General features: G+C 38.3%; 1 pseudogene; it reads right to left on the bottom strand.

The window, feature by feature from the left end:
- Nucleotides 1-26,884: 26,884 nt before the first annotated feature.
- Nucleotides 26,885-51,065, bottom strand: LOC126011793 (riboflavin kinase-like; annotated as a pseudogene).
- Between the last annotated feature and the right edge of the window lie 21,024 nt (nucleotides 51,066-72,089).

Raw genomic sequence — 72,089 nt, 5'->3', positions numbered from 1 at the left:
CCTTATGGTTTCATGTCTGATATCAAGATCTTTAATACATTTTTATTTGACTTTTGTAAATGATGTTAGAAAGAGTCCTGTCTTTATTTTCTTGCATGTGGTTGACCAGTTTTCACAACACTACTTGTTGAAGAGGCTTTCCTTGTTCTACTTCATATTTTTTGCTTTTTAATTGAAGATTGACTTATAATATACCTGGGGATCTATCTCAGGATAGTCAATCCTATTCTACTGATCTGTGAGTCTGCCTTTATTCCAATACCATGTTCTAATTACAATTACTTTGTAGTAGAGTTTGAAGTCAGAGAAAGTGATATCTTCCACATTATCCATATACTATCATGTCATTTATGATTTATAATGTTTGCTGTGGCTTGTGGTAAATAGCTTTGACTATATTGAGGAAAGTTCCTTTGATTCCCATTTTGTTGAGAGTTGTTTTTTTTAAATCATGAATTGGTACTGGTTCTTTGCCTTATCTGTATCTACTTCTATGACCATATGATTTTTCTTTTATTGTTATGATGTATATTATATTGATTCACTTGTGTATATTAAACCATTGCATTTCTTGAATGAATCCTGCTTGGTCATAGTACATGATCGTTTTGATGCATTGTTTGACACTATTTGCTAGTTTTTTTGTTCAAGATCTTTGCATATATACTCATAATTATCTTTTTTTGTGCGTATGGCATTGCTGCCTGCTTTTGGTAGGAAGGTGATGTTAGCTTTGTAGGAACTATTTGTAGAATTTTTGTTTCTTCAATTTCTAGGAAGAGCCTGAAAAGAATTGGATGTAAAGGTTTGAAAGAATTAACTAGCAAATTTATCTGGTCCTGAGCTTTTCATTTTAGGAAGACTTTGATTACCATTTCAATTTCCTCAATAATATGTCTGCTCAGGTATTCCAAATAATCTTGGTTTATTCTTTTTTTGTTTTGTTTTGGTTTTTGGGTCACACCTGGTGACACACAGTAGTTATTTCTGGCTATGCACTCAGAAATCGCTCTTGGCTTGGGAAACCATATGGGATACTGGGAGATCGAACCACTGTCAGTCCTAGTGCAAGCAAAGCAGACACCTTACCGCTTGTGCCACCACTTCGGCTCGTTGGTTTATTCTTTTTGTTGTGTATGTGTGTGTTTAGACCACATATGGCTGTGAAAAAGAGTTACTAATGGCTCTGTAATTAGGAATCACTCCTGGTGATGCTTTGGGAACCATATAGGATGCCAGAGATTGAACCTAGGTCAGTGGTATGCAAGGAAAATGCCCTACCCACTATAATATCACTCCAGCTTGATCTTGGTTTAGTGGACTTTGTGGACATATGTTTTATATCCAAGGATGTAGTATGTTCTGGAGAATGTACCATATAAACTAAAGAAGAATATGTGGGGATGAAAAGCTCTATCTATCTATCTATCTATCTATCTATCTATCTATCATCTATCTATCTATCTATCTATCTATCTATCTATCTATCTATCTATCTATCTAAATATCATCTATCTACTTAGCTCCTCATCTCTATTTCTTCCTTCAAAGTAATTTGTATTTGAAAGTATATTCTTTTTTTAATATAATTTTTATTTTGATCATAGTGGCTTACATATTGTTGACAATAATATTTTAGGTACATATTTACATAAAATCAGGGGGGATTCCCATCACCAAATTGTCCTCCCTACACCTCTGTTTTTGTCTTACCTCCCATTTCCTCTTCCCTCACCCCTAGGGCAGCTAGAATATGTGGTCCCCTCTGTATCTAACCTACTACTTAGTAGTCTTGCACCTGTTTGGTCTTGATGCCTCCCTTATTTCCCCCTCTAACTGGAGGCAGGACTAGCTAGTTCAAGTTGTGTGGTTTTGCCTGAAAAAGAGAAAAGTAATAAACTGGGGTAAGAGTCTAATACCCCGAAAATGGGCGGAGTCCTGCTAGAGGCTCTCATCATCGATTTGGGAGATGAAGGAGAAAAAGAAGGTGAAACACTCCACCAGTACCAAAAGAAGTGTCAAATATCCAGTGAGGACTCCAGCTATATCGTAAGCACCACAAAAAAACAAACAAAAAAACAAAACAAAACAAAAGTAAAGAGAAGAATAGAAAAGAGAAAAAAGAAAAAAAAAAAAGAAAGTAGTGAGAAGAGAGGAGAGAATAGCAAGGGAATGCTGGTTTGGTTGAATGTGTTCGATGAATAGAGCCTGTAGTTTAAGTCTGTACGTCGCAGTTACTGCTTCGGTGGTCTGACTGGTCACGTTCTTCAATTCCTAAAAGAAGGTATAACCTAGAGATAAAGTGTATGTTAAAGAGTTTTCTCGTGGCCATCTCGTAGTGCAAGCAAGCCATGGTATCTCGTGTGGTATCCCGAGTTGCCATCTTAGTTTGTCCGCCCTTTGTATCCAAGGGTGCCTGTGGACAGAAAAGCTGAGAGGTTATTTAAAATATAGTAAGATAAAGGCATTGAAACATAGTGTTATGGTATGTTTCCATTGCAGTCAGTGATTTCCCGTGGTGTTCTATACTTGTGTTCCTGTATACGATCTCTATGGGATTATTGTGGGCCTTTGTTGTAGAAGTCTGATTACATACCTGTTCTCTCTATGCTGCTGTCTCTGTTGTTGCTGTTTTCTTTGTGGTATAATGTGTAGTCAAGAGTTCACGTTGTTCCTTTTTCATGTATTTTGGACACTGCTCCCAAGTATATGTTGACTATTACAGTGTTTGGAGTTTCTACCCTGTTAAACCCTGTTATTTGATTGTTAGGTATTAGTTGTATATAAAATATATGTTCTAGGTGCTTCAGAATAGTGCTACCATTCTGTGTTTATCTTTTGTCTTCTGGCTTACTTCGTTTAACATAACATGATCTAGGTCCATCCACGTTGCTGCAAAGTCTGTGATTGTATCATTTCTGAGTGCCATGTAATATTCCATTGTGTGTATGTACCACATCTTAATGATCCATTCGTCTGTTGTTGGACATCGAGGTTGGTTCCAAGATTTGGCTATTATACTGAGTGTTGCGATAAATAGTGGGGTGCATACGTATCTTGGAATGAATGTCCTTCCAACTTGGGGGTATATGCCTAGGAGAGCAATTGCTGGGTCAAATGGCAGCTCAATTCTGAGTTCTTTGAGCACTCTCCAGACTGTTCTCCATAGGTGTTGGATTAGGGGGTATTCCCACCAGCAGTGGATGAGAGTTCCTTTCATACCGCATCCCCGCCAACAAAGGTTGTTTCCATTATTTTTGGTGTGAGCCATCCTCCCTGGTGTAAGGTGGTATCTCATTGTTGTCTTGATTTGGATCTCCCTGATGATGAGTGAGGGTGAGCATGTTTTCATGTGTTTGTTGGTCATCCTTCTGTCTTCCTCAGAGAAGTGTCTATTCATTTTATCTCCCCATTTTTAATGGCTTTATTTGGTTTTGGGGGGCTCAGCTTTCTGAGTGCTTTGTATGTTCTAGATATCAGCCCTTTATCTGATATGTCGAGTGAAAAGATTTTTTCCCATTCTGTTAACTGTCTTCTTGCATTAAGTAGGGTTTCTTTTGCCATGCAGAAGCTTTTTAGTTTGATGTAGTCCCATCTGTTTATATTTGATGCTAACGTTCTTGCCATTGGTGCTCCATTCTCAAAGACCTTTTTGATATATAGGTCTTCGAGTGTTCTGCCTATTTTATTCTCGATAAACTTTATAGATTCGGGTCTGATTTCAAGGTCTTTGATCCATTTTGAGTTAACTTTTGTATAAGGGGTGAGGTATGGGTCAATCTTCACTTCCGTACATGTGGTTTTCCAGTTGTACCAACACCATTTGTTGAATAGACTTCCTTTGTTCCATTTCAGGTTCTTGCCTCTTTTATCAAATATTAGTTGGCTGTACATCTTGGGGTTTATGTCTGGGAATTCTGTTCTGACCCACTGGTCTGAGGTCCTGTTTCTGTTCCATTACCATGCTGTTTTGATTACTATGGTTTTATAGTATAGTTTCAAGTTAGGTAAGGAGATGCCTCCCAGCTTTTTGTTTTTCAGTATGTGTTTGGCTATCCTGGGTCTTTTGTGGTTCCAGATAAATTTTGTAATTGATTGTTCTATTTCTTTAAAGAATGGTGTCTGGATTTGGATAGGGATTGCATTAAATCTATATAGTAGTTTGGGTAGGATAGTCATTTTGACTATGTTAATTCTACCTATCCATGAGCATGGGATGTTCTTCCATTTCTTTAGATCGTCTTCAATTTCTTTCTGAAGCGTTTTGAAGTTTCCCTGGTATAGGTCTTTCACTTCCCTTGTAAGGTTGATTCCTAGGTACCTGGTATTTTTTGATACTATTTTAAATGGTATTGTATTTTTAATCTCTCTCTCCTTGACTTCGTTGTTTGTATATAGAAACACTACTGTCTTTTGTGTATTGACTTTGTATCCAGCCACTTTGCTGTATTGGTTAATTGTTTCTAGGAGTTTTACTGTGGACTCTTTAGGATTTTCGATGTATATCATCATATCATCTGCAAATAGAGATAGTTTGTGTTCCTCTTTCCCAATTTGGATTCCTTTGATTCCCTTCTCTTGTCGGATTGCTATTGCTAGGACTTCTAAGGTTATATTGAATAAGAGTGGAGAGAGTGGACAGCCTTGCCTAGTTCCTGACCTTAGTGGGAATGCTTCTAGTTTCTCGCCATTAAGTATAATGTTGGCTGTAGGCTTTTCATAGATAGCTGTAACTATCTTGAGGAAGGTTCCTTCTAACCCTATTTTGCTGAGTGTCTTTAACATGAAAGGGTGTTGGATTTTGTCAAACGCCTTCTCTGCTTCGATTGATATGATCATGTGGTTTTTGTTTTTCTTGTTGTTGATGTGATGTATAATGTTGATTGATTTGCGTATGTTGAACCAACCTTGCATTCCTGGTATAAATCCCCCTTGGTCATGATGTATGATCTTTTTGATGAAGTGCTGGATTCGGTTTGCTAAGATTTTGTTGAGTATCTTTGCATCTATGTTCATTAGTGAGATTGGTCTGTAGTTTTCTTTCTTGGTGGTGTCTTTGTCATCTTTGGGAATGAGTGTGATATTTGCCTCATAGAAGGAGTTAGGGAGGATTCCTGTTTTTTCTATGGTTTGGAAGAGCCTATGGAAAAGTGGTAGTAAATCTTCTCGGAATGTTTGATAGAATTCACCTGTAAATCCATCTGGGCCTGGGCTTTTGTTCTTAGGGAGTTTTTTAATTACATCTTCAATTTCCTCTGAGGTGATTGGTCTGTTTAGGCTTTCTAGTTCTTCCTTGTCCAGTCTTGGAAGAGGGTTTTTCTCTAAGAATCTGTCAATTTCTACTGGGTTCTCTATCCTAGCTGAGTATAGTTGTTCATAATATGATCTCATGATATGTTGTATTTCTTGGGGTTCTGTTGTAATCTCTCCCCTTTCATTTGTGATCCTACTGATTTGGGTGTTTTTTCTCTTTTTTTGGTGAGTTTTGCCAGTGGTTTGTCTATCTTGTTTATTTTTTCGAAAAACCAACTCCTGGTCTCATTGATTTTTTGTATTGTTTTCTTAGTTTCTATGTTGTTTATTTCTGCTCTGGTTTTTACTATTTCTTGCCTTCTGGTTGTGGTTGGATTTCTCTGTTGCTATTGTTCCAATTCTTTGAGGTGATCTTTTAAACTGTTGGTTTTGTTATTTTCCTGTTTCTTGACATAGGCCTGTATTGCTATGAGTTTCCCCCTAATTACTGCTTTTGCTGTGTCCCATAAATTTTGACATGTTGTCTCTTCATTATCATTTGTCTCAAGGAATCTTTTTATTTCTTCCTTGAGTTGATCTTTGATCCAGCTGTTGTTGAGCAGCATGTTGTTTAATCTCCAGGTATTAGTTTTTCTCCATTGCTTCTTCTTGACCCCAATTTTGAGCTCTGTTGCATAGTGATCTGAAAGGGTACTTCTAATGATCCTTACCTTCATGGTCTTATATAGGTTGGCTTTGTATCCTAAGACATGGTCTATTCTCGAGAAGGTTCCATGTGGGCTTGAGAAGAATGTGTGTTCTGCTTTCTGAGGATGGAGGGCTCTATATAAGTCTATTAGCCCTAACTCTTCTAATTTTTCATTCAGAGCTCTTATTTCTTTGCTATTTTCTGTTTGGTGGATCTGTCCAGTGGTGATAGTGGAGTATTGAGGTCCCCTACTATTATCACATTTCCCTTCATGTGTTTCTCCAGGTTTGCGAACAGTTGCCTCACATATTTTGCTGACTCTACATTAGGTGCATAGATATTGACCAGGGTTAGTGTTTCTTGATATAATGTTCCCCTGATCAGTATGTAGTGACCCTTTTTGTCTCTGATCACTTTCTTGAGATTGAATGTAATTTGGTCTGATATAAGAATGGCTGTCCCTGCTCTTTTTTGTTTTCCATTGGCCTGAATAATTACTTTCCATCCTTTTATTCTAAGCTTATGCTTATCCTGTAGCTGTAGGTGTGTTTCTTGCAGACAGCAGAAGTCCGGTTTATTTTTCCTAATCCAGTTCTCTACTATGCGTCTTTTAATTGGAGAGCTTAGGCCATTAACACTTAGGGAGATTATTGAGAGAGAGGACTGTTGTGCAGTTGTGTTGTGTAGGGTGGTTTTGTTACAATCAGGGGTTTGGATTGTGTAATTCATCTCTGAGTAGGTCGTTTAGGATCGGTTTTGTTTGCACAAGTAGCTCTAGTTCGGTCTTGTTTGAGAATATTTTTAGTCTGTCCTCCCATATGAATGATAGTTTTGCTGGGTATTGGACTCTAGGATGGAAGTTTCTTTCATTCAGTCGTTTAAATATGTCATTCCACTGTCTTCTTGCTTGAATTATTTCGACTGGGAGATCTGGTTTGATTCTTATGTCCCTACCTTTGTACTTGAGGTTTTTTTTCTCTCTTATTGCTTTAAGAATTTCCTCTTTCTCTTTTTTTTTTTTTTTTTTTTGCCATTTGGATTACTATATGTCTTGGTGTTGGTTTATTAGGGTCTATTTTATTAGGGACTCTCTTGATTTTCTGGATTTGCCCTGAAGTTTCATTCCAGAGGGTGGGGAAGTTCTCTGCTATTATCTCTCTGACTACTTGTTCTTCCCCTTTCCTTATTTCCTCCCCTTCTGGTATACCCACGATTCTTAGATTGTTTCTTTTGTCCTTGTTCATTAGGTACTGGACTTTTCCTTCCAGTGCTTTGCCTTTTATTTCTTTGTTGGTTTCTTGGTCATTTTTTGATTGCAGTTTTCCTTCGAGTTCTTCAACGTGTTTCTCCAACTCTGTGTTTCTGCTAGTAATGCTTGTTACTTTGTCTGTTAATTCGTTCACTTCTTTTTGTATGGACTCTCTCATGCTCTTTAACATTTCTTCTTTAATTCGGCTGATTCGTTCATCCATAGATATCTTATACTCGGTAGCTAAGGTTTCTCTCATTTCTTTTATTAATTCTTGCATTTCCTTCCTCATTGCTGCTTTTAGTTCACCTTTCCACGGATCTGTGTGTTTTGGCGGACTTGGAAACTTATTAGGGTTTGTCTCTGTATCTTCAGAACTTAGGGTTCTCTTTGATTTACCCATATTTCTTTGTGTTTATTGGTGTACTTTGGAGTGCTGTTCCTTCCAATTTCAGCCTGGTTTGATCCCCTCTGGTGTGGGAATGGGTCCCCTCCCTGAGGGTGGATCTAGAGGTACTGTTGGGTGAGCTTGCTGAGGTTTGGCTCCTCCTGTGCTCTTTCTGTGGCCTGATTTGTTGCTTTGCCCTATTGTTGTCAGCTAGTGCTGGGAGGCAGGAGAAACCCGGCGGGGGGCGGGGCTAGGCCGTACGTGCGGTTGGCGTGGGTGGGCGGAGCTTCCCTACCCTCTGTGGGCAAGAGAAACCCAGCAGGGGCGGGGCGCGGCCGTTCGCGCGGTCCTTGAAAGTATATTCTTACTGAACTTTCCTCTAGTTTATCAGGAGGTTACAGTAATATTGAAATCTCCCATTACTTAGCATTGCTACAAGTGTCTTCCTTCAAATCTATCAGAAGCTTTAATAAATATTTTGCTAGTTTCTTATTAGGTGCATATGTGTTAAGAAAGTGTGCGTTATTCATAGTGTACATGTCCCTTGGCCATTTAGTGTCAGAGTCCTGATCTGAGTGAATGGGCCTTAAGCAAGTTTGCAGTGAGAATTGAGAAAACAAGGCTGACTGCCTCACAAACAGCCTTGACTTTCTGCTTTGTTGAATATTTTTCAACAGTAATCAACCATAGAAAGGAGGACAGATAAGAAAATTCTCAATTAATGCTAAGAAAACCCAAGGGAGTTTACAATCTCATAAGGAAATGTGAGGAATGAAGAGGTTTAAGATATATAATCTCTGAAGGTTGTCTTCCTCCTGGGAAGAGTGACAGATAGAAAACTGTATATATGGCTTCAGCCCCCAGGGCTTTCCCTGTGAGGACCTTGGTATTTTGATAATTTACATTAAGAGCCCTTCAGTTTACTATCTATACTTTCTCTTGAACACCTTGACCTCTAATGGTTTGGGATTTTCAACTATGTAATTTTACCCTACAATTAAAAAGTGACATTTACTGTCTTATAAGTTTTTTGAGCCTAAAGTCTATGAGTGACACCAGGGCCACCTCTACTTTTGAGGGGTTCTTTGCTTGAATAATTGTCTTGCAACCTTTAGCTTTTAGTTGGTGTTTTTTCTGACCATTCAAATGTGTTTCTTTCAAGCAGCAGAATGTCAGGCTCCTGTGCCTTTTAATTGGGGCTTTAAATCTATTGACATTGAGAGATTACTGCCATGTCATTTTGTGCCACTTTTCTAAAGAAGTTTGGTGTGTTTAAAAGTCAATTCAAACTGGATTGAAGATCAAGAGATCCAACTAGAAACTATAAAATACATTGAGGAAAACATAGAAAGAATGCTTTCAGATTTGGGTCTCAAAGCCACTTTAAATGATCTGATACTCCTGGCAAAGGCATAAAATAAAAAATAATCAAATGGGATTATATAAAATTAAATAGTTTCTGCATTGTGAAAGAAACATGGGCTAAACTGTAGGACAACTAACTGAATAGGAAACATTCTCATTCAATCCTTCAGGTAAGGGATTAATATCTAGGATATATAAAGTATTAACAAAAATCAATGAAAACAAATTAAAAATCCTATTAAAATGGAGGGAGAAAATGAACAGACACTTCTCAGAGGAAGACAAGTGGATTGTCACTAGACACATGAAAAAGTGCTCAACAACACTTACCATTCGGGGAATTTGAATCAAGACAACAATGAGATATCACCTCACACCAGTGAGAATGGCACATATCAAAAATAGTATAACACTCTGTGCTGGCAGGAATGTGATGAAAATGGAACTCTCATGTTTTATGGTTTAACTCCTCTGGAAAACAATATGGATAGTCATGAGTAAACTTAGCATTGAGGTGCTGTATGTCCCAGAAATTACATATTTGGGTATTTATTCCCAGGACTTAAAACAATTCTTTTAAAAGAACTTTTATGCACAGTATTCATGGGTTCAATGAGTACAATAGCTCAGCTATGCCATCAATCTAGATGTCCAGTGACAGTTGAATGGATTTTGAAGACATGGGACCTATGTGCAATAAAATATATGCAGCTTCAAATTGCTGCAACTTGTTGGAACTGGAAGATATTATGTTGGGTAAAGTAAGCCAGAAGAGAGACATATAAAATAATCAGAAAATGTAATGTAGTAAAAGGGGATGCCTAGATTACCCTAGACCCCAAACCCTAGAGAGGAATAGGAGAGAGAGGAAAAATATTAATGAAGGAAGAAGACAATGAGAAAGAGAAGTAATAGGTGAGCAGGAGTCAGGGCTTTGGCTATGTTGAGGTTGTGGGAGAGCTGTATAGCTAGCTATATATCCAAAGCATATATTCAACAACATTGAACATATGAGATCTAAACTGAAACCATTGACCTTTAATATGTCTATATGGGTGGTAAGCAGGGAGTGGGGAGGTTGTTTGGGGAGTGAGGGATGGTAGAGTATGAGAGCTCTGGTGATGGGAGTTGACAGCAGTGGTGGAATTGGTATTGACATATTTTATGCATTATATTGTGTGCCTGATAGCTTTATAAATCACAGTTCTTTAATTAAAAAGTTAATACAGAATAAGATAGGTATGTTTGTAGCATTCATATTATCTTAAAGTAGCCCCTTTATTTATTCTTGTAAAGGTGGTTTTGAGTCTGTGAAGTTCCTGAGCTGTTGTTTATCTGTATTGAGGGGGTGAGAGGATAAAACAAGTTTTGTAAATTGATGTATGGGGAGGGGAGGTGAAAGGAAGGAAAAGGGGTGAACTTTGCTAAATCAAGGTTTTGGGGTTATATTGTGGATGGAACATTTTAGGATAAGCATAATTTTCACAACTAGAGTACTAAACAATATGGTAGTGAGCACTATAAAAGAAGTCTATCCTATGTAGTTTCATCCACCATGTCTTGTGCATCGAGGTTCTTTTCCTGAAAGGAAACTGACAGTGTAGACATTATGATATAATAGTAACATAGCTTTAACTGAAAAAGAAGGAAACAGGAAAAATGGGGGAAAAAGATAATAGTAATTTTCAAAAACATACTCAATGAGTGGGCCTATAATGAAAGTCTATGATGTGCCTTGTCGATTTCAGTGGTCTCTATGGTCATAAGCTTTAGATCATAGCAGAAGACAACTTACTATGTTTTTCATTTGTAGTCTATTTTGTCTGCTATAAATAAGACTAAAATTGCTGTCTTAAGCCAATTATATGTTTATATTACTTTACCTACCTTTTACTTTAAACCTGCACATATAATGATATAAATGTGCCCCTTGTAAACAGCATGAGTGTGGGTTCATTTTTCTGATCCATCCAGAAACTGAGCCTTCAGTGAATTCAGGCCATTGGATTAATCTCACTTCAGTTAAGTGAGATTATTGAAGCAAAATAAATTCATTACTATCTTTTAATATAAATTCTGGATATTTGTAAAGTTAGACTTTATTTCTTTAGCTTTTCTTTTAATTTTTAAAAATTATTTATTTAGAGAAAATGTATCACATTGTTGACATAACTAATCATGATATATTTGTTTTAGGATGACAAAAAGCAAAGTTATCAAGAAATAGAAAGAGAATAAGAAATTAAAAAATGGAAAAATAAGGGAAGACAGTTAATTAATAGTTATATTTGTGAAAATTATTGTATCACCAATAAAGTCATTAATGCAATAGCCAAAGGTTTAGTATGCTCCCATTTTTTTACCTCCAGATTTGGGAAATACGCTGAGAAAGAGACAGAGAGAGAAAGAGAGAGAGAGAGTGTGTATGTGTGTGTGTGTGTGTGTGTGTGTGTGTATGTGGCAATTGTCATTTGTGTAGGCACAGCAAAGTATGGAAGAAATTGGAAATAAGGGGCTGGTGAGATGGCGTTAGAGGTAAGGTGTCTGCCTTGCAAGCGCTAGCCAGGGAAGGACCTTGGTTCAATCCCACTGCGTCCCATATGGTCCCCCCAAGCCAGAGGCAATTTCTGAGCACTTAGCCAGGAGTAACCCCTGAGCATCAAATGGGTGTGGGCCAAAAAACCAAAAAAACAAAAAAAAAGAAAAGAAAAGAAAAGAAAAGAAATTGAAAATAAACACCTTTGACCTAAAAAACAGGGAGACCTTGAGTTGGTCTTATGCCAACTCAAATGTCCAGGCATGTTCAGTTGTCCAACCCCCGAGTCATTCTCGGTGGTCAGCTCTTCAGTCTCACAGTTGTTGCTGTCAGGTTTCTGTACTTATAGATTTTGGTTTCTGTACAGGTCCCGTGTCGAAGACTGGGTGGTGTGTAGTGTCTTTTGGTTACGTCTCTCCATCAGTTAACATTGCCGAGAATCCTACCCTAAAAGCAGACTATTGGTGTTTCCTGGTTGTCAGGGTGATATAAGAACTGTTTTTGGAGTAAGTCAGTACCATGGTGGTAGTAGGGCCTTCCTTGGTAGAATTTATGTTCCTGGTGCTGGTGTGGGAAACCATGTTTGTTTCCATAGGTGATATCATTGGTTCAGGAGTGAATAGTTAATGTCTAATCAACTGGAGTCTAAGTCAAGTCATTATGCCAAGTGTCTAGGGTGTAAGGTCCCACTGCAGCATAAAAACTTGTGGTCCCATTTTTATTAGATAAGAACTTGTTTGCAATTGTTAACTTTTTTCATTTTGATGTGCCTATGCAAAAAAGGACAGTGTCACAGGGAGTTACTAGTGCATATGGGGGGGGGGGGCAAGGTGTCAAGGCCAACAGTCCCCAGAGTATTTTGTTTGAAAAGAAGAAATGGTTAAATCAAGGGAAGATTTTCCATTTTCTGGTCCAATCCTGTTTGGTGAGGGTAGACTTTTCTGGGGAAAAGCTGCCTGGAATAGATTGTATATAGAGAATTCTAGAAAATATGTGATATGGTAATGAGCACTGCTCTCGATATCTTGGACTTTTGCTTGCCACCAGATTTGCTTCCGGAGAAATCTCCAGCTTAAGGACATTTCCTGTTATGTTGGGAGCCATCTTCTCTAGACTGCACAAAACCAAACCACAGCTGCACCCCGGATCTTATCCCTTCCCTGCCTATTTCAAAAAGAGTTAAAGAGGTCAGATAAATTTCCTTTGAATATTTCTTTTAGATACACCCTTAATACGCATAACTGTTATCAAATATCATCTCACGTAGTGGCAATTTCCCCTATCCTTGGGTTCCATTCAATATACTAGCAGTATACTAGTATACTATATACTACACTATATCTACTAGTGTATATATATATATATACATATATACATGTATATATATACATACACACTAGTATACTACAATATACTTGTAAACAAATCTGTTTAGAGTTTAAACAAAATGCTCGGGGGGCGTGGCAGAGCAATAGCACAGCGGTAAGGTTTGCCTTGCATGTGGCCAATACAAGATGGATCCAGGTTCAAATCCCAGCATCCCATATGGTTCCCAGAGCCTACCAGGAGTGACTTTTGAGCGCAGAGCCAGGAATAATCCCTGAGCACTGTTGGTGTGACCAAAAAGCAAAGCAAAACAAAACAAAACAAAACAAACAAAACGAGAAATTTTCATACTGTTTTCCATAGAAGTGGACCCAGGTGACATTCCCATTAGCAGTGGACGAGAGTTCCTTTTACCACACCTTGCCACAGAGATTGTCCTGAATATTTTTTGGATATGTCCCATTCTCACTGGAGTCAGATGATATTTCATTGTCATCTTGATTTGGATTTCTCTGATAATAAGTAATAACAAGTACATTTTCATGTGCCTACTTGCCATCCATCTTCTTCAAAGAAATGACTGTTTATTTCCTCTCTCCATTGATTAATAGAATTTGTATATTTTTGTGTGTTTATTTTGTGTATTTATTTGTGTGTTCTTAAACATCTTTTGAGTTTTAACCCTTTATGAAAATATTTTCTCCCATTAAGTTGGATATCCTTTAGTGTTAGCCCATTTTTCTTTGCCATGCAAAAAAATTTTAATTTGATAAAATCCTACTTGTTTACTTTTGTTTCTGTTGATTTTGAACACACCTTTTATGCCTTAAATTTTGGAGTGTTTTTCCTATATTTTTCTCAAACATTTTAATGGATTCTGGCCCACATTTAATATTTTTGTTTTGGGGAATACTCCTGGAGATGTTCAGGAGTTATTCCTGGCTCTGCACTCAGAAATCATTCCTGGAGTTGCTCAGGAGACCCATATGGGATGCTGGGGATCAAATCTGGGTGAGCTGTAAGCAAAGTAAATGCTCTACTCACTCTACTACCACTCTGACTCAGACACATTCCTTTTTAAGAAAGAGAAAATGGATCTTTTTGGGCCGTACTCAGCAGTGCTGAGGGGTTACTTCTGGCTCTGCACTCAGAAATAGCTCCTCGCAGGCTTGCAGGACCATATGGGATGCTGAGAATCAAACTCGGGTCCATCCTGGGTTGGCTGTGTGCAAGACAAATGTCCTACTGCTGTGCTATCACTCTGGCCTCAAAAATGGATTTTTTTTCAAAGTTGAATAAAGGTTTATTTGTTTGTTTTTATGCCACACTCAGTGTTTACTCTTGTATCAAAATCCAGATTGGCTGTGTGCAAGGCAAGTGCCCAACCCACTGTCATAACTCTCCAACCCCAAACTTGAATAAAGTTTTTTTCCTTTATTTAAACATCTTGATTACAAATATGATTGTGATTAGATTCAGTCATGTAAAGAACACCCCCCTTCACCAGTACAACATTCCCACCACCATTGTCCCAAATCTCCCTCCATTCCACCCCACCCCCACCTGTACTCTAGACAGGCTTTCCAGTTCTCTCATTCATTCACATGATTATGGTAGTTCTCAGTGTAGTTATTTCTATAACTGCACTCAACACTCTTTGTGGTGAGCTTCATGAAGTGAGCTGGAAGTTCCAGCCCTCCTCTCATTGTCTCTGAGGATTGTTGCAAAAATAACTTTTATTTTTCTTAAAACCCATAAATGAGTGAGACTATTCTGCGTCTCTCTCTCTCTCTCCCTCTGACTTATTTCACTCAGTATGATAGATTCCATGTACATCCATGTATAGGAAAATTTCATGACCTCATCTCTCCTGACAGCTGCATAATATTTCATTGTGTATATGTACCACAGTTTCTTTAGCTATTCGTCTGTTGAAGGGCATCTTGGTTGTTTCCAGAGCAATGGTCCCCAGACATATAATCACCTAATTTTTGACAAAGGAGCAAGAAATCCTAAGTGGAGCAGGGAAAACCTCTTCAACAAGTGGTGCTGGCAGAACTGGTTAGCCACTTGCAAAAAAGCGAACATAGACCCCCAGTTAACATCATGTACGAAGGTAAAATCCAAATGATTAAAGACCTTGATATCAGACCTGATACCATAAGGTATATAGAACAACACATAGGTAAAACACTCCATGACATTGAGACTTTCATTGAGACATTGAGGCATCTTCAAAAAGGAAACTGCACTTTCCAAACAAGTGGAAGCAGAGATAAACAGATGGGAATACATTAAGCTGAGAAGCTTCTGCACCTCAAGAGAAATAGTGCCCAGGATACAAGAGCCACCCACCATGTGGGAGAAACTATTCAGCCAATACTCATCAGATAAGGGGCTAATATCCAATATATACAGGGCACTGACAGAACTTCACAAGAAAAAAACATCTAAGCCCATCAAAAAATGGGGAGAAGAAATGAACAGACACTTTGATAAAAAAAGAAATACAAATGGCCAAAAGGCACATGAAAAAATGCTCCTCATCACTAATCATCAGAGAGATGCAAATCAAAACAATGATGAGATACCACCTCACACCACATGACTGGCACACATCACAAAGAATGAGAACAATCAGTGCTGGCAGAGATGTGGAGAGAAAGGAACTCTTATCCACTGCTGGTGGGAATGCTGTCTAGTCCAACCTCTATGGAAAGCGATATGGAGATTCCTCCAAAAACTGGAAATTAACTCCCATTCGACCCAGCTATTCCACTCCTATGGATATACCCTAGGAACACAAGAATACAATACAAAAAACCCTATATTTATTGCAGCACTATTCACAAAAATGGATTTTTTTGTTTTTGTTTTTTGTTTTGGGGCCACAACCTGTGAAACTCAAGGGTTGCTCCTGGCTCTGCACTCAGAAATTGCTCCTGGCTTGGGAGACCATATGGGATGTTGGGGATCCAACCGCAGTCTGTCTAGGTCAGCCATGTGCAAGGCAAATACCTTACCACTGCACCACTGCTCTGGCCCTGAAAATGGGTTTCTTAAGGTGATCTAATGTGTATTAATTGTATAGGTTGGATGTGGCACTTCCAAACAGGCCTGGCTGACATGATTCACTTTAGGGTAAAGAAACAGAGATAGTCTCTCTAGAATAGGTTGTTCAAAAAGAATTTGCTTTTGGGTATCAGTACTTCTTCCAAAAATCCTGGCTTCTAACATCTAGATTGCTTATTAATTAAAAATATGGGAAATTTCTTTGTTTTGACTTTCCCATTCTAAGGAGTCATAGGTACTGGTTGTTTAATGTTATCTTTTTGTGCTTAGAGTTTGAGGACTAGCACATAGATGTAGGAATAAAAACTCTGGTACTTTGAGTAATTGAGTTTGAAATCTTTTTTTAAAAGTTCCTGTCTTTTTACATGTATCTACCCTGGGGTTTACTCACTTTGGCCTGAGCATCTTTGGAGGCTTCTGGCATATTGACTCTTCTAGATTAATCTAACCTGTGCTTACTGGGCCTTGGGTTTCTGTACTTTGGCTTGTTCTGTTCTGTTTTATCAGACTTCCATTGCTCAGTCTTGAAACTAAAAAATATTTGCTCATTCTTTTGTGATGGCTTCTATTACCTTTATTCTTTAAGAGATTATTTATTATTAAAATATTTTAATAAAAATAATAATAATTATTGTTTTAGTGCCACACTTGGTGACATTCAGTAGTTGCTCCTGGCTCTGTGATCATAAATTACTCCTGGCAGGCTCCAAGTACCATATGGGATGCTAAAGATCGAACCTGGGTCAGCTGCAGCATGCAAGGCAAATGCCCTACCTGTTGTGCTAACTCTCTGGCCCAATATCTTTTTTTTTTTTTTTTGGGCCACACCCGTTTGACGCTCAGGGGTTACTCCTGGCTATGCGCTCAGAAATCGCCCCTGACTTGGGGGGACCATATGGGATGCCGGGGGATCGAACCACAGTCCGTCCTGCGCTAGCGCTTGCAAGGCAGACACCTTACCTCTAGCGCCACCTTCCCGGCCCCTCTGGCCCAATATCTTAATTATTTTTATATTATATTAAAGGAGTCTTAAAAAGATAAATAAAAATAGGTGTTCATATTTCATATCAGCAAGAATTTTTTTTAACTTCTACTTTGGGTTTATTTAATTTTTGTTTAGGAGTAGTACTTCTAGTGTTAACTACATATGAATCCCTAGGTGGGAAATATTTTTTCTGCTGATTTAAAAAATGTTTCTTAGATCCAGGAGAGTACAAAGGGTAAGGCATTTGCCTATCATTTGTTGATAGAAGAGATCTCAGTTTGAATACCAGCACCACATATAGTCCCCAGAGCATTGCCGAGTGTAGTGGTTGAGAATAGAATCAACAGAGGCCCTTGATAAGAAGAGCCATGAGTGGCCCCTGAGCACTAGGTGTGGCCCACCCACACTCAAACCATTTTTTAAAGATGCTTGTTTATTAGGAAGACAGTCAGAAAAAATAGTAGGGACACGTGTGGCAGCAACCTGGCTTCTTTTGTCATTCCAACCACTGTTTTCTAACCACATATTCCAACAAATACAGCAAAAAACCTGCTTTGCATGCATGGTGGTGGGAATGCCCTTTGATTTATTATCACTATGTACCTTAAATATTACTGTAAAAGATTCGTAATTCACTTAGGTTACAATAAAAATTATTTTAAAAATCCCTGCTTTGCTTTTCTCTTGCCATCCACACTCTACAGGGAAGCTCATTTCATGCCTGACATACTTAAACATGACTCTTGAAGGTCTTAGTCCAAGTCCCCTGTACTTTTATTTATTTATTTATTTATTTATTTATTTAGACATGCCTTTTGGTCACTCTTGATAAGACAAGCTCCGGAAAATCAAAATTTCCTCCCGTGACTCTATTCTAAAAGCTGTGGGCACATCCTGCAGGTGTCTTCCCTCTGCAGGTGATTTTCTATGGGCATTCCTGCTGGGGCACAGCTTGAGAGAGTTTCAGAGCCCTTCTTCTGTGTCCTTAAGGGTAACTAAAATCCACAGAAGCCTGGGAGTGAAAGCCCTAGTTGGCTGCCGCTCTCCGCCTTTCAGTCTGCCATTGTTTCCCATACCAACACTCAAGTCTCTTGGGCAGTGCCCAGTTCTACCCTCTGAGTGGGGTCAGCAATTAAAGCAAGAAACAAAAGGTTTCCTGCGCCAATGTGGGCTCCAGTGCCCTTTGCTTCCTGCTGCTATGTGTGCGCGTGTGTTTTCTGCTGCCCATCACTGGCTCCCACCATTCTCTGTGTGTGTCCTTCTCCACATCTTCATTATTCCTCATTAGCTTTGGTTTCCTCTCTCCTCTTCCCCCCTTGCATGTCCGTTATTTTCAACCCTTTGGCCACACAAAATGAGGGTACCCTCTTTCCTGTCCCCTTGGGAGTCACTCCTCCCTCGGCATCTCACAACAGACTCGTCACCTGGGGATCTCAGAGATGGCACACAGCCACTCAGCATCCACAATGGGGGCTCTCAGAGCTGGGCGGCGAGGCCTGGGACAGGTGCCAGCTTGCCACAGAGAAGCAGCAAGGCCTCGCAGGGGGAATGCGAGCCTGGCAATCAGACCCTCCAAGGGCTGCCTCGACTTGCTGTGGGGTCTGCAGTGCGTCACTTGACCTCTGCTTAGCTCCTTGTCCCCTAGAGGAAGTGAGGACGGCTTTCCCGAGGATGCTGGAGGAATTGCCAATGGGGGCAGGATGCCCCCCCATTGCTCCCCATGCAGACCCCAGGCCAGCTTGGGTGGGGAGCTGTGCCCACACTCAGACACAGACACATGCATATGCATATTCACACACAAACAGAACACTCTAGACACAAATAGAACTACACATGCCCATGCCTAAGCATGCCTGTTCTCTGTGCGTACAAGCCTACAGAAAAATGTGCTTGCATTCAGACACATTCATGTCTACACTCACACAAATTCCTTTATGCACTGTTATTTTCATACACAGAAGGACACCCTCCCTCATAACCTCACACTCACACTCACTCACACAACGACACGGTGACACACAATTAGGGCACCTCAATGTGTATGTACAAATGGAATCCAAGAGAAGGTAAAATATCGACTTCTATTCATGAAAATGAACACAAAGAGGACTAGAACTGCATCCCCGGGGATTTTACCCTCTTATTTTCTCAGAAATTCTCCTCCAAAAAGACCTTGTGCTCATTTCTGGGCCAGCACTGCTTAGGAGAAGGCCAAGTGGTGAATACGGTCCTGGAGTGTTAGAAACTTTCAGCCAACTCAGGGAAGACAGACAAGATGACTGCTGGAAGTGTTAATTGGTTTACATACTCTGGTGTGGAGTGTATTGTAAGACTCTCTCACAGAGCTTGAGAGAAGGGTGCAGCCTGCCAGGAGAGGGCAATCAAGAGAGGCGGGGTGAGAAAGGAGGCTGCTGTTTGGTTGGGTAGAGCAGGGTACTTAATGTAGAAGCTGGATTTTGTTCCAGAGCCATAAACAAACATTTCTATTTCTACAGAGAAATTCACAAGCAATGTGTGGCAGAGAATAAAGAGTCCTACCAATCACTTCTTCCCCAGTGACAGGGCCCCAACTGGCTGTGAAATGAACTCTGAACTGTCAGGCCAGAACACTAAAGTAACCCAGAACTGAGGACTGCTTCGGGAAATTAGACTTAGACTTGTTGCATAAGCTCCTTTAACTCCATTTACATTTCTCTCTGTGGTGACTGCATTTTCCAAAAATGGTGGCAACAATATTTCTGAACTACATGCTCTTCCGAAATCTACCTACTTCTTGTTAAGAGGCCAAGTCTCTCTTCCTTTGAAATGAATGGACTTTTGTGGCTCTCTCTATAAAAGCAGAAGTGAATTCTCTACCCTTGACTCCAGTCACAGAAGGTAACAGATTTTCTGCATATGTCTGTTTTTCTTTGGGAGGCTGGTGCTTGAACATGGAGAGTCCAGCTACCCTCAAGCCTCTGGCTCCATTCTAAAGAATGGATGTGCAAGAGGAACCCTACGTTTTCTTGCTCCATCTGTCTACATTTCCAAAGTCTAGGTGTTAGTTATGAGCAGGAAATTTTCATAACTCCAGCCAAAGAGGCCCAGTTGACAAATGACTCACATATGTTGTCTTCTGTAAGAGATCCTTCAAACAGCACATTCACCACAAAACACAAAGAAATGGTGCTCTTGGACTACTAACCCATTGCATTATAAAGAAAAACAAACTTTAATAAATCAAACAATTTTTAGTAAGAAAATTATTTTAAATAACAGTCCCAGGTTCACAGCAAAACTGAGTGTCAGACACAGAGTTCCCATATGCTCCATCTTCATACATGTACAAGTTTCCCCATTATTTCTTATTAGCAATAAGCCTATATTGACATCCTTATTACCCAAAGTTTATACTTAACATTAAGGTTCATTTTTGGTATTGGTAAATAACATGCAGTCATCATTATATTATCATACAGAGTAGTTTCATGTGACCTAAATTTTTTCTGTTCCAGATTCATTCATCCCAGCCCCTCAAATTGTGTTACTAATACCACTGATCTTTTTACTGCCTCTATAATTTTCAAAATGTCATATAGTTGGGATCAAATAGTATATAGTATTTTCAAGTTGGGTTGATAGCCCATTTATTTTTAGTGGTAAATAATTGTACTTTTGGGGGGTGTGTTTGTGAAATACATCAGTTTTTTTTTACTTATTCACTTACTAAAAGACATGTTGATTTATTTCAAGTTTTGATTTATTATGGCTAACCTCTGTGCAGGCTCTCAGCTCCTGTGGGTAGATACTAATGTGCACAATTACTGAGTTATATCTTAAGACTGTGCTTAATTTTACAAGAAACTTCCAGGTTGTCTTACTAAGTGGTTGTACCATCCTGAATTCAGCCATGAATGAGAGTTCCCATTGTCCCATAACCTTAGCAGCATTTGGTATTATCAGTACTGCTGTTGGCCAGCCTAATACGCTGCCCTCATATTCACATTGTTATTTTAATTTTCAACTTTCTGGTGACCCACGATATAAAAAATAATCATTTCATGCTTATTTGTTTGTTTTTTTGGGGGGGTTGGGGTCACACCCAGCAATGCTCAGGGGTCACTCCTGGCTCTGTGCTTAGAAGTCACAGACTCAGAGGACTATATGGGACGCTGGGATCTGAACCACCATCTCCTCTGTATTGGCTGCATGCAAGGCAAACACCTTAACGCTGTGCTATCACTCTGGCCCCTCATCCTTATTTGTTATCTCTGTTAAATATCAGTTAAAAAAGCCACTAAGGTTTGGACAGAGTTGCCATTCAACAATACAAGACCATTAAGGAAAAGTTCAGTCACACTACCCTTAATGATGGAGAAAAATCTTGGCAGCTTTACTCAAACAAAGGCAAAACTATTGAGAACTAATAAAACTAAATTTGCTTTGAGGAAATCTCCTTCACATCTGTCTGCTCAGTAATAATTCCATTGAAAAGTTGAGAGGCAGAAAGGCATATTATGACTTGATGATAGATGTTAAAACCATTTCCCATCTACTATAGAGTAATATTTTGTAAAATACAGCAACAATTAATTATTCAGAAAATGAAATTAAATATGATGTATATATCCAAAGCCAAAATTTATTATATTTAAGAGACCTAAAGTTACTCTGCTAAATTTCTATAAACATTTTCAAATGTTTACACTCTATACATTTATCTGTGTGAGTACAAACAATACAAATCCTTTACACAAGTCCAGCACCTCTTTCTCCAGAACTACCAAGTAGGCTGGAGCTATATTCTGGTGAAGACAGGTTTGGAAAAGGAAAATAATAAGGGTTAAAGAAAACAACAACAAGTAAATGGGAACTTGGTGTGAGGAGAAAAAAAAATGGGCCGTCCTCAGTGAGCCAGTGGAAATTAGCCTTTTCTAAAACCCAGTTTTTTTCACTTATGTTTTAGCTCAAGTTTGAGTTTTAGGATGGAGAAAAGTCCACATTTGATGAAAGTGAACAGAACACCTGGTATTCTGGCCAAGGCTGGTATTGGTGTCCTCACAGAACCACATTGCTCTCTGATCCTTTATAGATCATTCTGGACTCCTGCTTGACACAAAACACCTGAGTCATACCTCAGACATAGTCCTTGCCTCAAGGGAATTCTGTTAGAAACCAGAGACCCATGTTTGAGCCTCATACTGACAGGAATGCCTAGGATGCTTCAGAATGTTTGTGTGTGTGACTGTTTGTGTATGTGTTTGTATGTGTGAGTGTGTGTACATGCACCTGAATATGTGATAAATAGTAGATTAGTATCTTCTGCCATAGAGACCCATTAATATCTGTTTCCTGGAAGACCATATATGCCCTCACCCTTATGTAGAGAGTCTATACTAATCGACAATATTCAGGGTTGCTTGGAATCTCTATGTGCAGAACTGATACTATTTTTTTAAATTGGTTTTTGGGTCACACCTGGCAGCGCTCAGGGTTTTTTCCCTGGCTCTATGCTCAGAAATCGCCCCTGGCAGGCACAAGGGACCATATGGGATGCCGAGATTTGAACCACCGTCCTGCATAAAAGGCAAACGCTTTACCTCCATGCTATCTCTCTGGCCCCTCTTGTAAACATTTTTTTTTTTGGGCTACACCCGTTTGACGCTCAGGGGTTACTCCTGGCTATGCACTCAGAAGTCGCCCCTGGCTTGGGGGGATCATATGGGACACCGGGGGATCGAACCGAGGTCCGTCCTATGCTAGTGCTTGCAAGGCAGACACCATACCTCTAGCACCACCTTCCTGGCCCCTCTTGTAAACATTTTAATTGTAGTTCACCTAAGGATTTTTACCCTTCACAGCTCTTTCATCCCTCTTACATTTGAAAAGGCCTTCTGAGTGGAAGCAGAAAGCATGAAGTTACAATTCATGTATGTTGCCCTTTCATTATTGAATCTCATTGCTGACAACTTTTAATAATATTCCTCTGCTTAGAGAAATTGGGAATTTTATGCTGTTTCAAATACCCAAGTTTAGGCATACATGCATGTTGCCAGTCCATGCACATGGTATCTGCATACACATATCCAGAAGTCCCCTCTTGAGATGTGGACTTTCCTATTTTAATGTTGGGATGTATACTAGGTTACTCTCTGCTTTTGGAGTAGTCTTTCTTAGAATTTACAAGTTAAACCTCTTTGTGCTTATAAAACCAGGCACCCAAGTCTTGGAGGAAACATTGTAAAACCTCTCTATGATATTTGTGCCAGTGTAATACAATTGATTTCTAGCAACTTCTCTTTGATTATTCACACCAAAGAGATACTTGCAACTATGCATAAGGAGGTATGTGAAAGGAAGTATATTATATCAATATATAAAAAAATAACACATTTAGAAACGATATTCCTATCAATTGATGAGGAAATGGACAGTAAACTAAAATATATCCACATTCATTTAGTGTTAAGGAAAATGCAAAAGATCTGCGGCAGAAACATGGAAATTATCTTCAAATTACACCAATGAGTGAAGAGAGCAGTTTCCAGATAAGAATGATCCCTGACAAAACCAGGAGTAAACCCTGAGCACAAAAGGACAAGGCAGAAAACAAAAACAGAACAAAACAAAACCTAACCAAACAATAAAAAGAACAAGAAGACGAATTTCTTCCACTCTGGGGAGGCACAAAATACTCTCGCAGCTATGACCACATTTCCTCTTCTCTGGAGTCTCTCAGTTACAGTGAGGTAACAGAACCCACAGGCTTCTCCTGCAGCTGCCAGCTTGGGATAAGCCACAACAGCCTGATGAGCCCAAATAGAGCCTTCCCATTAGCACTCAGCCTTGGTGATGGGGAGGCGCCAGGCTGACTCCCAGAGCAATCCGTCCCCCTGGACTGAAATGTGCTCCTTACAGGCAGGCAGCTGCCGTCCTTTGGAGGGAAACACCCTCTCTCTTCTTCAATATTGACCCACCAGGGGAAAAAAACACATCTTAATACTTTTTCAGTGGGTAATGAAGCAGTTTATTTAATATTATTTGTATAACAAGCCTCCACATGAACGAGATTCGAATGTCAGTTGTCTTAGAGGAGAAAAGATTTATTGGTTGGTAAATATTGAGAGAGAAAAGCTGATAAAGAACAGCTTCAGCTGCAGCTTCTGCCCGGGGCAGCAGAACAGGCCAGTGTTGTATTTTGGGGCCCTGGGAAGGAAAAAAATTGTGAATGTCTTTCTTTGTTGGTTGGTGTAAAAGTGAAGACCGCTACAAATAATTTCTTATTTCTGTTCGCATAGATTGAAAATTATGTAGCTTCCTACCTTGTTAAGTATTAAAGCGTTCTTGTTTAAAGGAAAAGACACTTAAATAATGAAGCTTATGTATCTTGTTTTCAGACATCAATATCTGGCTGTGAGTGTCACAAAGAGATAAAGGAATGTGAATTCAGCGCTCTCCGGGATACTTGGCAATTCTAATTTGACTCCAGACTGCAAATGGACAGACATAAAACTGGTATAACTTTTACTGAAGAGAATTTTGGGTGAGCATGTGGTGCTGGGAAATTATATTTTCCTTCTTCCCGTTCTTGTGTTGACGAATAGTTAATCCTACTGTTCTCTTGTGTAAGGGAGGCCTTTTTAGTAAATAATCTTTTCCTGAAATTGCTTTGGGTAACACAGAAGCTGGATAGAGAAATACCACCCTTGAGGGATTTAAGGATGCGAGATTTCTCATGCCTGGATGTAGGGTAAGACTGCCATCTTGTGGTCAGCATAGCACTTGACACCTGCGTTCCTGGCTGCAACTTGATAAAATACCCAGAAGAATGCTGAACAGCCCTGTCAAATAGATTTCAAAACAAACAGAAAACCAAAACCACCAACAACTGGCCCCAAGCCTTTTTTTTATTTATTATCCTTTAAATAGGGACTCTCCTCTTTTTCATAGAACCTTGGGACACAGATTACTTTGTTTTACCACATATTTCTGCATTTTTCTATAAAAGTAAGAAAAAAGGAATAAAGAAAGGCTGAGGAACAGAGGCTAGTGGGCTTGGAAGCATTCGTGGGAAAATAAATAAAGACAGAACTAAATATTCCAGCCAAAGTAAATGATAAGAAAATCAAAGGACCTAAACTTTAACAATCTAAACTTAAAGGGGCCTGTTATACTGGCAGGCTATGGGCAAAGGGTGGTGGGATAGAATGGTTTCATTGGTGGAGGAAGGTCAACACTGGTGATGGGAATGGCCCTGACTCACTGTATATCTGAAATTCAACTATGAAGGACTCTGTAGATCACAATGGTTTCAATAAAATAAAGTTAAAAAAAATTAGGTTTCAGTGATTCTTCTGCACATAGAATATTATTCTCTGAGTCATACACAGCCTTCAAGCACAATGCAGGTATGCAATTCTATTTGGGGTAGAAATGGGGTAGAAATTTGGGGGTAAAATGTTCTGTACAAATACATCTGCCAATTGCTTCCTTGTTCATTGGCAGAGACCCAGTGAAGAATACTCGGACTTAGGGAAAAAGAGAGCAAGCTCCAAAAGTCATTAAATGTCACTGTATATGGGAAGTGGTAGTAAGAAATGATGTGCTTTTCCTTGTAGATGAGAACATCCAGGCAGATGCTTAAACAAAGCCAGTTTGATCAGGCAAGGTTTGTGGATTTATGATTTGTCTATCTTCTCAAAATTAAAACAAACAAACAAACCTCAAACACATATTTTTATTGTAAAATGTTTAATGTGAGGCTGAGGAGATAGTACAGCTGGTAATGCACTTGCCATGCATGTGGCTGACCTAGGTACAATTCCTGGCACCATCTACACTTCCCAAGCAATGGTAGAATGATGTTTGAGGACAGAGTTAGAAGTTAGTCCTGATCACTACTGTAGGTGGTTCTCAAACCAAAGCCAAATGTGGAAAAAGAAATCAAGCAGCAATGAAAAGCACAGAAAAGGACATGAAGGGCTTGAAGCCTTTTCACCATGTGTGCCCACTGTTAAACTAGCTTTTAAAATATCCTTGTGTGCACCTTGCTGTAAGTAAATATATCTTTGTAAATATTTAAAATGCCTTTTTATACATTTAGAATTTAGTCTTGCTTTCATTTTACTTGATGTCCTGCCTGTTATCCAACATAGTCAGACTTCTAAGTCTGGCTTATATAAATATAGGTCTATGTTGGCTTTTATTGGTTATATAATAGCTAATCAGTATATAGTATTGAATTAAAAACTGCTATATAACTATGCCAAATACTTTAGTTAATGATCTTAGATAACCTCATAACTCTACCAGTGGGATTTTATTTTATTTCGTTTTCGAACTCTTTTTGTTTTGTTTTTATTCCCCTTTTCTTTTTCAAACTTTTAATAGACTTTATTGAATTAAGGGCCAAACAAGATAGCATTTGGTCCATTAGGAAAGGCAATTTCACTGATAGTACCTCACAGTGCCACCTAGTGATCCCACTCACAGAATTTGAGTCACAAATTCAGATGTGACTTAGCACTGCTGACTTATTAAAATGAATCCTTTTGTACACCATGGACAGAGGCAACAATAGATGATCCCAACAGATTCTGTAGCTTCTAAGAGTTCTCCCACAAGAAAAGGTAAATTGGTTAACCAGGGTTAACCTGTAGGGCAATGAGGAAAGCCTTCACATCAGCACCACCGAACTCCAGTCAGCTTGATTGGATGACTTACTACCCCCAAGAACACAGTCAAAAATCACTTCCAATGCGGAGACGAGTTTTAAAGGCTCATAGCATTGGGGAAACCTCGGTTCCCTGTTCCAAGCTATGGGGGACACGGGACAACTTTACTTTTCTGAATTCCTGAGCTGGCAACCTATTAGGCTCTGAGATGGAAGTTGTGGTTATAGGGTATTGCTTTTCAGTATAGAGTCATCAGTCCAGAAAAAATGATATCAGGATGCCCTAAAAGTAATACTGTGTCTCCTATTTCTACTCATACCTTCAATTTTCCAAAAATATAATTTTCCTGTTACTGATACTTTTTAAGATTCATACTGTGATTTGTAAAAGGCTCATTACAACTTCATTCTTCCACTCTTTCTGGAACCCTAACACTTCTCCTTCCCCAGACTTATCCTGATCACCCTTGACTTCTTTCAGTATCTGAGAGCAGGAATCATGCAGCCCAGTGATAAGCAGTGGTGCAGTCTCACCTGGACTTCACTGGAATGTGACTTTGGAAAAGGCTGTTAAGATGCTTGAAAAAGTGATATCAGAGATTTTGGAGGCCTATATGGCAGAGTGGATGCCCTGTTTGGGGTAGAACTCCATGAGGAGGGTGGTCTGAGTGTGATAGATCTTCAGCATAATTTTCTTTTCTTTTTCCTCAAAGATATATCAATTTATTTATATTTATTTTTTAATAATAATCATTTCTTTATTTAAACCTCCATGGTTACAAATATGTTCATAATTGGGTTTTAGCCATAAAATGCACACACACCCCTTCACTAGTGCAACTTTCCTGACACCAGTGTTCCCCATTTTCCACCTCCATCCACCCCCTACCTGTCTTTAAGACAGGCATTTTGGGGCTGGCACAGTGGCGCTAGAGGTAAGGTGTCTGCCTTGCCAGCGCTAGCCTAGGACGGACCACGTTTCGATCCCCCCGGCGTCCCATATGGTCCCCCAAGCCAGGCGCAACTTCTGAGCGCATAGCCAGTAACCCCTGAGCTTCACCGGGTGTGGTCCAAAATCCAAAAAAAAAAAGAGAAAAGACAGGCATTTTATTTCTCTTTATCATTGTTATGGTAGTTAGTCTACACTAACAGTTATTTCTCTAACTGCACTTACAACTCTTTGTGGTAAGATTCATATCATGGGCTGTCTTTCTGGCCCTCTTCTTTATTGTCTCTGGGTATTATTACTATTCTGTATTTTATTTTTCTTAAATACCACATATTAGTAAGTGCTGTGAGCCAAATTTTGTTTGCAGTCTACAGCACCTGCAAACAAATCCTTCGCGGAGTTCGGGAAAAATTTCACGGGAAAAGGTGGGCACGCGGAATGGCTAATGACGGAAATATATTGTAGAAATGAAATGAAACCACGCAGATTGCATGGGGACCTATGTTCAAAGAACGAAGACAAATTTATTTTTTTAGCTGGCAGCTTTTAAAAGGTAGAGGCAGGAAAAAAAAGTGCAAATTCTAGACGTCAAAGAGACTGGGGAAAGAAAGGAAAGACCCTGGCTAGATTAGCATATGAAAGAGCTGATACTGAAGGTGAAAAGGCGGCTTGTAATTAACATGGAAGTTGGAAGAGTGAGGAATGTTTCAGAGTTTCGGGGGGGGGGGGGAAGTGAAAATTACTTTGTTTTGAGCTAAGTTATGGAAAAACCTGAATTTAGGCGCCAAGGTAGCAAAAATTACAGGGAGCTATTAAGTGGGAGATTTTTGGCGGGATTAGTACTGTCCTAGAAAGAATTTACTAAGGCCTGATTTCTAATAAAGGTTTAAAATAAAGAGAGAGATAGTTATAGCCACTATTTAGAATTATTGCCAAACCCTCCACGCAAAGGGTCAAGTGATTTTGACTGCTCTAAGTGGGCCTTTTTGGCAAATAATTCCTTTTCAGGAGAGCACTACACTTTGGTGTGTGCTTCTCCTGAGTGGGAATGTGGCAAGTAAGACTATTGTTTATCTTTCTCCCTCTGACTTATTTCACTCAATGTAATAGTCTCCATATCCATCCATGTATAGGCAAATTTTATGACTTCATTTTTTTTCTAACAGCTGCATAGTATTCCATTGTGTAGATATACCATCATTTCTTTAGCCACTCATCTGTTGTCAGGCATCTGGGTTGTTTCTAGATTTTGGCTATTGTAAGTAGCGCTGCTATGACCATAGGAGTGCAGAGGGCATTATTGTATTGTGTTTTTGTGCTTCTAGGGTATATCCCTAGAAGTAGTATTGCTGGATCATATGGGCACTCAATTTTCTGTGTTTTGAGGAACATCCATATTATTTTTTAGAAAGGCTGGACTAAACAGTATTCCTACCAGCAGAGAATGAGAGTTCCTTTCTCCCTACATTCATGCCAGCACTGGTTGTTGTTGTTCTTTGTGATCTGTGACATGAGATGATATCTCATTTTTGTTTTGATTTATATCTCCCTGATGATTATTGATGTGGGTCATTTTATCATGTAGCCATCTGTATTTCTTCTTTGAGGAAATGTTTGTTCTTTTCTTTTCCCATTTTTTGGTGGGGTTAGATATTTTTTTCTTGTTAAGTTCTGTCAGTACCTTATATATCTTAGATATTAGGCCCTTATATGATAGGTATTGGGTGAATAGTTTCTCTCATTCCATGGGCGACCATATTACCTTTGTTGTCTAGCAGGATTTTTCAAGCTTTCTTATGATGGTCTTAATGGAAGACCAAGGATTCCCTAGTGATATTGCCACTGGGGGCTGACTCAGCTTTCCTATGATTTTTTTTTTTTTACATAAGCAGAGTTGGGACTGCTGAAGTCAATCACAGAATCTAGATTTTCTTCTTCATGGGACCATTCACAATTTCTGCCTGCTTCTCTGCCTTAGGGAAGCTATCTAGGGAAAAATATTTTTGCATGATGGGATCTCTAAATTCTTCTCAATGATTCTACAGAATTTCATTACTCACCCAATTTCCAGCATTTATAGTGGCTTTCAGCTTCTCCTGCTCTGAGCCAGAAGCTATCATGGCCCTTTGCATATCTTCTGTAGCTAAATGGCAGACACAAAAGATATTGGTCAATTTGGGTGCCTGGGTGCCTCTACCAGTCCCTGGCAGCCATAGCAGGACAATCCATTTGCTTTCTAGACACTCTTCAGTCTGTTAGGTGTGAGTAATTTGGGAGCCATGGTAACAGAATACTTGCCACTCAGCCTGTCAGCTCACCTCCCAGGCACATGTATGACAGAATTTTTTGACCTTCATTTCACAGAAGGAGATAGTGAAGAACAAGGAAATAAAAAGTGCTACTGGATGTCAACTTCTAGATCACTGGGCTAGAAATAATACATCTTTTTCAATAGTAAATATTATGTTGCAGTTTTATTAAATTTTATTTTTAATATTTTTTATTTAAACACCTTGGTTACAAACATGATTGTGGTTGGGTTTTAGTCATATCAGATGATGCCCCCCCATCACCAGTGCAACATTCCTATCACCAATGACCCAAATATCCTTTCTCCCCTCCCCGCCCTTACCTGTACTCTAGACAGGCTTTCCACTTCCCTCATATATTCTCATTGTTAGGATAGTTCGCAAAGTGGTTATTTCTCTAACTAAACTCATCATTCTTTGTGATGAGATTCATGAGGTTGGCTGTAATGTCCAGCCCTCCTTTCTTATGTCTCTGAAAATCATTGAGAAATGTCTCATTTTTCTTAAAACCCATGGATGAGTGAGACCATTTTGCGTCTTTCTCTTTCTCTGACTTTTTTCACTCAGCATAATAGATTCCATGTACATCCATGTATAGAAAAATTTTATGACTTCATCTCTCCTGACGGCTGCATAATATTCCATTGTGTATATGTACCACAGTTTCTTTAGTCATTCATCTGTTGAAGGGCATCTTGGTTGTTTCCAGAGTCTTGCTATGGTAAATAGTGCTGCAATAAATATAGGTGTAAGGAAGGGGTTTTTGTATTTTTTTGTGTGTTCCTAGGGTATATTCCTAGAAGTGGTATAGCTGGATCATATGGGAGCTCAATTTCCAGTTTTTTGAGGAATCTCCATATCGCTCTTTAGAAAGGTTGAACGAGTCGGCATTCCCACCAGCAGTGGATAAAAGTTCCTTTCTCTCTACTGCAAACAGTGAGAGCTTGACTTCTTCCTTTCCTATCTGGATTCCCTTGATATCTTTTTCTTGCCTGATCACTATAGCAAGGACTTCCAGTGCTATATTGAATAGGAGTGGTGAGAGAGGACAGCCTTGTCTTGTGCCAGAATTTAGAGGGAAGGCTTTTAGTTTTTCTCCATTGAGGATAATATTTGCCACTGGCTTGTGGTAGATGGCCTTAACTATATTGAGAAAGGTTCCTTCCATTCCCATCTTGCTGAGAGTTTTGATCAAGAATGGGTGTTGGACCTTATCAAATGCTTTCTCTGCATCTATTGATATGATCATGTGATTTTTATTTTTCTTGTTGTTGATGTTGTGTATTATGTTGATAGATTTACGGATGTTAAACCATCCTTGCATTCCTGGGATGAAACCTACTTGATCGTAGTGGATGATCTTCTTAATGAGGCATTGAATCCTATTTGCCAGGATTTTGTTGAGGATCTTTGTATCTGCATTTATCAGAGATATTGGTCTGTAATTTTCTTTTTCTGTAGCATCTCTGTTTGGTTCAGGTATCAAGGTGATGTTGGCTTCATAAAAGTTATTTGGATGTGTTCCCATTATTTTTTATTTCATGAAAGAGTCTTGCCAGTATTGGTAGTAGTTCCTCTTGGAAAGTTTGAAAGAATTCATTAGTGAATCCAACTGGGCCTGGGCTTTTGTTTTTGGGCAGAGATTTAATTACCATTTTAATTTCATCAATAGTGATGGTATTGTTTAGATATGCTACATCCCCTTTATTCAAGCGTAGGAGGCTATAAGAGTCCAAGAATTTATTCATTTCTTCCAGGTTCTCATTTTTAGTGGCATAGAGTTTCTCAAAGTAGTTTCTGATTACCCTTTGAATCTCTGCAGTATTGGTAATGATCTCCCATTTTTCATTTCTAATACGAGTTATCAAGTTTTTCTCTCTTTCTTTGTTAGTTTTGCTAATGGTCTTTAAATCTTGTTTATTTTTTCCAAGAACCAACTTCTGCTTTTGTTGATCTTTTGGATTGTTTTTTGGGTTTCCACTTCGTTGATTTCTGCTCTCAGCTTTGTTATTTCCTTCTGTATTCCTATTTTTGGGTCCTTTTGTTGAGCACTTTCTAATTTTATGAGCTGCGTCATTAAGCTATTCAGGTAGGCCCCTTCTTCCTTCCTGATGTATGCTTGTAAAGCTATAAATTTTCCTCTCAGTACTGCTTTTGCTGTGTCCCATAAGTTCTGATAGTTTGTGTCTTTATTATCATTTGTTTCCAGGAAAGTTTTGATTTCCTCTTTGTTTTCATCTTGGACCCATTGGTTATTAAGTATGAGGCTGTTTAACTTCCAGGTGTTAAAGTTTTCTTCTGTGTCCCTTTAGTATTCACATATAATTTCAGAGCCTTGTGGTCAGCGAAGGTAGCCTGAAAAATTTCTATCCTCTTGGTATTATGGAGGTATGTTCTATGTGCCAGCATGTAGTCTATCCTGGAGAATGTCCCAGGTACATTGGAGAAGAATGTGTATCCAGGTTTCTGGGGATGGAGTGTCCTATATATATCCATTAGGCCTCTTTCTTCCATTTCTCTTCTCAGGTCTAGTATATTCTTGTTGGGTTTCAGTCTGGTTGATCTATCCAGTGTTGACAAAGCTGTGTTGAGGTCTCCCACAATTATTGTGTTGTTATGGATATTATTTTTCAGATTTGTCAACAATTGTATTAAATATTTTGCTGTACCCTCATTCGGTGCATATATGTTTAGGAGAGTGATTTCTTCCTGCTCTTCATACCCCTTGATTAATATAAAATGTCCATCTTTGTCCCTTACAACCTTCCTGAGTATAAAGTTTGCATTATCTGATATTAGTATGGCCACTCCAGCTTTTTTATGGGTGTTGTTTGCTTGGATAATTTTACTTCAGCCTTTTATTTTGAGTCTATATTTGTTCTGACTATTCAGGTGCGTTTCTTGTAGGCAGCAGAAGGTTGGATTGAGTTTTTTGATCCATTTAGCCACTTAGTGTCTCTTAACTGGTGCATTTAGTCCATTGACATTGAGAAAAAGAATTGTCCTGGGATTTAATGCCATCTGTATATCAACATTTGGTGTTTCTGTTGGTCAGTCTTGTCTTAAATTATGTCTTTCAGTTTTTCTCTTAAGACTGGTTTTGAGTCTGTAAAGTTTCTGAGCTGTTTTTTTGTCTGTGAATCCATGTATTCTTTCGTTAAACCAAAGTGAGTTTTGCTGGGTACAGCTTTCTAGGTGAAGCATTCAATTTCTTTGAGTTTTGTCACTATGTCCCACCACTGCTTTCTGGCCTTGAGTGTTTCTGGTTGACAGGTCTGCTGTAAATCTCAAGGATGCTCCCTTGAATGTAATTTTCCTTTTTGATCTTGCTGCTTTCAGAATTCTGTCTCTATCTGTGGGATTCGTCATTGTGACTAGGATGTGTCTTGGGGTATTTTTTTCTGGGGTCTCTTTTGGTTGGTACTCTTCAGGCATGCAGGATTTGATCACATATATTCTTTAGCTCTGGAAGTTTCTCTTTAATGATGTTCTTGATCATTGATTTTTCCTGGAAATTTTCTTCCTGGCTTTCTGGGACTCCAATGATTCTTAAATTGTTTCTGTTGAACTTATCATAAACTTCTATTTTCATCTGTTCCATTTTTTGACTAATTTTTCCATTGTCTGTTCATTTGCTTTAAGTTTTTTTCCAATCTCTCCCGCTGTATGGAGTTCTTATTTATCTCATCTTCCACAGCACTAATTCTATTCTCAGCTTCTGTTACCCTGGTGTCGAGCTTATCCATTTTGTCATTCAATTCATTTACTTATTTTTTTCAGGCCTGTTATTTGACCTGTTAGTACAGTTTGGAGTTTTGTGATTTCTGTCTTCATATTTTCTTGGTTCTTATTAGTGTTCTGTTCAGCTCGATCCATGGTTTCTTTGAGTTCTTTGAGCATCTTCCATATTTCTTGTTTAAACTCCTTATCTGAGAGACTGATTAGTTGGTTGGCCTTTTTCTGGTCATCAGAATTGTCATCTTCATTCTCTATATCTGTTGCTGGCCTGCGTTGTTTCTGCATTGTCACACTTGTATTTTGGGTTTGTCTACGTGTTGTAGTGGTATTCATTGGCTAAATGATGTGCGCAGCCATGCTCCTCTGGCTCTGCCCTTTCTGGATGGGTTGACTTGCCTCCAGAGAAGGGGAACTCTCTGTGGATGAAGCCTCACAGAGGATCAAAGCTTAGGCCCGAGCACGCAGCAGAGAAGACAGTCTGGAGAGAAATGCTGGGCTTCAGTGATCCAGCACAGTTCCTAGTGTGGGAGAGCGAATTTTCTGGACCCTTTTCGGCACACTTCCAAGAGGTTCAGGAAACAGGACAGTAGAGAAACATACAAAGGCAGCACCCACAGTTTCTCACAGTTGGGAACCACTGGGCAGGCGTAGATTTTCCAGTTTTATTAAATATTTTTATGTCTTTACATTAAAATTTTATATATTAAGGTGCCATATTTACATATTCATTGCTGAGTTTCAGGTGTATAGTGTTTCCAAACCAATCCTATTACCAGTGTTGACTTCACTCCCTCAGTGTTCCCAAGTTCTACCATGCCACAGCCTGCCTTCCTGACAGGTACATTCTAATGTTATGTTGTTTTAGTTTGGGTTTCTGGCTTTGTAGTTTAGATATATACACAGACCACACCTCAATGGCACCAATGTGTCCAGGACCCTGTGTAGGAGCCTCTTTACTCTTTTTCTTCCTTATCCTTCTTACTTTTGTAATATTAGGCAAAGGGTAATCTGGGCATTTCCCCTTTGATACATCTCATTTCCTCCTCCTTTTGTGGGGATTTTTGTTTTGTTTTGTTTTGGGGCCACACTTGATGACGCTCAGGGGTCACTCTGGCTATGCACTCTGAAGTCACTCCTGGCTTGGGGGACCATATGGACGCCAGGGATCAAACCGTGGTCCATCCTAGGCTAGTGCTGGAAAGGCAGACACCTTACCTCTAGCACCACCATGCTGGGCCCCATTTCCTCCTCCTTTTATCTTCTATATAACACAGAGAAGTTAGATCATCCTTTATTTGTCCCTTTGACTCACTTCACTTAACATGATAATTTCCATTTCTATCAAGTTTTAGTGAACTGCATGATTTCATTAATATTTGCAGTTGATAGTATTCCATTGTATACCATACTTTCCTTATCCATTCATCTACTGTTAATCACCTAGTTTGCTAACCATTCATTTGTTGCATATGTATTGATGAGTTAGCATTTGATCTGTTGTTCCCTTAACCTAAAAGTTTTGTGTATCACTATCTCCAATTACTTTCTTTAGATTAAATGCTATTTGGTCTGATATAAGTATGGTTGTCACAACCTTTTTTGGTCTACCAATGGCTTATATGATTGGTTTCCATCCTTTTACTCTGGGTATGTATTCATCCTGTAAATTTAGGTGTGTTTCCTATAAGCAACAAATGGGTGGATTTTTATTTTATTCATCCAGTTGCTCCTTTTTGATGGGAAAGTCTAGCTCAATGACATTAAACAAGACTATTGATATAGAGGATTAGAGTTGCCATATCTCTCTGTCTTTCTCTGACTCTCTATATGTGATTTAGTTGTTTTTGCAATTGGCCATTTGCTTAGTTCAGGTGATTTTTTTTATTATATCTTACAGGGTAAGTTAGTTTAGTTGTGGCAAATGTGCCAGCTTTTGTTTGTCTGAAATTTTTATTCTTCCCTCAAATCTAAATGACAGCTTTATAGGGTAGTAGTGTACATTGGGTTAAAAGTTGTTGCTCATTTAGTACTTTGAATATGTCATTCCACTATTTTCTTGCCTTTACAGTTTCATATTTGTTGTAATTCTTCAGCTATTTCACTTATATTGGAGGTGATTTGTTCTCTCTTGATATTTTAAGTAGTTTGTTTCTTTCTTTTGTTCTTATCATTTTGGCTACAGTATGTCTTGGTTATACTTAAATCTATTTTGTTGGTATTCTTTGGGACTCTTGAATCTGTGCAGAAGTCTTTCTCAAGGGATTGGGAAATTTTTGAGCTATTTATCTTCCACAAATTCTTCTTCCATTTTCTCTTTGTCCTCTCCTGTATCCTATAAGTTGGGGGTTATTTTTCTTACTGTTATCTGTTAAGTATTTTCCATTCTTTTCCATTCTTTTTCCACTTTATTACTATGGATGAATTGTATTTTGTTTTCAAGAGTGCATATAAGGTTCTTCACATTTAGAATCTGTTGTATTATTTAGCTCCTTCAATTCCATTTGTATGTTTTCTTTTTTAATTTTGATCAATACTTTTTTGAGTTGATTGAATTTATCTTCCAGTTATTAGTTACTTTCCACTGCTATTGTCATGCATGCTGATTTGAGATCTTTCACATCCAGGCTTCTAAGTTCTGAAGACCTGGAGGACTTCCTGGACTTCTGTTCTTATCTGCCATCACATTTGAATTCCTTTGTTTTCCCCATTGTTCTGAGCAATTTGTGGTTGCTGACTGTGGAGCTTTAATTCATGATGATTTGAGTACTGATCTAATTTACTATTTTACCCTAACAGGCTACATTTGTTATTTGTACTATTTTTATTACCTTTCTTTAAAAAAAATTATGTTATTGAAACCATTATGACCTAAAAAGTCCTTCATAGTTGAATTTCAGATATACAATGAGTTGGGCCGGAGAGATAGCACAGAGGTAAGGCATTTTTGCCTTGCAAGCAAAGTATGGTGGTTCAAATCCCGGTATCCCATATGGTCCCCCAAGCCTGCTGGGGGTGATTTCTGAGTGTAGAGCCAGGAGTAACCCCTGAGCATCCTATACCACCACCCTTTACCTATTTGAGTTTAGATTGTTAAAGTTTGGGTTTCTGATTCTATTGTCATTATCTTTGGCTTGGATATTTAGTTTTCTCTATTGTTTTCCTCCACCAATGCATCTGGCCCCCAGCCTACCTTTTAAAAGCATTTTAGTATTTTAGGTGTATATATAGATCTTCCATTCTACTTGCACAGACTTTTTTGGGGTGGTATTAACCTTGCTTTGGAATAAGACCCTGTGGTTTCCTATATGCCCTACTCTCCTATTTAAGTAGAAAAAATAATTTTCTACTTTCCTACTTGAATGTGTGAGTTGGGTGAAGTATGATAGTCACTCAGATTTATATTAGCATTAGAGTTTTTATAGTCCCTAGGTATTAAGCTGATTTTTTCCCTGGTGGCACAGGAACAGGGTAGATTTTCCATCCACTCAGCTCACCTAGATTGGAAGAATCAAAATTGTTAATTGGCTGGTAGCACTGTCAGGCAGGTTCCCAGGGGTTCATGCATTCCTGGGATTCTAGGTTTAACTTTACCCTCTGTTTTCATTTTTTTTTTTTTTTTGACAGTTTTTGGTCCACACTTGGCAGTGTGAAGGAGTCACTTCTGGCTCTGCATTAAGTAGAAAGCCTGTCTCAAATACAGGTGGAAGGGGTAGGGAATTAGGGTGGTGGAAGATTTAGGGCAATGGTGATGGGAGTTTGTACTGGTGAAGGGGAGTGTTCTTTATATGACTGAAACTCAACTACAATCATGTTTGTAATAAAATTGTATAAATAAAGATATTAAAAAAGGGAACTACTTCTGACAGTGGCTGAGGGAATCACATGGGATGTCAGGGATCTAAACTAGGTTGGTATAATACAAAGCAAGTGCTTTACCTGATGTAATACTTCTCAAGCTTTTCCATTATATAAATATGTACTTATTATATATTTATATGTGATATGACTCTAGTGAAATGTTATGGTATATACATCTTGATATTCTATTAATTAATCTAAAAAGTGAGGCTTTGGGTCAAACTGTACATTTAGCTTATGTTTTGATACATGCCTAACTTTTCTTCCAGAAGAATATAACCATTCATACTCCATCAGCTTTCAGTGTTCCATATTCTTATTAATACTTGACCTTGATTATTATTAAGTTTTGTTCATTTTCCTTTGCTTTTGAGTTTGAACAATTCTTTGGAAGAGAGCAAGGATAAGTGCAATGAATAACAGTGTGAATGACTCACTTATGAACCCACCAATAGTTAACATTTTGACATCTTTGCTTTTTTTTTTTTGTTTTTTTTTTTTTTGTTTTTGTTTTTGGGCCACACCCGGCGGTGCTCAGGGGTTACTCCTGGCTGTCTGCTCAGAAATAGCTCCTGGCAGGCACGGGGGACCATATGGGACACCGGGATTCGAACCAACCACCTTTGGTCCTGGATCGGCTGCTTGCAAGGCAAATGCCGCTGTGCTATCTCTCCGGGCCCACATCTTTGCTTTTTATCAAATTTTATCAAGCTCTTAGAGACCATTGTAGATATTGTCACTTTTTATTAAAAATTAAACTTTTTGGTAAACACACCCACAAATATAGTTATCATGCTTGCAGTAGGCCAGCTCCAGAGACTCACTCTTTTCTCAAATGAGATGTAAACCTAGCATTGAATAATCATGGATACAATGGCCACACAGCAGAAAGCCGACAATCTTGGGAAGAGAGAGTGGGCCAAACCACTGCCCTGCCTAAGTCACACCTATTATGTCCATCACACAGAATCATTGCTTACTAACGGCCCTATCTCTATGATTCCTCTATGATTTCCTTTGGGTTTTGGGACATCAATCTGACTAAACTTCAGATACGCTGGTTTTTAGGCTAATATCACCAGTGCTACATCTCTTGTGTTAACAAATCTTGAGATGTAGGAAAGCATCAATTTTAAAAAGGCCCTAATTGCCTACGGGAGGTTTTTTTTTTGTTTTTTTTTTTGTTTTTTTTTTTTTTAAATGCTGTCTGCTATTACAGGAAGTTTTTCAAAGTAGTATGTATTTGCAGAGAGGATATTTTAAAAAGTAACACATGTAAGAAAAGATGCTTAAAAATAATCTGTACTCACAGGTATTAGAGCTCTGAGAAACCTTGGTTGCCTGTTCATGAGGCATTCAGGTAAAATGGGGATGAAGCACACCAGGGCTTTTTGGAACAAGTGCAGGCACCCTCCCCCATATGTTCCTTCTTCTGGAAAATCTGACACCTGTAGCCACACCCACAAATGCAGTCACCATATACTGGGTCAGTTCCATAGACACACTCTTCTCGAATGAGATGTAAATCAAGCTGTAAAAAATTATGTGGGCACCCTTCTCCTGAATCCTCCTTTCCCCAACTGGCCAGAAAAGCCACGGTATCAATAATAGTGCTTTGAATTGCTGAGCAATCTTACTATTTTTTTTATTTATTTCTTTATATTCCTTCCTTCCTTCCTTCCTTCCTTCCTTCCTTCCTTCCTTCCTTCCTTCCTTCCTTCCTTCCTTCCTTCCTTCCTTCCTTCCTTCCTTCCTTCCTTCCTTCCTTCCTTCCTTCCTTCCTTCCTTCCTTCCTTCCTTCCTTCCTTCCTTCCTTCCTTCCTTCCTTCTTCCCTCCTTCCTCCCTTCCTTCCTTCTTTCCTCCCTTCCTTTCTTTCTATAGGAACACACTAATTTAAAAGAATAGACAGTTAACAATAAGAGCTGACTAAATGATCTGCTATTATATTAATTACTTCATTGGATATACAGTAATTTTCACAAATGTGCTTGTTACTGTACATTATTGTTTTTTTAAAAAACATTTTTTCTCTTCTTTTTTTCTTCTTTCTATTTTTTATAAAAGTAAATTTTCTCTCATTTATGTGGAAACAAATGTATTATGATCAACTATGTCAACTATATAATGCATTTTCTTCAAATAAAGTACAAAATTAAATTAAAAAATTTTAAACGCCATGGATTACAGTTACTAATAATTCAATATTCCAACACCACTAATAATGTAACATTCTCTCCACCATTGTCATGAGCTTCCTAACTTCCCAGAAGCCCACTCCTTGTGAAAAAGTCACTTAATATTGCTTGATACAATTAAATAATACAATTATCGAAAAAATTTTCATGAACAGAAAATTTGTGAAAATTGTCATATCTCTCAATGGGGTTATTATATCTGAAGGTTTTCTAATCTTCTTATTGATTGTTCAGCATTATTTTTTTTGTAATTTAAAAAAATATCTTTATTTAAGCACCTTGATTACAGACGTGATTGTAGTTGGGCTTTGTCATTTAAAGAACACATCCCTTAATGAGTGCAACATTCCTATCACCAATGCCCCCAAACTTCCTACCCCCCACCTGTATTTGAGACAGGCATTCTATTTCTCTCACTCACTGACATTGTCACCATAGTTGTCATTGTTTTTATTTCTCTAACTTCACTCACCACTCTTTGTGGTGAGTTTTAAATCATGAACCAGTTCTTCCAGTTCTCAGCTCTATTGTCTCTGGGTATTATTACAACAATGTCTTTTATTTTTCTTAAGATTTATAGATGAGTGAGACTATTCTGTGTCCATCTCTTTCCCTCTGACTTATTTTACTCAGCATAATAGATTCCATGTACATCTATGTATAGGAAAATTTCATGACTTCATTTCTCCTGATGGCTACCCAATATTCTATTTTGTATATGTACCATGGTTTCTTTAGCCATTCTTCTGTTGAAGGGCATCTTGGTTGTTTCCAGAGTCTGGCTATTGTAAATAGAGCTGCAATGAATATAGGTGTGACAAGGCATTTTTGAATTGTATTTTTGTGTTCCTAGGGTATAACTCTAGGAGTGGTATAGCTGGATCATATGGGAGCTCAATTTCCAATTTTTGAGGAATCTCCCTATTGTTTTCTATAAAGGCTGGACCAGAAGGAATTCACACCAGCAGTGAATGAGAGTTCCTTTCTCTCCACAGCCCTGCCTGCACCGATTGTTTTTATACTTTGTGATATTTGCCAGTCTCAGTGGCGTGAGTTGGTACCTCATAGTTGTTTTGGTCCAGGACTTTGAGGATCTGTGGAGCTGGGCTGATAAGCTCATATGGTGACAGTTATGGCTTGTTACACCTCCCCAGGTCATATGCCAATCTTACCTGATGGTCAGACTAGCCCACTGCTGGAAGGGGTCTGAGGTTGGTGATTAAGACCTGGGGAAGAAATGAAAGGGAGAGATTCAGCAAGAGATTTAGGAAGAAGTCTCAGAAGGGGAAAGCATGGAGAGAGCAGAGACAGGATAGTTACAGGGCAGCTGAAGGAGGCTGCTTAAAAGGTTAGCTTAGAAGCCATGTAAGATACACACATGGTTGTTAGAGCCTTGCAATAAAGCTTCATGTCTCTTGACTTCTACTGACTGCTTGTGGATCATTTCCTCACCATTACCTTAAACCTTCAGCTGGATGGGGGTACAGGTGCCGTGCCAGGCCGAGAAAGACCTCACCATCCATCCACCATCATCCACCACCATCCAGGACTTTTATTAATTTAATTAATACAACAATGGCTCATGGGAATGGCTGCTGGAACTTCTGAAGTATAGAAAAGAAGGGGAAGGTGACCCTCTCTGGCTCCAAATATCCCCTGGAAATGTCAACCACAAATATGGCACACATGGAGTTTTTGGAGGATAGGAGTCTCTGCAGAGATGAGTGGAAAGGTGGTGAAGGTGGGCCACTGGCAAGGCAGCAGTTATAGGGTAGGTCTGTGTGTGCAGCTGCTAGAACTTTAGCAAGGTAGGGGTGGGGACTTACTCTGCCCCCTATCCTGAGGAAGCTTGGTGTGATCAGCTGTGAGATCAGTATATCCATGAATATTTGCTGCTAGTCTTGTCTTTTTTTTTTTTTTTTTTGAGAGTTAGCTAAATCTATGGCACTGGTCGCTTTGGCATACATGGCAGACATCTAGATCATTGGCATAGCTTCTTGGACTTCTGGAAATACAGGGGATCTGTGGGCAGTGGCCTGCTTTGACTTCAAAGAGTCCCTGGAGATGTCAGTCATAAACCCTGGTGTACCTCAAATATTGATTGTTGGGAGTCTGTAAAGATTAAATAAGTATTGGAGGGGGTCATTGAAGTGGCAGCAGTTGCAAAGTAGATATGTGTGTGCAGCTTCCAGGGCTTCGATGGCTTCAGCATGGTTGGGGGCTTGCTCCACACCCTCCTGATGGGGCATTATCAGTCTTGACCCTCCAATAACTTTGCTTGCATCTACAAAGGACAAATGATAAAACATATAATAATAAGCCTAATTGGGAAGCATTACATTGATAAAGCATGCTTTTTTGTTTTGTTTTGTTTTGTTTTTGGGTCACACTTGGCAGCACTCAGGGGTTACTCCTAGCTCTATGCTCAGAAATCACTCTTGGTAGGCTCGAGGGACCATATGGGATGCCAGGATTTGAACCAATGACCTTCTGCATGAAAGGCAAATGCTTTACCTCCATGCTATCTCTTTGGCCCCTGATAAAGCATACTTTCTTAATAGAAAATAAGCAACAATTATTGAATACTTCACAGTTTTCTCTATTGATCCTGAATAGAAGAAAAAATAATGTATTGAGTTACATTAGCATGTCTTTATGATCTTCTTTAATCCAAGACAATTCCTAATCTCTTATGGTCTTCCTTGATACTAATATTTAGAAATATAGATAATTTGAAATACAGATGTTCCAAAATCTTGCTTTATCTGGTTGTTTTATTATTGTTGGTGAGCATGTTACTCAAGGTTATTTTCTTCTCAGTGCATTGGGTCAGAAATAACAATTTGGGGCCCGGAGAGATAGCACAGCGGCATTTGCCTTGCAAGCAGCTAATCCAGGACCAAAGGTGGTTGGTTCGAATCCCGGTGTCCCATATGGTCCCCCGTGCCTGCCAGGAGCTATTTCTGAGCAGACAGCCAGGAGTGACCCCTGAGCAATGCCGGGTGTGGCCCAAAAACCAAAAAAAAAAAAAAAAAAAAAAAGAAAAACAAAAAACAATTTATTATTATTGATTGTAATTTGTAATCCCAAAATAACAATTGTAATTTTTAATCACTATTATTAATGATGTCAACTTTTAGATCATTTGATTAAGAAAGAGTGCGATATGTTGCTATTAGAACAGTACACTTATATATTGATACTTTGTTTTTAGGAGATGAAATGAGTAATAACTTGAGCTGAATGTTCTGTTTCCTAGCAACTTCTCACTCAATTATTTTATAACTTTTTGATGTTAATAACTGGAATTGATTATTACTTTTTGGCTGTAAAATGATTAGTTTCATTGTCTGTTGTTTCCTGAACTTAAAGCAAAATTGTTATTGTTACAGATAATATTTTCTAGTATTAATATAAAATTCTTGTTGTGTTCACCTTGTTTATGCGATTATATACAGTTTGAAAGCTACATATTCCCCTTTCGGTTGCTGGCAACATTTTAAAGCCATACTGTTCACATTATCCTCTGAACACATCTAAACATAGTCACAAAAGTTACTCACAGTGCTTTTTTTGTCTCAGATTTGAAATGAAACAGTTTTCTAGAATCCACCCATTTCTGTTTATTTGATCTTTCTTTTCTTCTTATTTTTAAAGCATCATTTCCTTTTTTGATTGTGCAATTGAAGGCTTTTAGCAACATGCAAAGATTGTGAAACTTCCAGTTCAATCAATATGCAGAATAGCCCATTTCATACCCAGAAACTCCTTCATGACTTCTTTATAGTGACCTCTTTTTGAGAGGCTAACCACTAGTATTTTCTCTATCTGATAGTTTTACCTCACCTAAGATGCTCCAATAATCATTAAGTATTCAGACTTTTTTTTTGCTCACTAAACCATTGAGACTCAGTCACCTTGTTGCATCATCAGTAGTTTCTCATTTCCACCATGAAGATGGAGACCTATTTCTTGACTCATTTATAAGGACCCAACATACAATGTAGAAAAGGTATCTACATCTCCATGTTCCTTGCAGAACTATTCACAATAGCCAGAATCTGGAAATAAATCAAGTGCCTACAAACAGATAAATTGATAAAGATACTATGGTACATCTACATAACAACATAACAAAATACTCTGTAGCCATTGGGGGAAAATGAGTAATAAAATTTGCTTATACATAGATAGAGATGGAGAGTATCTCTCTTCTGAGTGAAATAGTCAGAGGAAAAAAATAGAAATAAAATGATTGCATTTATTTAAAAGGAAACATAAAATATGTTAAAAATAATATGAGAGTAATACCAGAGCGAATACAAAAGAGCCAGGAGGACTGGTAGGAAATTTGTGACAAATAGGTGTATGTGAGGAGACAAGAACTAGATGCTGAAAAAAGATAAAATAATATGCATAAAACCCTTTCAGCAATAGTATTACAAACCACAGTGCCTAAAAAAGGAAAAGGAGAGGAAGGAAGAGAGAGAGAGAGAGAGAGAGAGAGAGAGAGAGAGAGAGAGAGAGAGAGAGAGAGAGAGAGAGAGAGAGAGAGAGAGAGAGAGAGAGAGAGAGAGAGGAGAGAATGTCTGCAATAGATGCAGGCTCGGTTGGGGGAAAGAAAGTGTATAGTGGTAAAAGGATGTTGTGATATTGCAATATTGTGTGGCTGATACTTCACCATCACCAATTGTATACCTTTTTTTATATCACATGGCGATAAGAAAAACACAAATAAATAAAAATTTAACACTGATGGCACTGACAAAGTTATGGTATCATCTTGTTCACTTCTGATACTGGTATAAATAAGACATAGTTTTTGTTCTCAAAGAGGTTCCAGAGTAGGAAGAAGACAAAGATGAGATTTGTATTTTGGTTGATTGGGCCACATCTATTAGGCAGTTATCAGGGCAGAGAAGGTAATGACTTTTAGAGTCTAAGACAAGTTCTGAATACATGGAATTGTCCCCTCTTTTTAAGAAGTTTTTTCATCTTGAAAAAAACTAAAACACACACACACACACACACACAACTGCTTCAGGTCTCGCATGTGTCTGAAGGACAATTATAGAAGGTATTTTACAGCTGCCATGGGAACACAGCCAAGAACCAAAATTTCCTGTAGGGTCCACAGGTATAAAATCCAGTACAGAAGTACAGAAACAGACACCATGCTTGGAAGCATGAATCCTGCTTACATAAAAGCTAGAATAGGGATCTGTTGATCGAGTGCAGCCACCATTCCAGGTGGTATTGAGATACACAGATGGTTCCATTGTTCTACTTTCCTACTCTCCGGTAGCATCTCTGAAGCAGCCCTGGAAGGCTTGATAAATAAAGTAATTTTCTTGGAATTGAGAGCTTCTTTCCCTTGAGAGTTGCAACGTGTGATGATCCCAATATTTGTTCATTTCATCATATGCACAAACCTGATTCATCTTGGAAAGTCAGCTTCTGCTTTTTTGGAACTATGCTTAGCTACTGTGGTGAGAAAGGCTGTCTTTTAAGTTTTGTTACTAATATGGTGCTTCTGTGCCAAAAAAAATTTAGGAGAAAGAAAACTCCACAGTTATTCTAATTAAAATATTTTATATAGAGAATTGCTTACTGGGTATAATTGAAAGGCAAAAAAGAGAACTCTAAGGCATCATGGCTAGAGTCAACTAAAAGAAATAGCCATTCCTTCTAGAAACAAAGGGAAAAAAAGGGAGACATGATTAAAAGACATGATTAAAACTTAGAAGTTTTCAGGAGTCCTGTGGTACTCATTACTATAAGACATCCCCACTTCAGTCTGAACACCAAAGTACCAGGCCACTGGTGCTTTATTAACTGACTATAATGTGGGAATTCCCATATGATCTCCCCCTTAGGTTTCATAATTTTATAAGAAGACTCACAAAACTCAGAAAGTCACATCATTTACATTTACTGGTTTCTTTTATTTTAGAATGTTTGGGCCACACCTGGCTTTCTTAGTGCTTTTTCTTGCCTCTGGAAATGCATGAGGGACCATAAGTGATATCAAACCAAGGTTGGCTATGTGCGACACAGGTGCCTAACTCCTATTCTATTCCTTGAGCCCTTTATGATTTATAAATAAGTCTAGAAGACAGAAACAACCAGGTGAAGAGATGCCAAGAGATAAAGGTATTGGTGACCATGGAGCTTCCACACTCTCTCTTGACACACCCAAGTCAATCATGTATTCACCCATCTGGAAGTTTTCTTAATCTCATTACCCAAAGTTGTACTCACACATTTAAGTTGTACTCTCAGGAGGTACCCATTAGGTTGTGGTGCTTATACACTCAGCTTTAGAACTTGCTGAGGGTTATACTCCTTAAACTGTGATATCTGCACATGTGGTCATCATGCATTCATAATGCTCACTAGCGCTCACAGAAGGGTGCATGCAGTTTCTTCCTAAGAGTCACACCTTCCCTAACACAGTGCATATGCAGATTTGCTCCCTGAAGGTGAAAACAAGAAGGACAGTCCAGTATGGTCATGCATCACCTGGGATAGTGAAGAATAAGGAATCAGCACAGATACTGAAGATGATTAGATAATGAGATGGTAGGTTTTGGTTATGCTGACTTAGCCCTGCTCTTTCTTAAACTAGATTTTTTTTTTTGGGGGGGAGGCCATACCCGGTGATGTTTAGGGCTTACACCTGCCTATGTACTCAGAAATCGCTCCTGGGTTGGGGGACCATATGGGATGCCGGGGGATGGAACCGTGGTCTGTCCTAGGGTAGTGCACGCTAGGCTAGTGCACCTTATGACTTGTGCCACTGCTCTGGCCCCTTAAACTAGATTTTATAAGGATACTCACAAATGGGCCTCGAAGAGTGTACAGGAGCCTGACTAAAGTTTGGTCACAAAAACTTTTGTCACTTCTAATCTAATTGCTTTTCTGAACCCAAGACAGAGGTAATTTCATATTTATGATTCTTTATACCCAAATACTCTCTGTATCTCTAAAGATCAAGGGAAATGCTCCTATAATCAAAGTGTTAAAAATACAAAAATATTTGTCATTTGTGCTACTTTAGTATTTAATGAGTCTAGATATAAATTTTCCCCATTTGTTTACTTAATATCCTTTAAAATTGTTTTCTTATTTGTGTGCTTAAGGATAACACTTAGGGTCACACTCTGTCTCCTCTATTCTAGAAGAGCTCCTCATCCTTTTCTCTCAACACACTGACAGCTTTGAAAATCTGGGCCAGTTGTTTTCAGAATGTTCCTCAATTTGGATTGCTCTGATTGTTTCCTCATGAGTTGCTTCAGATTAATAATAATAAAAAAAACACCAGCTCTTAAAGCCCCTTTAAAAGCTTCAAACTGAATGAAATCTGCTCTCAATTTGCTTCTTGACTAGGGACGTTATAGCATAAGAAATTGAGGCTGGATGGCAGATCCAAGCCCAGGAAGAGATTTTCTTTAAGCAGGGTAAGGCTGGTAGCTCAGTTGTTCGCTTAACCCTTTGATTGAGTGGTCAGAGGTTTCAGGTTGCCTGCCCTGGTACAAACTCAGTTAAGGCTTTATTTCCAGCTCTTCTGTACAGTTTGCCTTCCCAGACCACAACTCTGCTTAGTTCAGTGAGAAGTACTGAAGTGAGCCCAGGTGTCAGAAGGGGGCCCAATGTCTGGCAGATGCGCATCTCATTGGCTGCTGGGCCAGAGGCCAGCAAAGTGAAAAAGACATGTGGAGCCCCAGTAGACAAAAAGCAATTTCCTGAGCTGGAGTTTGGCCAAGAGGCTGTAATTTTGCACCTCCCTGTATTTAAAGGCTGGGGGAACCACTTTTGTCTTTTCGAAAGGGCCAGCCCACAAGGACCGCCTCCTGGCTTGCACCAGGTTGAGAGGCAATGTTTCTGCCTCCTACTCCTGAGATGTGCATCGAATGTGTCACACATGACATTAATAAGGGCCAAACTCTAACTCTCAGGCACACCGGAGTCCCACACAAGAGGCACTGTGTGCATTGTTGGCTTTGCACAGATTTATATCCTTTCTAACAGGCTTAAATATATCCAATTTTTCCCCCTCTGCCTTTGGGACGGGTGGGGGAGAAAGAGCTGTAGGATTTGTTTCTGTCCCTCTATCATTCCCACTCTTTCTGGCTACAACCTGAGGAATTGTTTTCTGCTTAGAAAGAAGGAGAATTTCTACTAGTAGTGAAGGCAACAAGTATAGGATGTAAGCTACTCACCAACTGCAATTCTTCTACAATTTAGCTTTTAATAGTCTATTATTTTTTATTTTTGCTTTTTGTTTCACATTCAGTGGTTCTCACTGGTCACTCCTGGCTCTGTACTCAGGAATAACTTCTGCAGGACATGGGGGACCATCTTAGGTACCAGGGATTGAGCACAGGTTGGCCTCATGCAAGAAAAGTACCTGCCTATTGTACTATCTCTCTTCAAAAAGAATTGATTTTGAGCCAATACCTAGTAGTGCTCAGGACTTACTCCTAGCTCTGTACTCAGGGATCACTCCTGGTGGTGCTTGGAAGACTATATACATTTTCAGCCACATAAAAGGCAAGTGGTTTAATCTTTGGTTATCTCTGCCCCAATCCTCAACCTAAAAAGATTTTTTTTGAAAAAAAAAAATTTGTTTGAGATTCCATGGTTTAAAATGCTAATAATAGGGCTGAAGTGATAGCACGGCATTTGTCTTGCATGCAGCCAACCCAGGTTTAATTCCCGGCACCCCATACGATTTCTAAGTCTTCCAGGAGCGATTTCTGGGCATAAAGGCAGGAGTAACTCCTCAGCAAACCAGGTATGGCCCACAAAAGCTAATAATGATAATAATAATAATAATAATGGTTTCTCATGCACATAATTCTGACACTGCACTTATTTCTAGTATACCCAATCCATCCTCCAAAAAAACCTATGACCCCTTCCCTCCCAAGCCCCCTATCTCATTTCAATTGTGTGGATCAATTATCCTATTATTCTGTCTTTGGACTTTTGTTGCTATCTTGCAGTGTACTTTAGTTCCATATACAAGAGAGAATATTCTATATCTATACCCTTTTCTTCTGGCTAACTTTACTCTGCATGATATCCTCTAGGTCTGTCCATGTGTCTGCAAAATGCATGGTTTTATCCTTTCTTAGAGCTTCAAATTGTTTTCTAAAAAGACTGGGCCAATGGACATTCCCAACCAGCAGTGAAGGTTTTTTTCCAACACATCCCCACTAACACTGGTTATTTTTGTTCTTTTTGAAGTGTGCCTGTTTCATTGGTGAGAGAGGATATATCATTGCTATTTTTATTTGTATTTCCCTGATGATAAATTGTTCAGAGCAATATATATGTATATATAAAAATTACTTTATTTAAAGACCATGTATCACAGAGTTGACATAATTGATCAGAATACATATGTTTTCAGGTAAATGGGAGTGAAAGTATTAAAAAAAAAAGAAAAGAAAGAGGGCCTGAAAGATAGCATGGAGGCATAGCGTTTGCCTTGCATGCAGAAGGGTGGCGGTTTGAATCCCAGCATTCCATAAGTTCCCCTGAGCCTGCCAGGAGCAATTTCTGAGTGTAGAACCAGGAGTAACCCCTGAGCGCTGCCAGGTGTGACCCAAAAACAAAAACCAAAAAAAAAAAAAAAAAAAAAAGAAAAGAAAAGAAAGAAAGAAAAAAGAGTACAACAAGAAAATTTGTATATCTCATTGGAGGTCAGTAAGTCATTGTCAGAAAGTTTAGTAAGTTCTTGATACTAGTTGATCATTCTGTTACCTCTTTTGTCTTGGAACATTAAGTGGCTTTAGATACATGTTGGCATCTAAATTGGTGTGTTCCTATGAGATTCCTATGTATTCCTATGGAAAAAAATTGGAGTTGTCATGCAACCACATATGCCAGGAGTTTCAAGAACTATTGGTGATACTGTAGCTTTTGTGGGGTGTGATTTCAGCTACCAGGGCTTCTGGAAGTACAAGAAGGTAGGGGTGAGATGCCCACACACACTCTGAAAAAGTCTGGGGTATTTCAGCCCCAAAACCAGCATACCTGGAATTTTGATCAGATTGCTATCTCTGCAGAGAGAGTAGCACCATGCAGAGTGGTGAAGAAGGGCCATTGAAGAAGTGGCAATTGTCATGCCTGCCTCTCCTCCTGAGATTGCTAGCTTTCAGTTGTTTGGTTGATATATCCATATTTTTTCATGGATTCATTTACATGTCATTTTTGAAGGATATTACTTTTACTGTTAAAAAAACAAACAAAAATAGGCAGAAGAAATATCTATCAATTAGATTGGAGCAGCTGTAGAAATTGAAAACACAGAACAATGATTTGACCTTATAAAATTAGGTCAGTTAGAAACTAACTAATGAAATTTCACCATTCTTCCCTTTTGTAATCATATATTAATGCCAAAAAAAAGTGTAGTTTGGAGGATCGGAGAGATAGCACAGTGGTAGGGCATTTGCCTTGCATGCAACTGACCCAGGATGAACCTGTGTTCGATACCCAGAGTCATAGCCAGGAGCAATTTCTGAGTGCATAGCCAGGAGTAAATCCTGAGAGTCACCGGGTGTAGCCCAAAACCCTCTCTCCAAAAGTGCAGTTTGGACTATTCTTCTAATATTTATAATTAACCATTTATCATCTGTTAATTTACTTACATAAGTCTTCTTTGTTCAATAGCATGCATGGTCAAAATACATACACTTTAGTATGTAACATGAGAATAGTTTTCATCTCAAATTAGTAATCAAGTTTTTTCCCAAAATGTATATGCATTTTATTTCTATTATGAAATATTAAAAACTTTCATAGTGGTAATTATGATCAACATAATACATAGATTTTTTTGCTTTTCAAAATAAGTTTTTTTAGTAGTATAACCTTATGGATTTAATTGAACTGCTAAAGCACAATACAGTAACTATACTAAATTGTTTAAACTAATGCATAGCTGTAGGAATATGTCTGATTTTTAAAATATAATGATAGTGAAAGAACCTAGTATTGAGCAGTAAAATACTAGAAAATAGTGAAGTAATAAATGATTTTCAGTGACCATTATTTTGCCTTTCGGAATCTGAAAGAAATAGTCTTCTTTGAGTTTCAAATACTCTGGTAAATCTAGTCATTTCTTAGCTTCTTCAATATCATCCTGAATTTCTGGAATAAGTGGCTTTAAAGATCAAAGTTGTTTCCTGGTGTGAGATAGCTAACAATGGCGATATTTAGGATTTCTCCATAAAAGTCTTCTTTAAAGGTGTGCATAATATGAGTTTTCATGAACTTCTTGGTGTTCTTGTAGTAGGGTATCCACCAAATGCTCACCACCATCTTATGAATATCTTCATTGCCAACACTGGTCCAACCACAGTAGATGGTCAGCAGAGAGGTTGTTCACCACCTGTTCAAGAAAGTTGCTGTGAGGATGCCCAACTGCTTGGAGCCATGACAGATTCCCTGCACTACCTGGCTGGGCAGAAGTTGGGCAGGTGCTCCATGACACTGTCCATTCCAAGTGAGATTTGGGGCCTAGACCATGAATCCTGCATGCTACCAGGGAATAGCCAGAGGATGCTAAAAAGAGCAGAGCAGGTGGTGGTGATCTTTGAGGCCACCCCTGGTTTACATTTCTTTTGAGAATATATTGAATTAGTGGTATTGGCCAAATGCAAACATGGCAACTGTGTTTGGGGGTTTCCAGAGCAATTTTTTTCATATACCTTTGACTATGTCATTTTTAGGAAGTTTCTGTTCATTTATCCCCCCTCCCCATTGATTACTTTTCCCCTTGTAGTTCTATCAATGAATTATTTATCTTAGATATTAACCTTTCTTCAGGTAGAGAAATGTTTTCTTCCATTATATGGGGTGTCTTTTCATTCTGGTGATTTTTTCTTTTACAGTGGAGAAGCTTCTAAGTTTGATGACATGGTCCGTTTCTGACCTGGGTCAGTTCATCCCTCCTTAGGTAACCTGCTGAACTCCCATTCCTGAGCGGTCACCATATTAAGGCCATACTTATTGTGGATACCCTAATGGCATAGCACATTACAGTCCAGAACTGAACTCAAGCGATCCTCTGGCCTCAGCTTCCCAAGTAGTTGGGACTACAAGGAACACACCACCATGCCTGGTGTTCTAAGTTTTATGTAGTCTTATTGTATCTGTTCTGTTTGCTTGACAAATGGCCTTAAACCATTGAAGATAACTCTAGATTCAATGTCATGGTGTTTTCCTCAATATAATTTTTAGTTTCAGATACAAATGGAGGTACTTTTTAAAAATTTTTTTTATTTTTAATTATGAGAACAAAGATGAAAAGAAAGAGGACAAGGTAAAGTTACAGTGGAAGGACAATCACCCATAACATAATTCTCAGAAGAAGTCCCCTTGCTGATATCTTAACTTTGAACTTTCAGCCAAAGAACATTAAGATAAATAAAACAGAATCCATGTACAATTACTTTGTCCCTCAAGTCCCCAGATTGTAACACATTATAATATTTTTTAACAGCACAGAAGGCAATCTAAAGCCATAAAACTTACATAACTCCTTAAACATTAAAGGCATAGTATTTTTTACATTTCCATGTACATGCATATTAGTTTAAGTTAACCTCAAATTTTAAGTGAGTATTTTTTTAAGGATTAGAGTCAAAGGAGCACAGTAAAAAACATGTTAGAGTGGCAATTGTTGTTTGCATAGGCCCACCAAAATTTGAGGGGCATGAAAAGGAATAACCTTGGCCTAAATACAAAGAGACCCTACCCCTGAAGTTTCCTGGCATAAGACCAATTCTAGGCTCCAGGCAAGTTAGATCATCCAATCCAAGACATTGTCCGTAGTGCCAACATACTTTTCACACAATCTCTGTTGTTGGTATCATGTTTCTGTATTAAAGACCCTGGAATCTGCATATCCTACATTGAAGTCAGGATGTGGAGCGTCCTCTCGTTTCACCTCACCATTAAAGGGCAATGCAGGAAGCCCTGTTCTGTAAGCAGGTCGTTGTTGTTAAGTCTTCTCAATGTTAAGGGAAGTCTATTTTGAGCAGGTTGATGTCTGAGCAGTGGTAGGGTCTTCTGTGGTAGAGGATTGCTTCCAGGTGATGTTATAGACAAACCTGGATGTTTCTTGGATGGCTTCCCGGGTTCAGGGGTGAATGGAAAATGCCCTTTCTTCTGAGGCCTGAGCCAGGTCGTTATGTCAATATTCAGGGTGTAAGGTCCCTTTGCACTATAAGATTTGTGTATTCCAATCTTTATTAGATAGGATCTTATTTGTATGTACAGTATTTTCCCATTTTAATGTGCCTATGCAAAAAAGGAACAATGCCATGTGGCATTATTGGTGCATATGGGGGCCATAAGAACAAGTCCAACAATCCCCATGACATGGTTTAATCATAAGCATTAAACTGGGGGACTCTTTTACCAAAATTCCTTGTTGAAAAGCTCATAAAGAGAAGATAAAAAGTGGTCAGAATTGTCACTGTATAAGAGAATATTTAGTAAGACTTATAGTTGACAGAGAAAAAACACAAAATATTCTAAGAAATACGTGTCCATTTTATGTCTTTTGAAACAGTTTGGGGTCGTTACACACAATGCACGGCTTTGGTCTATGATTATGATTATGATATGTGCAATACTGAAGTAACAAAGAGTAATGTGGCTTAGTGATGTTTGTGGGGTGAGAGAGTTAAGGAGTAAAAATGAGCTTTGTAGGGGTGTGGGAAAGGGCAGAATACAAAATGGACATTCTGGATACGCAAAACATAACATAAAGATAAGGAATACTCTTAATACATGCAGTGTATTAAGTGTTTTCCATATGCAGAGTGGTCAGAAATTGCCAGTGGCAAACTAGCACAACCGAGCAAATCTCAGCACACCCCAAGTTAGGACCAACCATTTCTGGCCGCCTGGGCTGCCACCCCAGAAGGCCTGGAGGCCAGGGGCAGAAGAGGGGAAGGCTGGGAGCCTATTAAGGCTCCCAGCACACCCAAGTTAGGGAGAAAGCCTTCCACATGAGTCTCCCCCAACCCCATGCCGGCTAGAACTAGCCTCCAGCTCAAGAGAGGATTGAGAGAGCAAATGGAGGTACTTAATCCATTTTGATTTGAATTTTGTATATATAGAATTAGTAAGGTGTTGCGTTCATTTTTTTTTTACTCATGGCTAATCAGTTTACCCAGCACCATTTATTGAAAAAGCTTTCCTTGCTCTAATTTTTTTAAAAAAAATTTAAGATTCACTGTCTCTAAACTCTATTCTATTTCATTGGTCTGAGTTTATACTTATTCCAGCACTACACTATTTGATTACTATAGCTTTATAGTATAGTTTGAGGTTTGAGAAAGAGAAACCATATGGAAGTTGATTGACACAGAGACATAAACTTGTAATTCCACAACTACCCATCTTATTTTTTTCCTTAGATAGCTTTGGTGATTTGGGGACCTTTATTACTCTATAAATTTCAACAGCATTTTATTTTTTTAAATTATAATTTGGGTATTTTTATGGGGACTGCATTGAAACTATATAACTCTTTGAGCAGGGCTGTTATTTTGACAATGTTAATCATTCCAGTCATGAACAGAAATATATTCACATTTCTTAATGTCCTTTTAAATTTATCTTAGCAGTTGTTTATAGTTTTCTCTGCGTAAGTTTTTCACCTCTTTTGTTAAGTTGATTTCCAGAAACTTGGCTTTCTGAGGCACTATTATGAATGGATTTAAATAATTTCCTTTGTCTTAAATTTTATTGTTTACATATAGAAAACCCACGTATTTCTGCACATTGATTTTATAGCCTGCCACTTTACTTAATGATCAAGCGATATGTACATTTGAAGCATTCACACTTTAGGTTTGAAGTGATAGTGTAGCAGGTAGGGCATTTGTCTTGCAAGCAGGCAACCCAGGTTTGATCCTTAACATCTCACAAGGTTTCACACACAGTGCCAGGGGGAATTATTGAGCGCAGATCCAGGAAAAACCCCTGTGCATCAGGTGAGGCTTGAAAGAAAACTCATACTTCTAAACATTTATGCACCCAGTGATAAACCAAAAAATATTAAAAGCAACTTCTAAAAGACTTGAAGGAAGACATTGACAGGAAACATATTAGCATTTGGAAATTTCAACAAAATTTAATCACAGTTGTCTAAATGAAATAAACTAAAACTCAGCAGAAAATATGGAATTTGAAGAAAAGAACTGATTAAATGGACTTAGCATATATTAAAAAACCCATAATCTACATTACCAAAAAGTTGAATACATATTATTCTCCAGTGTACATTTTCCAAGTAGACTGCATGATGAGTCACACTTATACATCCATAAAATCAATAAAATAGAAAATGTATCAACTATTCTCTCAGATCATCATGCATTGAGAACGAAAGTTAATCATAAACAGAAATGAAGAAAAATCCCTCAAATATCTTAAAATTAAACCACTCAGTACTGAACAACCAATGAGTCAAAGAAAAAAAATCACAGAGGAAATAAAAATTCCTAGAAACAAACAAGAATGAAAGTACAAGTTCCCAGAATACATGGGGCACACAGAAATAGTGTTAAGAGGAAAGTTCAGGGCCCGGAGAGATAGCACAGTGGTGTTTGCCTTGCAAGCAGCCAATCCAGGACCAAAGGTGGTTGGTTCGAATCCCGGTGTCCCATATGGTCCCCCGTGCCTGTCAGGAGCTATTTCTGAGCAGACAGCCAGGAGTAACCCCTGAGCACTGCCGGGTGTGGCCCAAAAACCAAAAACCAAAAAAAAAAGAGGAAAGTTCATAGCAATAGAAGTTGTTTATCAGAAAGCAAGAAAAGGCCCACTAAATAAAACCTCACTGTACAGGCTAAGAACCTAGAAAAATATCAATAAAAAGGACCCAAAGTAAGTGGAAGGAAAGAAATAATAAAACCTAAAGCAAAAATTAATGAAATGGAAATAAAACCAAAAACATACAAAAGATGAAATAAATCATGAACGGGTTCTTTAAAAATTATAGAAGATAGATATATCATTTAATATAAAATGCAAAAAGAAAAAAAGCCCTTAGTTTTAAAAACCAGAAATAAAAGCAAAGACATAACAATTGACATGACCAAGTTCAAAGGATCATTAGGGGTTACTTTGAAACATGGCATGAAACTGGAGAACCTAAAATAGATAAACAAATTTTTGCTCTACTATAACATCTCAGAGCTGAATTAAGAACCAAGTAAGTACCTGAATAATTTCAGTTACTATCAAGGACATTGAAATGGTACTCAAGTCTTCCCCCAAACAAAATGCAAGGCCCAGATGGGTTTATTAGTGAGTTCTTCCAAACCTTTACAGAAGATCTACTCCCATTTCTTTTAAGACTTTTCCAAATAATTGGAAAAACAGAAATTATCTCAAACAGCTTCTATGAGGCAGACATTACATGATATTAAAAGCTCACAGATACATTATAATACTAATATTGTATTGCAACAATAGCACAGTGTGTAAGGCACTTGCCCTGCATGAGGCTAGCCCAGATTCGATACCCAGCATCCTCTATGGTTTCCCAAACTTGTCAGGAGTAATTTCTTAGAGCAGAGCCAGGAGTAACCCCTGAGTGCTGCTGAGTGTGGCCAAAAACATCACCCCAAGAAACTACAACACCCAAGAAAAAATAACTACTAGCTTAAATCTTTGATTCATAGATGCATACATCCTCAACAAAACATTAACAAAGCGAATCCAACAATGCATAAAAAAAGATTTTGCACCATGACTAAGTATGATTCATCATAAGAATGCAAAGGTGGTTTAATATAAATTAAGCAGCATAATACAACATATTACTATAAGGAAAAATAAAATCAAGCTATAATATTGATAGATGCATTTTACAAGATCCAACACCCATTTATTTCTTCTTCTTCTTCTTCTTCTTCTTCTTCTTCTTCTTCTTCTTCTTCTTCTTCTTCTTCTTCTTCTTCTTCTTCTTCTTCTTCTTCTTCTTCTTCTTCTTCTTCTTCTTCTTCTTCTTCTTTTTTTGGTTTTTGGGTCACACCCGTTGACACTCAGGGTTACTCCTGGCTCTGTCCTCAGAGTGCCTCTGGCAGGCTCAGGGGACCATATGGGATGCCAGGATTCGAACTGGGGGTCCGTCCTGTGTTGGACACTTGCAAGGCAAATGTCTTACCGCTGTGCTATTACTCCAGCCCCCCAACGTCCATTTCTGATTAAAAAAAAACCTCAAGAATATGTTTATTGAATGAATCTTTGACATAATTAAGCCCATTTACCACAAGCCAACAGCAAACATCATGGTCAATGGTGAAAAACTAAAAACATTTCCTGTCAGATCAGGAATCAGACAAGATAGTCCACTCCACCATTACTACTCAGTGTAGCTGTTGGAAATTTTTGCCAAATCTATTAGGCGAAAAAGAAATATTAAGATTAGAAAGGAAGAAGTCAAACTCACTATTGTAGATATCATATCATTATATTTAGAAATCTCTGAAGACTGTAAGAAAATTCCTACAAAGGATGAAGTTTATATGTTCACTTCTGTTATGATCTATGTGATAGGCTCTATTTAAAGATGGCACATTAATCACTTCCCTCTCTGCAGGGCTGTTTCCAATGATGGGTAGAGCACATTATATGGGTTTCCTGGCTAGTAGTTCTGAATGATAGTATTAAATTAAAGTGTCAGTTCTGGGGCTCTTAAGAGACCTCTGAGTTCTGCTCTGACCAAGCTTTCTTATAAATTGGTTGCCATGCTGCCCAAAAGTCCAGATGGTGGGTAGGAGGGAAAGTAGGGACATTAGTAGAAGGATACAGACTCTAGTGAAGGGACTGGTGTCAGAACAATGTATGCCTAAAATGCAGTTATGAATAACTGCAATTCAGTAATTCAAAAATGCCTAGGATGTTCCAGTGAATAAGGAAATTATTTAAAAAGGCTTTGGAAACTGAGATAATGTAGTAGAGTATATAACACAGACGACTGGGGCTCTAAGCCTGTTTCTGGAGTCTACCAGTCCTTCAGTTGAATACAGGAAGTGGTCACAGCTGATGTGGTACAGAAGAAGAATCACCCACTCTTACAATAGTAAAAAGTAATGCTTATTCTTGAAATTTAGTAATTTAATTTAATAAAAATTATTGCTCTAAGCCACATTTTGTAATGGTTTGTCATACAACAATAGATAACTAGAGAGAATTTGTCTACCCTCATTTCATTGAAAATTAACTTGTGGCAAATGATTAACATTGAATTTTCTCAAAATTAGGAACAAATGGGTTATGTTTTTCCTGAGAGCACTAACAAACACAAGAATTGTAAATAAGAAAGACCCTTGCTTAGTCCCTTGCTTTCTGAGGAAATCTTTCGCACTAGTTCATTCTAGTAAGATTTTGTTAGGGTTAGCAGCAGGACAAAAAAAAAAATGTAATGGCCTGGGACACAGTCTACATTCTTTTCTAGAAAACAATTGTGTTTTTTGAGAATAACTCGGTCTATCAGTGAGATTTTGCTTCAGTGGCAGTCTTTATGTTGATACAATGCAGGAAGAAAGGATTGGTTTTTGCTTGGCAAAGGGACTCCATTTTAACCCTGGCAATGCAGGTAATAGAGCAGATGGTTTGCATCTACTGATGCAAGGTGCTCAGAAATATGAGAAGAGTTTCTCAGAATGTGGATAGCTCATTTTTCCATATTTCTTTCTCTTTTGGGATCACTTCTGTCTTTTTACTTTTGCAGAAAATATGATGACCTTCTGTGAGTTTCTTTTTTTTTTTTTTTCTTTTTTCTTTTCGTTGGGGGTGGGGTCACACCTGGCAACGCTCATGGGTTACTCCTGGCTCTGCAGTCAGAAATCATTCCTGGCTGGCTCGGGGGACCATATGGGATGCTGGTATTCGAACCACTGTCTGTCCTGGGTTGTTGCGTGCAAGGCAAATGCCCTACCGCTGTGCTATTGCCTTGGCCCCTTCTGTGAGTTTCTTAAACAACTTTTACGAGGGGGTCAAAACTAGAAATAGTTGGCAAAACATTTATGAGGCATCAAATCCTCTACATATATTTCTTCGAGGATCCTCAAAAGCCTCTTGGCAATTTGTGTGGAAACACATACTCTTAGAAATACTGTACTGCTTGGGGCTGGAACCATGGCGCAGTGGTGGGGCGTTTGCCTTGCACGCGGCTGACCTTGGACGGACTGCGGTTGGATCCCCGGTATCCCATAAGGTCCCTCAAGCCAGGAACGATTTCTAAGCGCATAGCCAGGAGTAATCCCTGAGTGTCACCGGGTGTAGCCCCAAAACCAAAAGCAAACAAACTAGCAAACAAAACAAGAGAAAGAAATACTGCTTATCATCACTTCCTCCCAGAGCCAATAGGTGGTGGTAATAGGCAGACAGAGAAGTATCTGCTGAGCAGGTGGGTTTTGCTTGGTAATCAGTACAATAGAAGCAGTGTCACAATTCAAACCAAAGACCACATTTAGAGAAGCACTTTATGTGGGCATGCTTCTCACAATCGCCTGCCTAGTAGAGTTTTCATTGCTCTCTCAACTATCATCTTTGAATTAACATTACCACTTTTTTAAATGAAAAATTTCTAATGTCTGTCAATTGCACTGCTTCTCTGAGTGCCCAGAGGCTGTGGGATGGAGGGGGTAGGGTGATAGGACTTTGCAACATGAAGTGAGCTTTTAGTTCAGACCCTACAAGCTCATCTTCCTTCCTGACAAGTTGGACATCAAAGCCACAACATCACAGAGGATTTGCTTTTGTTGTAGGTGATGAGAAGTGGGGAGAAGGGGGTAGCCTGGAGAGAACAGTGATTCTCTCTTTCTTCCTGACCCACCTTGGCCAACAGCCTGATAAAAGCCTGCTAGGAGCACACTCATGCCCACACTCATGTTCCAACAATCCCACAAAACAGCTGAAGTCACTTCTTTTGTACAGTTTGGGGACTGACCCCACCACCTTAGAGAGCAGTGATTCAACAAGAGATTGGCTGGGAAAGTCAGTCCTCACCTTGGTGGGAGGCATTCCAGGAATGTCGCTTTCCTTGCAGAAAAGAATTTCAGGAGAAGGTGAAATAGTGCAACCAGGGGCCGGTGAGGTGGCGCTAGAGATAAGGTGTCTGCCTTGCAAGCGCTAGCCAAGGAAGGACCGCGGTTTGATCCCCCGGCGTCCCATATGGTCCCCCCAAGCCAGGGGCAATTTCTGAGCGCTTAGCCAGGAGTAACCCCTGAGCATCAAATGGGTGTGACCCAAAAAACCAACCAACCAAACAAACAAAAAACAAAAACAAAAAAATAATGCAACCAAACAGTTTTATTGAAAAAGATGTACTTAGAGAATGTGAGTGAAGAGAAAGAGAGAAAAAGAAAGAGTGGAGTGAGAGAGGAAAAGAATAGAGAAGGTTCAAGAGAGGAAAGAGAGCTTAAGACATCCAGAGTGGATGAAGCCACCATGTTTCTTTATGCTCCACAGATAAGAGAGATCTAAAAATATATACTTTTTACCCACACCTCACACAAAAATTCATTTTCCAATGGGACCCACAGTTACACATTTTATTTATAACTTATAAAAGAAATAAAATCCTCAAGAAGCAATTTGTTTGTATTAGAGCCTCTCTTATTTCTTTATGTTTATAATATTTTATTTATTTTTTAAAATAATTTTTATTGTGACCAAAGTGAATTACAAATCTTTCACAGTAATATTTAAGGTACATAGTGACAATGAATCAGGGCCATTCCCACCACCATTGTTGTCCTCCCTCTGCCCCTGTTCCCAGCATGCCTCCCATATCTCACTCATTTGCCCCCTCGACTGCTAGTATAACTGCTTCCCTCTGTATATAGCTTGTTGTAGATTAGGTTTGATTCTGTGTCGTTGACTTTGGGTGTGGTGTTTAAGTCTGATCATTGTTTATTTCCACTCAATGTTCATAGGAATGTTTGGTCCTGGTACCCTCCATTCCCCCCCCCCCCCCTTAACTCATGAGGCAGAACAAGATGATTTGTGACGTGGTTCTGTTGGAAAAAAAAAACCTGGGAGAATTCCATCTAGAGGTTATACATATCAATTTAAAAGAAGAAAGAAGAAAAACATAACAAAAAACAAAAATAAAAAAAAAAACTGCACCAACTACAACAAAGCACCCACCTACTAAAACAACCACCATCATATAATAACCACAAGAATGAAAGAAAAGAAAAAAGAAAGAATAGAAAAGAAGAAAAAGAAAAAATAAATAAATAAAAGAAAAAGAAAAATCTCCCCCCCCCCCCAAAAGAAAAAGCGAAAAGGAAGAATGGCTGGTGTGGCAAGGTGAGCCTATCATTTCTTTTTTTATTATTTTTTTGAGCCTATCTTATTTCTAAAATGCTGATTTATCTGTTTTTTTTTTTTATTTTTTTTTTAGAACTTTGACACATTCAATGAAACTAACATTGATTTTTTAAATTACTTTATTTAAAAAACATGGTTCCAAGGTTGTTTATAATACAGGTTTTCCTTTTCACAATTAAACTAACCCTTGTTTAGTATCTTATGCACTGTACTTCTCTTCATTGAGATGTCTGTGGGTTGCCTTCCAACATCCAAAACTCTCATTGCTTCTGAGATCTTCCATAATTTGTTTTTTATGTTGAATTGACTAGGGGCTGGGTAAAATTTTATTTCTGCCACCTCTATAAGAAAGAGTTAAAGCATGAAGCAAGTTGAAAGAATAAATGATATAACTGAAGAAGAGAAACCAGAAATAAACACTGATCTTATTTATTGACTCAGGGCATGATTATTTATTTAGCACTAATTATTTTGATTGCTTTCCTTAGGGAAAATCTGGCTCCTCATCTCCATTCATATTTATCTCCTCAGTGGGATTTCAGAAGCCTGAATATTCAGGAGCAGTTAGCATGGCGAGAAACAATAGGTGGGTGCTTTGAATATACCCTGCCTGGCATACTGCTTATAGAGCCTGTCAGCTCTCACATTATTTCCAGCAAAATGGTTTCAAAAGCCATAATGCAAATGCAAATTTCTTTCTTTCTTTCTTTCTTTCTTTCTTTCTTTCTTTCTTCTTTCTCTTCTTTCTTTCTTTCTTTCTTTCTTTCTTTCTTTCTTTCTTTCTTTCTTTCTTTCTTTCTTTCTTTCTTTCTTTCTTTCTTTCTTTCTTTCTTTCTTTCTTTCTTTCTTTCTTTCTTTCTTTCTTTCTTTCTTCTTTCTTTCCTTCTTCTTCTTTCTTTCCTTTCTTTCTTTCTTTCTTCTCTTTCTTTCTTTCTTTCTTTCTTTCTTTCTTTCTTTCTTTCTTTCTTTCTCTTTCTTTCTTTCTTTCTTTCTCTTTCTTTCTTTCTTTCTTTCTTTCTTTCTTTCTTTCTTTCTTTCTTTCTTTCTTTCTTTCTTTCTTTCTTTCTTTCTCTTCTTTCTTTCTTTCTTTCTTTCTTTCTTTTCTTTCTTTCTTTCTTTCTTTCTTTCTTTCTTTCTTTCTTTCTTTCTCTCTTTCTTCTCTTTCTCTCTTTCTTTCTCTCTTTCTCTTTCTCTCTTTCTCTCTTTCTTCTCTTTCTCTCTTTCTCTCTTTCTCTCTTTCTCTCTTTCTCTTTCTCTCTTTCTCTCTTTCTCTCTTTCTCTCTCTCTTTCTCTCCTATCTCTCTTTCTCTCTCTTTCTTTCTTTCTTTCTTTCTTTCTTTCTTTCTTTCTTTCTTTCTTTCTTTCTTTCTTTCTTTCTTTCTTTCTTTCTTTCTTTCTTTCTTTCCTCTTTCTTTCTTTCTTTCTTCTTTCTCTCTCTCTCTCCTCTCTTCTCTTTCTTTCTTTCTTTCTTCTCTTTCTTTCTTTCTTTCTTTCTTTCCTTTCTATTTCTTTCTTTCTTTCTTTCTTTCTTTCTTTCTTTCTTTCTTTCTTTCTTTCTTTCTCTCCTCTCTCTCTTCTCTCTTTCTCTCTCTCTCTCCCTTCCTCCCCTCCCTCCCTCTCTCCCTTCCCTTCCTTCCTTCCTTCCTTCCTTTCCTTCCTTCCTTCCTCTCCTTCCTTCCTTCCTTCCTTCCTTCATTCCTTCCTTTCCTTCCCTCTCCTTTCCTTCCTTCCTTCCTTCCTTCCTTCCTTCCTTCCTTCCTTCCTTCCTTCCTTCCTTCCTTCCTTCCTTCCTTCTTTTCTTCTCTCTTTCTTGATTTTGAGCCACGCCCGGAGAAGCTTAGGCATTATTCCTGGCTATGCACTCAGAAATTGCTCCTTGCTTGGGGACCATATGGGATGGCAGGAGATCTAACTGCGGTCCATCCTGGGTCAGCCAAGTGCAAATCAAACGCCCTACCACTGGGCCACCGTTCCAGCCCCAATGCAGGTTTCTTAACACTGAAGTTGATTCTACAGTCCCATGTATAACTGTGTATTACACAGTATCAGTTATATTCTCCTGTTTAGGGGAATGGTTGCAGAACCTACCTGCATGGAATTATTGAGAATCCAAGTGAATTCATATAATTCATATAACTGCTACCAGCGCCAGGCATTATGTTTTGGAAATTGACAGGACTCCTGAGAATCTGTTTAAAATACTTTTTCTTGTTAACCTGCTTTTAGAAGTAGGATGATTGATGTTCTAAGGACAACAAATTTCTTTTAATAATAACAATTATGTATCTTTAGTTCTTACTTTAATTGTTGTGGGCCTGCTCTCCACAGGCATAGCATGTCAGTAGTGCTTGGGATTAAGACCACACATACAAGGATGTATCACTTGATCCTAATATGTGGGACCTATATATTCTGCTTTGTGTTTGTTTTGGGGCCACATCCAGTATTACTAAAATCCCTACTCCTTACTCTGTTTTTTTTTTTTTGTTTGTTTTTAGGGGCCACACCCAGTGATGCTCAGGGGTTACTCCTGGCTATGTGCTCAGAAATCGCTCCTGGCTTGGAGGACCATATGGGATGCCAGGAATTGAACAGCGGTTCATCCTAGGCTAGTGCAGGCAAGGTAGATGCCTTACCACTGTGCCACTGCTCTGGCCCCTCCTTACTCTGTTTTAAAATCACTTTGGGGGTTCTAGGGGGATCACATTTGGTACTGGAGAATTAGTCTGGGTAGCTGCAAGCAAGGCAATAGCATTAACCCATGTAGTATCTCTCTAGTCCTACATGTTCTACATTTAAAACATTTAACTCTATACATTTTAAGATAAATTACTTTGTTTAAAGACCATGTATTACGTAGTTGCTCATAATACATTAGTTCTAAGACCAGTCGCACCACCAATGTAAAATTTTTCTCTACCATTGTCCCCAGATTTTTATTCATTCCTGAGCCTACCCTTCTTGGAAGGTACAATATATTATTTTGCTTGTTTATAGGGAAGTGGTAATAAATTCAATTTTTAAAGTAGTGCAATAAAAATTTCTTGAAACTTAATGTATCCTGTAGTGAGGTCATTAAATCATTTTCAGAAGATTTGCTAAGCAATTCGTTTCTACTTAATTTTCTGTTGTTTTATTTCTGAACATTAGGTGACTTTGAATCTATGTTGACATATAAATTGGTATGTTTTACTGGGATGACAGTACTGAAAAATTTTGTAGTTATCCAAGAATTCCAAGCTCTATGCCTGATATTGTGGTTTTTGTGGGGCATGGCTTTGGTTGCTAGGACTTCTTTAAGTACTTGATGGCCATGTGTGTGTGTGTGTGTGTGTGTGTGTGTGTGTGTGTGTGTGTGCGCGCGCACGCGCTTGCATGCATGCACTCACATTCATACAACATACACTTACTCTAAAAAAGTCCTGAAGGCCCTGGGAGAGATAGCACAGCGGCGTTTGCCTGCAAGCAGTCGATCCAGGACCAAAGGTGGTTGGTTCGAATCCCGGTGTACCATAGGGTCCCCCGTGCCTGCCAGGAGCTATTTCTGAGCAGACAGCCAGGAGTAACCCCTGAGCACCGCCGGGTGTGGCCCAAAAACAAAAAATCAAAACAAAACAAACAAAAAGTCCTGGAGATGTCAACCCAAATACCAGAATATCTGGAGTTTTGGTTGGTTTGGTTTCTCTACAGAGCTATGTGGTTGAGTGATGAAGCTGGGCCATTGGCAAAGTGATGGTTGTGGGTGGTGGATACAGCTGATATATCTTTAATAGTGACTCTAAAAAGTTTAGACGTTTTTAGACTTAGTTTAAACTTTTTATAGCTTTGGACAGATTTTCCACCTATCATACTGGCTTTTTGAATTACATAATTATTAAATAAAACCATTTGTTCATTCAACATGTGTAAAACTAATCTAAAGTTATTTAAAATGAATAGAAAAGTGCAATAAATTTCCATGTACAATTTTTGGTATTCAGCAATGAAATGAATTGTGTATTCAATGAAATTAGCATGTCACAGGGAAATCTTTTTAAATTGGCCATGCTACAGTATCAGTAAGATTACAAATTACTGTCTAGTGGTCATAATTTTATTGAGCTACAAAGGAACAGAGTAGGTAAGAAAAATTACATATGAAGAAAAATAAAGATTATTTTTGCACAGGTGACATCACAGGGAAAAGGTTACTTAGAGATATTTATGCAACATTAACAAATATATTGGTACATTTGCTTTGCTATACCAGTCTTTTCTCTCCTAAGCACTACTGCTGTCAGCACGTGAGCAACAGATACAGAAATTCTCCTCAATACTGCATTCTCTTTAAAAGTGTAAGAACACTATTTTTCTTCCTTCCTCCACATCCTCTCAGAGTCAGCATTATACAAATGCTTAAAAATTATGGCATTAAACTTGTCATAGGGTGTTGTGTTTTATTCCATCAGCACTTTTTCATGTGTGTTAGCCAAAACAAACAGCCTCTTGTCTACCCTGAGCATGCATCGACAAGTCTTTTAGGGAGCTTGAACAAACGCTTTATAGGGACTTAAATTTCGGCTTCGTTTATGTCGTTGTTGAAGGTTTCCTGTCAGTCAGCCCAGTGCAGCCTGAATGAGTTGGGGTGGAAAGGTGACAGAAAAAAAACTCTTTAAGGAGGACTTTTTGATCTATCAGGGCACCAGAAATCCAGTGATATGACCAAGCACCAGGGAAGTAGAGCAAATGTCCAAGATGATTATTGCACAGGTGTCTGGTGTAGTGTGCCCACTTAAACATCTTGGAGTACAGGAATCAAATTAATTTATTTGCCTTTTGGGACATGCTCTGCTTCAGTCCACTCTTATTTTTTTTTGTTTCACTGTGAATATTTTTAGAATTTTATGATGATAGGAGCTGGACCTGGGCACTTTGAGATCTCTTTGTGTCTACTTATTATTTACATGTGATTAGGACACTTTGCATTTTGTCAATCCCTTTCCCCCACTAAGCACATGTGTGAATTGTGGTAATGGTTTTGTCTCTAATGTTTCTATTTCTTAGCTGACATCTCATACTTGTCCTTTTTGTGGAAACAATCACCACAATTTTTTTTAAAGACAAACTCTATAAACATGCCACAATTCTAAACTCATTGTCCTCCAGTCAACATAAATGGCTTCAAGATATGCACAAGATGTTTTTTTCTTTTTGTTTTTTGTTTTTGGTTTTTGGGCCACACCCGGCGGTGCTCAGGGGTTACTCCTGGCTGTCTGCTCAGAAATAGCTCTGGCAGGCACGGGGGACCATATGGGACACCAGGATTCGAACCAACAACCTTTGGTCCTGGATCGGCTGCTTGCAAGGCAAACACCGCTGTGCTATCTTTCCGGGCCCGCACAAGATGTTTTACCTTCTGAACAATACCGATCACTTCTCTTGGTCATACTTCCCTTGTTTGAAATTTCACACAAAGTTTTTGGAAGCCTAAGGAGTTATTTTGTGTATGTTATTTTCCATCCTAATAATGTACTCAAATTTCTGTTTCCATGGTTTTTCCATTCTGTCCTGTGGCAAACATTTACATGTAACATGAATTTTGTATGTTAAAATTCTTCTCTGATTCCTCTTAATATAAGCTCAAAACACAATATTATTTGCCAAATTTAATCAATTTCCACCAAAATCTCAATGATATTTTTGCAGAAGTGAGAAAGCTAATTCTAAATTTTACATGTTATCTTAAGGACTACATAATAGCTCAAACAATATTTTTTGTTTATTTGGGCCATATCTGGTAATGTTCAAGGGTTACTCCTGGCTCTGAACTCAGGAATTTACTCCTGATGGTACATGAGTGAGAATATGGAGTGCCAGAAATTGAATTTGGGTTAACTGTGTGTAAGGCATCTTACTCATTGTACTATCTATTCAGCCCAATAGCTAAAAAAATATTGACTGAGAACAAGTCTGAAGGATTCATACTTCAACTATGTCTCAACTGAGAGGGGCAAATTTATGTCATGACCTCTATCAATATCCCCTTAATCCTGAACATCTCATGACAATTGTGAGTACAGATGACCAAAAGCTTTTTGAGCTTAGAGCCCTCCCTTAGCCATGGGACATAGGCTAGGGTTCCTTCACAGAGATCGAGGCAACCTTGTCCACTGTACTATTTCTGCAGCCCAATAGCCAAAAAACCAACCAAACCAAACCAACCCAAACAAACAAAAAACATGACAGAGAAGAACAAGCCTGGAGGGTTTAAACTTCTTAAATCCAAATATTGTAAAGCTACTATTGCACATAAAATTATTCATTGTAATTCATTGTTAAGGACATGCAAACAAAAATGACCATGAGATAGCATCTCACACCAGTCAGAATGGAACATACATAAAAATACTTAAAGCAAACAACATTGGCAAGGATGTAGTGAAAAACTAACTTTAATTCACAGTTTATTGAGAATATAGTCTAGAAGTTTATTCTCTGTGGAAAGTAGTATGGAGATAATATATCTTTAAAATTTTTATTGAAACCATTGTGAGTTACAAAGTCCTTTTTAGTTGAATTTCAGATATACAGTGACAGTAAATTAGGACCATTCGCACCACCAGTGTTGACCTCCTTGTATAGAGATATTTTTAAAAAGTAATACTAGACTTTCCATATGATTCAGTTATAATCCTTCTGGCTTCTATCACAAAACACAAAAATATTAATTTGTGAAAAAATTGCACTGCTTACCTTTGCTTATTGCAGTGCTTATTATAATAGCCAATAGCCAATTGCCTACTATAGAAGATTGGATAAAGAAGTTGTAGAATATATATATACATATAATAAAATATTATGCAGCCATTAGAAAGCAAGAAGTCTTTTACTGTAAAGTTTGCTACAACTTGGATAAAACTGATAGGTATTTTTTAGACAAAATAGTCCAAAGGTATTTTATTGATCATATAATAACACATGATTTTACTTACCTGTAGAATACAGAGAAATAAAACAAGAGTAGATAGATTAAATGGTACAAAACCCTTGATCCTGTCAAAACAGAGTATCAGGTGGAAGGGTGGATAAAGGGCAGAATCAAGAGGTGGACTGGAAGTAAGGACATTGGTAAAGGATCTTGAACACTTTCATGTTAAGATGTGGTAACTGTAAATTGGAACCATAAACATAGCATCATTGTAAACATGTAAAGTGAACGTAAACATTTACATCATTGTAAACAGTAATAATTAATAGGAATAGAAATAAATATTACACAGTAATAATAGGAATAGGAATTAATAAGAATAATGAATAGGAGCCCGGAGAGATAGCACAGCGGTGTTTGCCTTGCAAGCAGCTGATCCAGAACCAAAGGTGGTTGGTTCGAATCCCTGTGTCCCATATGGTCCCCCTTGCCTGCCAGGAGCTATTTCTGAGCAGACAGCCAGGAGTAACTGCTGAGCATCGCCGGTTGTGGCTCAAAAAAAGAAAAAGGAATAATGAATAGGAATAAAATTATAGGAATAATAAAATAATACAACTGTAACCAAAACAATTGCATTAGCATAATGACAAAACATACAAACCTATGGAGAAAGCCCAGAAACAAATTCCTAATATCAAAAGGGTGCTAAATTCATTAAACAGGTAAAATTAAATGTTGCAGGGAAAACTAAATATCTACATAGAACAATTGTTAAAAATAATGTATCGGGGCCGGAGAGGTAGCATGGAGGTAAGGCGTTTGCCTTTCATGCAGGAGGTCATCGGTTCGAATCCTGGCGCCCCATATGGTCCCCTGTGCCTGCCAGGAGCAATTTCTGAGCCTGGAGCCAGAAATAACCCCTGAGCACTGCTGGGTGTGACCCAAAAACCACAAAAAAAAAAAAAATAATGTATCATTTTAATTAAATTTTAATAAAATCAAATTTAATCAAATTACATTTTAATCAACTTAACATTTAAGCAAAATAAATCAAAGATCTAAGTTTAAGGGCCAAAACCACAATGTCCTTAAAAATAGAAATAAGAGCTAGTCGAACCAAAGACTTACTCTTTCCTTGAATGAGATATAAATTAAGTCATGAAAGATCATGGGTTCACTGGCCAATGCAGAAGAAAGCTGGTCATCTTAGGAGGAGAAGGCAGGCCAAGCCCCTGCCCTGCCAACACCATGCCTACTGCATCCGTCACCTAGAATCACTGTTTTCCTGATGGCACTGCCTCATTTCCCCACTATAATTTCCTTTAGGGACACCAATCTGACCGAAGTACAAGTATGCTTGACTTTGAGCTGATATCATCAGGGCTTTTTGGAGAGAGTGCAGGCATTGTTCTCCTGTATCTTCCTTCATCTAGGCCTGGCAGCTCTGTACATATCCTGAAAAGTTGCAGTATCAGTAATTGTAGTTTGAATCTCTGGACAGCTTCTTGGTGCTGTCATCCCTGTAGAATAACACCAGTTTAACAGAACGTACAGCTAACAAAAAATTTCTACACTTATTGTATTAATGACTTCATTGGAAATACAATAATTTTCACAAATTTGCTTGCTACTGTACTTTTTCTTTTTTCTTTATGTTTTTAAACTTTTATTTCTTCCTTTTTCTCTTATTTTTTTCTCATTTTTTTCAATAACTTCGTTTTCACTTAACTAGAAATGAATGTATTATGGTCAACTATATAAACTATATGGTGCATTTTTTAAAAATAAAATAAGCAATATAGAAACAAGGGTAGTAAGTACATAATGACCTTGAATTTGATATTGAAAACAAACAAAAGAAAGATAAAAACTTTAGAATTCACCAAAATGAAAACCTTTTATGCATCAAAGACATAATCAAGTGACACCTGGCAAGATGATAGAGTAGGAAGCAGCAGAACTGTTTCTCCACTTAGAAAACAAACACACTTATAGAAATGATAACTGTCTAGTTCTCAATGTCAACTTTGTTTCTTATATTTTTTAATTGAAAGTATATTTTATATTAAGAAAACATAATATAAGCCACTCACATTTTGCAGTCACTCTTCAATTTTTCACTTTTATCTTATTTGTATCTTTGTGTTTGAGTCCCTCCTAAATCTAACACACTATTTTTCAGGAATGTTCAGGCTGAAGGAATCAGCCTGGATAGCTGCAAGCAAGGCAATAGCATTAACCCTGGTGCAAATAATGCCTAAGAAAAGAACATCAAATACCTAAGTATTAACAAAGGATGTGAAAGACTTATAAGTGGAAACTATAAGTTACTTTTGAAATAAACGGAAGAGGACACCATGAAATACTCAATGTTCATTGATTAAAAAAGTAACATTGTCAACATGATCATCCTACCCAAAGAGTCAATGTTGTCCTGGTGGTATTCCTCTGTGATTTAGAACAAATTGTACTAAAATTTTTTAAGGAGTTATAAAACTCAAATAGCTAAAATTATCCTGAAGTAAAATAAGATGTGAGGCATTGTATTTACTGACTTTAAATTGTAATATAAGGCTATAAGAAATCAACATTTTATGGTAAGGGAACAAAGATAGACTCTCAGACCAATGGGACAGAATTGAGAGCTTTACATTAGGAAAATAGGCAAAACTCCAGGAGATGGACCTCAGACAAGTTTTCAAAAATTTGATTATAATGGCAAAGACAACAAAAGCAAAAATAAGTAAGTTGGATTACATCACAATAAAGAGTTTTACATGATAAGAGAAACTCAGGCAGATCCCTGATCTTAAAGGAAGAACTATCAAGATTTTTAACACTGAATTTATTCAGGGCTTTAGGCACATATTGTTTACTAAGTACTGGACCTTAAGGGGACTCTAAGTATTGAGCTAGGAATAGTCCCTTAGCACTGATGTAGCAAATATAATGGAATAAAAATAGAAGGATGGAAATAATGATCAAATAAAAGAATCTGAAATTTTCTGTTTCTAGAAACTTGATTTCTGGGTTCCATGTAAGCAAGAACTACTATTGTTAGTGCTTTATACTCAGACAGCTACTCAAAATGTGTAACTGTTGGTGGCTTTTCAGATCTGCAAGAAATATTACATTGATTCCAAAGAAAGTCATTTAAACTCTTAAAAATCTTATGATTTTTGGGCCCGGAGAGATAGCACAGCGGCGTTTGCCTTGCAAGCAGCCGATCCAGGACCTAAGGTGGTTGGTTCGAATCCCAGTGTTCCATATGGTCCCCCGTGCTTGCCAGGAGCTATTTCTGAGCAGACAGCCAGGAGTAACCCCTGAGCACCGCCAGGTGTGGCCCAAAAACCAAAAAAAGAAAAAAAAATCTTATGATTTTGAAGGATAAATGGAACTTTACTAACAATAACAATGGTGTTTATTGAATACTTACCTGCATGGTAGGCAACCACCATGCTGTCACTTTGATTTTCTCTTTACAAAAGACTAATTAAAGTTTCAAGAAGGACATGTTCCAGCTTCCAATGTTACTGTACACTAATGTTTAACTTAAGCAGTCTTTTGGGTTGCACTATGTCAAGCTAATTCCAAAGTTACAAATGATAACATCCAAGCAGATGTCTTACTCTATGACTAATCTTGCTGTGGATTAGATCTCAAACTTGGCCAGCATCTTTCTGGGACATGTATCTTTAGGATATCTGCCTCTCCTGCTTTTTCAAGAGAAAAACATGCCAACCCAAAAGACACTAAGCGGGGCACCATGCACACACAGCTTTACTGCCTCTCATACAGGTTTGACAAGTTTACCTTGGTGCCCAGATTCATATCTAGGTCTTGAACCTCTCCTGAGGGAGGGCTGTTGACAGAAAGGTGTGGAGGGATAATAAAATTGTCAGAGAAGTCACTGAAGGGCGTGGAAAACTCCCCTGACAACCCAGGGTTAAGAGACACATGCCTTTGAAAATGTGTATACAAAAGCAGCCAATGGATTGGATTTTTCCAAGTCTGCATTGGTTTGATCATACTGCATCTCACGAAGGTATTAAAACTCACATTGGAGAAACACAAACAAACCAGCTCTTAGGTGCCTCATCTTGGAAAATAGACATGATGAGCCAGAACTAAAAAATTTCTAAGATTTCTCATTGCTCAGAGAATTCAGTCTTATTTGCATAAGATTAGGAGGCACATTATAAATTTAATATTAAATTAAAATCTACAATATAATTCTGTA

Source organism: Suncus etruscus, chromosome 6, assembly GCF_024139225.1.
Source record: "Suncus etruscus isolate mSunEtr1 chromosome 6, mSunEtr1.pri.cur, whole genome shotgun sequence".
NCBI lineage: Eukaryota > Metazoa > Chordata > Mammalia > Eulipotyphla > Soricidae > Suncus > Suncus etruscus.
The sequence above is the reverse complement of the archived record's forward strand: the minus strand, read 5'-3'. Positions and strand labels throughout refer to the sequence as shown.